Source organism: Amblyomma mixtum, chromosome 3, assembly GCF_055824585.1.
Source record: "Amblyomma mixtum isolate Tamu chromosome 3, ASM5582458v1, whole genome shotgun sequence".
In the NCBI taxonomy this organism is placed as follows: Eukaryota; Metazoa; Arthropoda; class Arachnida; order Ixodida; family Ixodidae; genus Amblyomma; species Amblyomma mixtum.
The window spans coordinates 56,084,127-56,155,583 of record NC_143014.1 but is presented as its reverse complement, the minus strand read 5'-3'; the positions used below and the strand labels follow the sequence as shown (position 1 = coordinate 56,155,583).

General features: G+C 49.7%; 1 protein-coding gene across 10 annotated transcripts; it reads left to right on the top strand.

Moving 5' to 3' along the window:
• Window positions 1-20,174: 20,174 nt before the first annotated feature.
• Window positions 20,175-62,498, top strand: Hr38 (Hormone receptor-like in 38). Of its 10 annotated transcripts, none has more exons than XM_089579259.1 (10): window positions 20,175-20,378; window positions 30,177-30,334; window positions 47,884-48,197; window positions 48,259-48,786; window positions 53,206-53,380; window positions 54,761-54,890; window positions 55,845-56,005; window positions 57,952-58,151; window positions 58,677-58,855; window positions 60,007-62,498. In XM_089579259.1, exons 2-10 carry the CDS (start codon window positions 30,311-30,313, stop codon window positions 60,261-60,263), a joined length of 1,968 nt encoding a protein of 655 aa, XP_089435385.1. In that variant the 5' UTR covers window positions 20,175-20,378; window positions 30,177-30,310; the 3' UTR covers window positions 60,264-62,498. The 10 variants fall into 10 exon arrangements, with proteins under 10 accessions (XP_089435385.1, XP_089435389.1, XP_089435386.1 ...); XM_089579263.1 differs by having other exon boundaries at window positions 20,176-20,378; window positions 48,064-48,197; XM_089579260.1 differs by lacking the exon at window positions 20,175-20,378 and having other exon boundaries at window positions 29,497-30,334.
• Window positions 62,499-71,457: the final 8,959 nt, after the last annotated feature.

The following is a 71,457-nucleotide window of genomic DNA, read 5'->3' as shown; positions in this document are numbered from 1 at the left end:
TTTAGCTGTGGGCAAACGTAAACACAGCCACAGAAAGCCAGACAATCAATTTTTACTTAGAATAATTGGATCGAGTTGTCATCTATGTGTCTTTATTATCGGCCGCGTAAAGCAAGAAAAACAGGTCCACTTTTCTTTTTCCTTTTTTTTTTCTGCGGTGCAACATCACTCGCACAAGCAGCCGTTCAAAACAAGGCTTTCGCGATTTTCATTAAAACAAAAGCTGAGTGGAGCATGACAGCCGTTATTGCACATAGGTAAGGCAACCAGGCAAACATAAAATGAGAGGTTAACAGTCCTCATCACTTTTCTGATCAACTGAAATCAGTCAACAAAGTTCGTAGTCAATGCAGTTAAAGTGGTCGCATCCTTAGACTAAACTATATGGCGAAATTTTATTAGGGCGCCCATGTACCGAGCAATAGGGTTTCAAATGTTGAACTTCATACATGTAATCATGCACACAAGACCATGACGATCGGTTCGAAACTCCTCCCCTTGGGGATGCAGCTGTTGTGTGCGGCGCTCCTTTGATTTCGCTAGCCGAAAGTGAAAGGAGAAGTGTTATACGCTTCACCGATTGCTCTACGCCGTTGACAGAGGAAGCGCCGTACGCAACAGCTACGTCACACCAAGGAAGAGGAGTTTTGCGCCGATCCTCATGCTCTGGCCTGCGTGATTACTGGGACTGCGTTGCAAGTTTGGAGGTGGATAACCCGCAACACTGCCGTGCTCCGAGAATTCAACCAAACAAAACATTTTAGGAATACGACCGCGTCTAAGTTTCCAATGTAGGTATTTACTCTAGTTGCAATGACCTAAATTTTCTTAAATGATTCTAGTTTATTAATTAAGTATTCCAATCGGCGATCCGGAGCAGCTCTCCGAATTCGCGAAGGAGCAAGAGTCTAGGGAGTCTAGGGACCATATCGTGGCGGTCAAATCGAAACTCAGGATTTGAATCCAAATAGTCCATTAATACCCCTGTCACACGAGCACTTTAAAGGCATTTGAAGAAAAAGAGATCTCACACAAAGGAGTTGCATCCGCAGACACACGCCAAAGTTTAATCTCCTTTTCAGAAGCGGTCTTTTCCGAAACCGGAGATCACCGATCTCTTTTACGGCTGAAAAGGCGTAGCCTCCAACACAGTGGGCACCAGTAATTATCATGCAATAAAGAAACGAAGCAAAAGAGCATTTTTATTTCAAGTGTACACATCACAAAAAAGGGTTTTGTCTTTCGCTGAAACTTAAGTAGGCGCAATTTTGCACTTTTTGCACGGCACTCTCGTAAGCAGTTCGAAGGTTGCTAGACAAACATGTAAAATTTGCTACTTCTGCGAAGGCTCTTGAAGCTACCTTATTAAATCATCTTTAATGTAACCTTTTCGAATAAACTGTATCTAAATTCACTAAAACAAGCATATTTTAATACGTTTCTAATTTCTATATTGAAATACGTTGGTTTATTCTAACTGGTTTTGTTTCAGAATCTAGCGCCATGCTTTCCATAGCGTGTTCGGAAGGAAACGATAAAAGGAGATCGCCCGCGCCGTGTGTCTGCAGCGCAACTCATTTTAATTAGGGGTCTTTCAACTCGGTAAAGGACCGCTTAGGTAAAAGAGTTTTTGCGTGCTCGTGTGACAGAGGTATAAAACACCCTCTTCGGTTTCGCGGAGCAAATTTGCCGATTAGAATACGCGATAAGAGTTCGACGCCGAAAATTATCGTTTCTTTCTGTCTTTTCTGTACCTACATGCGAAAGTGGCTTCCAAGTGCGACTTATCGTCTATTTTTTCTTTAAAACCTTTTAAAGCCTAATTTTAAACGAGTATACAAAACATAAGCGTTCCGAGGGCCGGACCTGGAGCTACAGTCATGCATGCTTTAGGCATGGCTGTATGCGCAGCTTAGCACTATACGGCTAAGTGTGCGTTAGCAATGGCAGCGCAGAAACCTCACATTTCTACGGACCCCACGTTCTCCGCTCGTGACAGTAATGATAAGTAAGGAGAAATCTCCTTTTCCCTCTCAAACATCTGGCAGCCGTTGCGGCTGCACCATTTTCGATGAATTACTGTTCCCTGAAATCTCAGTGACACAGTTGGTTTTGAGATCTTGAGCATGTCTCTGTGTCCCAAAGCTATAGTCACCTAACTGGGTGCCAAGAGGACAACATCTTCGAGCACCAAATGCAATGAGAGACACTTTCACTTGCAAATAAGTGGCCACAGTTCATATCCATGAGAATAAGAAAACTTCCAGGAAGAAGTCTGTGACAACTGCTTCTGTCTGCCTACTTGTGCATAAAAAAAAAGGAAATTCCAAACCGCTTATCATTCCTTACTGTGATTTTTAATACCCCTTAAACAACTGACCAACCGCCCCTTATTACCATTACTAAAGGAGGCCAGTAAGAGGCGGTTACTGAGAATATTTATTCCTGAAAATTGCGCATATAACATGAAAAATGACAAAGAAATAAAGGGAATTTCCCTTGCCACTGGGTGGCTGTAGCGTATATCACTTGCTTGTCACCAGGCCAGGATTTTCTCAGGTGCTTGGTGTTGACAGAAATGTTTACGAAAGTGATAACAAAATTGATCAAATTATGTTATGGTGCTTATAGTCAACGAGCTACTGAGCATAACATATCAGTAGTGAGCTAAAGCTGAATCCACGGATAATGCGCAGTCCAGAAACTGCCGGCAGAATCACGCGAGCCTGCTCCCACCTGAAGCTTACAATCTCCAGCTCATGCCGAAGAAGCTCCAACGCATTTCCGCCTAACTCCTGAATAGGACCAGAGTTGTTTTCACGGCCAGTGGCGGTGCTCCAAATCGCCGCAGCCCACACACCTGCTCCGCGCACTTTTCGTCTTCCGGCGAAACGGAGAGGCAGCTGCCGACGTCATCGCTGATTAACTAGCTGCTAGTCAGGCGCCGTCACCGCGCTGTTGGCGTGTTTTCGATACGCGCGAGAGAAACGCGCGCGCGGGTGAGCGAACACCGGGCGCGGAGCGCGAAGGCACGGGGGAGTCGGGCAAGCGCGCGCGCGCCGCCAAAGAGGCTTCATTTTTCAATTCATCCCGATGCAGTCGGGTGGAAAATCCGCTACTACAATTACATGCGGTAGCGCGCTTGCGAAGCACGTCTTGTTCTTGTTGCTCGCCGTGCGGCACATCGATTGGGCGACGCGCCACGGACGAACGGGCACGCCAGCGCGCCGTAGTGACGTCGCGGCCCGCGACGCGTCTCCCTAGCGACGGCAACGAGTCGCGACGTCACTCGGTTCCCGATTTGGCTCGCGCAGAGGAGGCAAGAGGAAGAGCGGAGGGAGAGGTGCGCTCACCCGAACCGGGTGCGAGTGTAGTGATGTTGCTCATTCTTAAAGCTTTGTCTTCTTTTGTTTCCCGGCCGCAGAGAGCGCGCGCGCGCTCAGGGGACTTTATGGCTCTCTCTCCGACTGCTGGTCTCCTCTTTCTCCCCGGCATCAGGGATTAAGGGAACAAAAGCACCTGAGGAGTTTTGTCGAAGACGACGGCCGAGCGGAAACGGCAGGATATCGGGCTGAATGATTTCTAAGGTACCGTCCCACGCCGTAGTGTCGTGTTTCTCATTCGTGCGCTGTGGAGTAAGACTGCGGATAACCGTAGCCCCGCCCGCAAGTTGTGCGCCCACGCTTCGATCAAGCGGCGAAAAGCAAAGACCTGGCACGACGTCTGCTCGAGACGAAGGCTGACAGCGCTTTGAGGATAAGCGAAGGAGCGTACGCGTGGGGTGACGCGCACGCACGCGCTCCATAATAACAAGGTTGCGTGGCAACCGCCAGGACGTAACGGCGCCACAGCTGGATGATTTTACTGTAAAAATGTGGGGACTTTTGTAACTTGTGAGCCTATTCGAATGACAGACACTGTTACGACCGAGCTCTTCACAGTTTTGTAAAATGTCTCACTACAGTCTGCGCACTTCTACCGCTGGGCCGTGTGTAGCCTGATTAAGCGAAGTATTTTTTTAATTTCCAGCCTTCATATCAACTTTGTTCTGTTTTACTGTCACAGCTGTTCCTCCTTCGTTCGCACCTGTTGAATGGACATGCGATTTGGTTCAGTTCGTAGCGCGTGAAAACGAGGTTTTGAATGGGATTGCAGGTGAGACCGAGCAGAGCTTGCTCCATTGTTAGAATCATACCCAACAATTCCGGACAAAAGCATTTTTAAGGCGAAAGCCTTTAATGGCTCATACTGTCGTCCGTTAGCAGAGGGTGTCACACCTTTGGTAGCGTTTAACTCGTCTTAACTCGGGAACTAAAAGAGATAGGAGAAAACGAATGGTTGCTTCTGATAGAGGAGGAAAAAATGAACCTAGAAGCCAAATTGGATGACTTCAGGTTGAGCAGTTAATTAATTATTATAAAAAATGTCCAAATTGCGTCGAAATAGCGCGGACGTCGATATAGCCGCAGGAACAATGTGATGTCACATCCACCGGAAGTCGTCACGGCATAGTGAAAATTTTCGCAGAATGGTCGGGAAAACGTAGGATTTGTGTCAATTTAGATGGAGAAATCTGTAAATAAGCGTGATTAACACAAGATCCCCGAAATATCTACAATTTGGGTATCGAAATAGCCACGGGAACGGTGTGACGTCACATCCACCCGAGGTCGTCACGGCGTAGTGTCCTCGGCTTTCGCCTCTCAAGACTTCAGTTGCCAAAGTGTCCACGCAATTTTGTTTGATGTGTGAGCTAACGACCCTGTGAATCAGAAAAGGTGGAATGCCGCAGAGGCGTGGGGTCGGAGTTTTGTGTTGTTCTTGCGCAGGATCAGTGTGTTTTGGTAGACAGGGTACACCGCACTAAAGCTCCGATTTGCGCTAGAGGTCCAGAATTTCTGCACAGAAGCTTACAGTTTTTCCAGTTACTGCGAGTAAAGAGGCGAGCATGAAGTCACGACCACTTACATCAGTGAACACCAGTGCTCACAAAGCAATCACGTAAGTATTTCGTCTGCCGGCACTCCTTTCGTGCGAGAGCACTAGTCCGGAGATTCAGAGCGTAGCAAAAATCGTCTCTTGCTGATGCATGTACAGAGGGTCAGAGCTTAGCGAAAAGAAATCACTTAAATCCACAAGAGAGAGTCGAATCCGCGGTGGCGGGAACAGATCAGTTTCAAAGGACGCTGCGCAAGGCCCCTGGGCTATCGCCGCTGTCGTTTTTTTTTTAATATAGTTTATACTACAGTGAAGCAATTTTCTATGTACATAAACTGTGTACAAACCATGAAGAAAACAATCGCAAATCAACACAATGTATCATACTACACACCTAAACAACCAAGCACTGGAAAAGACGCGATGCAGGGTACACCACTACTGCATGATATATAATACGGCACACCTAAGCAACGACGCACTAGAAAAAGGGCAATGAAGAGCACAGCACTAGGAGTGGTTGCCACTGCGATTCAAATTCAGTCTGGGCAAACAATTGATTCAGGTGAGCAATCAGCCTGCTGAAGTGGCCTTTTGTAGAAACAACAGATTCAGAATGTCGGTCCATCATGCGCGCATTCAAGAGGCTGTGTAGTGCAATCAGAAAGAACATGTCTAAAGGTTCACCGACAAATGGCAGCGCAGTAAGATAGCGCACAGAATGCGGTGTCAAATAAAGTCTTTTTTTTTAATGTCCTTTGCAAGATATCCCAAAAGTGTATTGCATCTTTGCAATCGATGAAACAGTGCTCAATCATTTCTGGAGTACCATAAAGGCAGCAATTTATTGTGGACACAAGAATGTCCTTTCTTTCTGACCATGCTTCAATGGGCAATGTTTCACTATTAAACTTACAGGAAAATGTCCTGGTACACGGCGAGAGGGTCATTTTGCGTACTCTTTTGAGTACGTCATGTCCCGGTGAACCAAAATGCATAGAACGGTACATCAATGGAGGGAACAGCATACATGTACAACCGTTTCCTCGACACTGAAAACAGCAACTCAGGGAAGAAACGAACAAGCAGGGAACAAACAGCCAAATACACCTCATGCATGAGGCACCACAAACACGGGCGATTAGAAAGATTAGAAGACACAATGAGTTTCGGTAAAAGATATTAGGCTATCGCCGTAGCTGAACACGTTTCGTGTTAAACTGCACCACACTCTTGCGCTGTGCATTGCAGAGCGTCTTCATAAACTTCCATCTGCTCCGTCCGGCGGCACTGTCTGCTCATCGTCGTCTTCTATACGCGGCACAAAGCCGTGCTTTGGCACTGATTCGAATGTAATAAGCATTCTCTGTAGATTTTTTCGTGTTTGAAAGTCGGCTGACCTCAGGCTTCCCAGGACTAGAGTTACCCGATGCTAAACTAAGAAAATAACCACATAAATCCTAACAATAGCAAAAAACCAATGCAGCCATCTTGCCGGTATGATATGAAAAGTAAAAAAAAATGAAGCCAAGGCGTGACAAAATAAGCAAACAGCTTTTATGGTTCCTTTATTACGCCGAGACAGCGCCTGAGTGTAACACGCTAGTGCAGAAATGTCGCTGCATACAAGAAAATGCAAGTGAATGACCGAGGTATAGAATCAACGAAACGCACGAGGCATTTTTGGAGTAAGTTGAAAAATAAACGCGAACGTTAATTTTTCCTCCCCGGACCAGAAAACTTGTCATGGCGTTGCTGGGTTACATACCACGGCAATCTGATTCCCGTAAGTAATATACCGAGTAATTTACCTGGGACTGAGATAAAGGCCAACTTTATTCTGTGTTCAGGCAAGAAGTTTTCAAGCACGTGTGGGCACGTCAGGCATTATTTGCATTGAGTTTCTTCAGTTCTCTGCAAAGCATGTCTAGATGCGCATATTGGCGGCACCCTTGTTTTTTTGCCCTTTCTTTTGACGTTATGTGCGTGCAAGCAAGGACTGTTCTCCAACAGCAAGTTACCGGTATTAAATGCATAGCAAGTAATCGCTACGCCCAGCATCGTGCACCAAGACTGTCATGCTGTCATGTGCAGCTCATCATCAATCAATGCGCTTTAAATTAGTTGCATAAAAAGGACATAAAGACAGCTTTTTGAGTAGCCAGTGACTTCTTTCACTTTTATGAGATACACATTTTCACTCAACGCTGATTTATCATCTCTAATTGCCCTTAAGGGTATCTAAAGTGGAATCCTGTTGAACGCGCGAGAATTTCAAAGCTGCGCCTGCGAGTACAAATATAGCATACATTAACTGAGCACAGAAGCGAGAATTTTTTGTCCGATGTAATCCTCGGAGCCGTATTTTTTTTTTTGTGTGTGTGTGTACAGTCCAGGGATTTTATTGAGCTTATTTACCAGTCATGCATTAAGCGAAAAAGTATACATATATCGCCGCGCATCGCAGGTGCTAAATAAAGAGTGCGTGTCCCCATGTGAGGACGCCTATGTCCCATGCTTGCAATAGACATGGACTCGGCACTCAGTCTTTTACCCACGCCACTCGACGCACAAATATTTCCGCACGACGAAAATTGCGCCTTGAATAACCTGACCACAAGGGAAATTAAGGGCAGCATTTGCGCTTATGATAAGCACTGAAGCAGATTTTCCCCGAATCTGTATACAGCCGTTCTTACAATTAATTCCGATTGTTCCCTGTACAACCTTCTATATTCCGCTGTTTCTTCTTCTTGGTTGCAGATAGCCAGTGGCCGATTCGGTCGTACCAAGCATCCCCGACCGCTGACTGCCCAGCAGAGCTTGGCCTTCTCCGTGGGCGCTGCGGGAGCACTGTCCCCTTCCGCCACTTCTTTGCTGCCACTAATTACTGCCAATTCGTGCACTTCGTCCAATTCGCCGAAAGGAAGAATTTCGTTTCGACATCACTGTTTCGTTCCGCTGATGCGTGGGCTTCTGGTGGATGGAGACTTCTGAAGGGTGAAAGTGGATGGGTAGGTGGTAGGTTGAGGCTCGCAGGTGGAAGATGTGTTTTTACCGGTGGGTACCCCCCCCCCCCCCCCCCCCCCCGGTGGCTCGGAAGGGAGCCATCCTCTTCGCTCCGCACAGATTTGAGATGCAGTTTTCCTACTTTAAATAAAAACTAGAACTGTTCTGTGAACAAGCCTTTCCTAACTTTCCTTCGTAACCGCTAACCACGTCCTAGCCTGTAGGGAATGGTGCCCTGAATTTATTACTGTTGTCAGGGGCTAAGCATTTTAGCAGAGTTATCGTCTCTAGAAAAGTTGACGAAGTACAAAATGTTCAGTACGCGCATGAAAGTAGTTAAATAAAAAAGACATCACAACATGCACATCCCATATTGTCCTTGATTTTTCTCGACTGTCAGTTATTTTTCGACGATAACGAAAGTAGAACAGGACGACTGTTTTCTTAATTCTATAGTTTGTTTCCCGTACTCTAGCGAATTCGTACCCGAGGAGCTGGCAAAGGAACAGTTCTGCTAATCGAATATGAATTAAGTTGCAAAAGTTGCCAAAATATAGCCAAATTCAAATTTTTGAATCCTTGAGGTCCCAAATGTAGGCAGTTTTGCGGAAACTATCCAAAGCTCGCAATCCTGCCCAGGATCATGAAAACAGTCGACTGCAGTGGAAGCAACAACACAGCACGCAACACCCGTTTCGTTCGCTAACTCCCGTGCCGCAGATATCAGACGATGAATAAATGTCTTCCTCACATGTGCACTGCATGTCCAGCGATAATGAAGGCATTCGGAGCAGTGTGGCGCACCGCTGCCACATTCTGAGTGTCGTTGCAGCTGTCTGCTTCGGGAATAGTCCGAGAGCTTTCCTATGAATTTGAAGACGAGGTTGGAAGCAACCAGAGCTGCAGCGCCTATCTTGTGTGCTCCATTCGTTATTTGTTTCTGCGCAGTTCCCTTTGGTAATGTCATACCAGCTAGCTCAACTTTCTGTTCTACAGCAGGTTAGTGTGCGGGGGGATATATTCAAGGAATGTGGAATACACCTACCATATGGAAAGTAGTGACCGCAGTTCCAGAACATTGGAGTGAAATAGCTACGACAATGAGAATAGGATGGAGAGCATTTGACAGGTATTTTCTGGCTATTAATAGCAGCTTACTAGTATCCCGGGTAAAGTGTAGCTGTGGGCTAATTGACGGTAACTTAAGGCAGAAAAGTAGCGCTGAAAGGCGGGGCAAGACGAATAAGGGTCGTGAGAAGGGCCAGCTCATGAACTACGACAAAGGGCACTTTGTTCGGTGCCGAATGAAACACTTCACCTAAAACTCCGCTGTTCTCACCACCCAGGCCTTGAAGAAGAGCTTCAACCATTTCGTCGGGCTACTCCCCTGCTAAGGTTAAGTTGTGCTTTCCATGTTTCCCGGTCCGTGACAGTTGCTCTAAAAGGGCACTGAGGCTCATGATCTTCGCTGTGAAAAAGGAAGCCAAGATGTCACTTTTGTTTTTCTTATATAATTTGTTTAATTTGAGGTCACTCAGGAAAGCCTCATAAGTAACTGTCATCTAGCGGAAAACATGGGACATGGACGCCAGCAAGTATGTGCAGCTTCACCCGACCAAACTACGATTTGAGGATCACTTCGAGGTGAACAGCGCCCACCAAGTGGTCGAAGCGCTTCGTTCAGGCCTGGATGGTGCCACACCGAGAACTTTTCAGCGCAGTTCGCGATTTATCATTCTTCCAGCCTCTTCACTTTCTTGTCCAGTCTTTCTGCGCTAAGCTGATAAATTCAGCACTGTGGCTAACGAGGAGAACGCTTTAGGGACCGTATATTTAGAAGAGCTTGAGGCAGCCTACTTCTTTCGTTGACACATGTATACGTAATATCTATCCGTAGGACAGATTTGCAGCTCAATACTGCACCTATTACTACAATCATCTGCGTATGTACGTGGACCTGAGACGCGAACAAGGGCCGTCGTTATGCTCATCAACACGCGCGGGGCTCTCGAGTAGCGGTTGAGACGCAAACCTTCCTGCAGCGCCTCCTGCCCCGTTTTCTACTCGTTTCGCTCGCATTGTAACAAATATACGCGATTAAGGCGATTTTATGCATTGTCTATTTGCTTTCAGAAATTGGTGTTCCAGGTATTGAAGCCAAAGCGACCGTATTATTGCTAGCGGCTGCACGTGCGCACGTTGTCATATTTTTCCCGGTCTTGTGCAAACTCCGTCACTATCAAGTCGCGTCGTGGGGAGCTTGTGGGAGGAGGAATATTTTAGCATATTTTACAGCGATGTTTGAACGCGTAATACAGCAGCCCAGAGTCTGTTGACTCGGATTGACTGAAACACGTCCTTTATTAAAAGCCCTCACGTGCACACTGCTCGAGAAATTTGTACGGGCCCCAAAGTTGTCACGGCGGCCGAGGCGAGTGCTGATTCTGCCGTCGCCATCTGCCGTGAAGCTTGGTTCTGGGGCATTATGCCACAAATTCCTGGAGCTTTGCACAGAGCAGAGGGACGACCGTGCTTGTCATGAGTTACTGGAAAGACCCTCACGGCACTCCTAAAACCGCTATTGGGTTCCCCTCAGAACAGATCATCTGGCGCCGCTCTCTAATTCTGGCCTCGGCCGTGATTGTTATTCTCTTATTTGGGACTCCATTAAAATTGAGTAAGCCGATATGACTTTCAGTTCCAAAGTCTAAGCCGTCACCACGCATCCGGGGAAAGAGTAAAGAAATGCGCCTGGCGTGTCGGAGGCACGTTTGCCCCCACGCGGCTCAGTCCTTCTGTTCGACGGTGAGCATTACACCGGCTTAATTTCCTCACTGATAGACAGGATATAATAGCCTTCCTGTCTGCCACGAAAGCGCAGCCGCCCTCAAGCACTAGCACGCCGCGCGTGCACAGCGGTGAGAAACTTCATATTGAATCGTTGAGAGGGCCAAATAACGTCGCAGGCATTAAAACTATGAATTCACAAATTATAACTAGCGCACGCCGATACTAGATTAACCAAAGCGGTAGCACAGTCTGTCGACCCGCGTTATCCTACGCCCTCACTTAGGGTTGTTTGTGATGTGCAAATTAGGCAGAGCCAGAACAATGCTTCCCTCCTTCATTTGACGGCATACCCCAAAACGGGACTGATAAAGAGTGTTACATTTTCGCAGCACGGTGTTTGAGTAGGAAAGCATGGCCCCGAAGGGGTCGCTATTGCCTTGGGCAGGCTGTTGTGCACAAGCCAACCGAGGTTGTATGTGCCCGATTCATCGAGATCAACACAGTGACCACGACATCAGGAGAAGGCACCTCAAAAGTAAGGGCAAGGCCCATTCAATGTGATCTCCCTTTCCCTACTTCCCCTCTCCCGTGAATGGACCTTTGTGCCAGCTCCATTTAATAAACGTTACTAAACTCAACTGCAGCCACCTTTGAACACAAGCTTCCGAATCGCTGGGCGAAACAGGCTGTAGCTCCTCAGCCTCGTTTATTTCGCGTTTTTAGGTCTACGATTGCATTCCGTTCACAAGAGCCGACGCCGCTATAGGGAGTTTCGTGTACTTGTCAGAAACGCGGCTTCGCCTTCATGGAGTACTCCTGGAAATTCGGACCACTACCTCTACAAACGCGTCTCTTTACTGCAGCTAAGGATGTTGCCTGGGCTGTCCTGCTGCGAAAGAACGCTGCTGTGTTGCCTGTCGTTGGGACACATTTAAAGTAAGACAGGAAGAGAGAATAGTGGGTGAAGGAACAAGCTTGAGTCAGTCACACACTAGATGTATCAAGAAGAAAAAACGGACATGGGCACGGCATGCAATGCAAATGGACGATAGCGGATGGGCCCTTCGGGCAAAGGAGTGGATTTCATGAGAAAATGAGTTGAAGTTCGTGGGTGCAGAGTGGCCGCAGCTGGCAAAGGAAAGGGTTAATTGAAGTTCCTTCTAAGATGCCTTTGTATTGCAGCGGGCGCAAACGGGCTGATGACGGTGCTTCCTCTCCGATTGGGATGGATGACTGCAGTGCGTGAACACTATGTATGCAAGGAAGCAATTGTGCGCACACTTTTCCACTGTCCGTTCTTTGATAATGAACGAGTCTCTTTGGGGGTAACACTGCCTCCAGATACGCATTAATGAAGGCGCTTTTTAGATACTTAAGGGCCACAGGTTTGAGCCCCCGTCTGTAGACACATTGTGGAGGTTCTTTGTTTGGGATCTTTCTTTTGTATAGTGATCACCAATGAATAGTTGCCACGACCATGTTACATTCACCCAAGGAACCCGACTTCCATTCTTTCTTCTCTTTCTTTTCTTTTATCCCTCTTCGTATGTGCAGGGTAAACCGGCATTGGCTGGTAAACCTCCTTGTCTCTGCTACCTTATCTCTCTTCCTCTCTCTCTCACTTTGTCTACGCTACAAACTTCGTCATAAAACTCCTGCACCATGCAACACGAACGAGCGTTATGAGTGGACCATGCACTGTTTTCGAAGACACGGCTTTATACTAAATTTTCGTCGAATCGTCTTCTGTGAAAGTGCATCCGTAATGCTGAGAACCGTTAGTGGGCTGTTTTAAACACTGAATGGTTACACCGGGAAGCAGCATGGCCAGTGGTGCTGCAGAAAGACCTTACCTCAGCAGATGAAGAGCATAGAAAGATCAGTTTTTACTCTTTTTGTGCGTGAATCTTACCAGCCTTATTAGACGCGCTCTGCTGCGGCAATCCAGCCTTAGGCAAGAGATGATCTGGGTCTCTCTCCTTAACAGATCCGAAATAATATGAACGGTAGATGGTGCCCGAGCTACGATTGGAAAGACGATTGGCGTATTTTCGTCTTCAGGTGACGCCAAAGGTCACGCCGGGCTCCAGCGCCCATCTGAGCGAATCACTGCATCGTGTGGCTATTTTTGGTAGCACACTACCAAGAGCACAAAGATTAATGCGCTTTTTGCACCGCTCTGAACGAAGTAATGAGGACGGGATTTTGCTTTGGCTTGTTTTTTCTGTGTGATGAATCCTGCGAACGTGGTCGCTCACTTTGTAATTGCCATGTTTTTGTGGCTATAACCAGATAATCACGAGATCTAAGCTTAATTGAACCGACCCGCATATGACGGGGCCGCTGTCCCAGGCGCACATTCAGTAAAATGCAATTTCTTCTTTTTCACGCGAGAGCTTTGGGCAGAAAATCCGGCGTCGGCGTGAGCGCAAACACCGGATTGGTCGAAAAGGCGGCTACGTCACACGTGGAGCGGCGGATTTGCAAAGTGATCAAAACGTTAGCACACTGGTTATTAGAAGGTCGTAAATGACTCAAACTTCGTTAGGACATGTAAGTATGTAAGTAAACGAATTGGGCTGAAAAGAAAATCGGAAAAATTACTCGGGAAGCGAACTTCTGTCCCTTGAGCTGCGAGTCAGACACGCCACCGCTGGGCAACGTAAGCGTTTTTCCTTTATTGATTGGGAAAACAGTGTGGAAAGCAATAACTCGGACATACACATGCCTCAAATCACCGGGATGCATAATACGAGCCCTCCGTACCCCCGAAATTCATCACCATCACAAACATCAAATTCTGGAAGGCATATAAATGCATCTAGATAGTACAGCCATCTAGGAGTATCTTCCAGAGCAGCATACGTATAGTATACTCCTCACACCGAAGCGCACTGCTCACGGAACAGCGACTTCGATGAACGCAGTGATTAAGCATGAAGGTCCATCATACGGCTCTTCCAAAGTCGGAATAATCGCATCAGCACAGAGATCGCAAGGCATATCACCGTTTTTTTTCAATGGGCGAAAATTTAGTACTGTACGGATTGATTTCAATGTTCTTCTTAAGCGTTCGTTGTAATACGAGGTCTGTTAGAAAAGTATCCGACTTTATTTTTTTTTACGAACACCTGATGGATTTGAAACAAGCACGCTTGCACCAGCCTACCTTGGACCTTCGTGCGCATGTAAAAAATTTTTCTCGCCTGCCGATAGCATCAGTCACTGGCACGCAGCGTTTGAGTGAGGCAGTGCGCAGTGCTCTCGTCGGTTTTTTATTGCAAGGAAAATGGCGGAGCGACAGGAGCAGCGCTACTGCATCAAATCTTGGCCAGAAACGGGGCGACAGCCAAGTGGAAACCATTTGAAATATTCAGACGGGTTTCGGTGACGATGCTTAGAGCAGCACACAAATTAAGCAATAGTACAACTGGTTTAAAGATGGCCGCACATCGGTGGAGAGCGAGCCACGCTCCGGTCGGCTATCAACATGTCGAAATGGCCAGGTCATTGCCGAAGTGAACGCTGTGGTGACGCGGGACCATCGTGTGACTATCCGAGAAATTGTGGAAGAGGTGGACATCACCAATTTTTCTGAACATTCCATTATCACCGAAAATTTGGCCATGGAGAAAGATGCGGCGAAATTCGCGCCGAAGCTGCTCACGGTGGAGCAAAAGCAGCTTCGTGTTGAAGTCTCACAGGGTATGCTGGATTCCACAAACAGTGACCCCGACTTCATCAACACCATAATCGCTGGTGACGAGTCTTGGGTGTACAGGTACGACCCAGGAACCAAATCCCAGTCGTCACAATGGCAGCATTCCACATCACCAAGACCAAAGAAGGCCCGCCAAATGCGCAGCAACGTCAAAGCGATGCTGACTGCTTTCTTTGACTCCCTCTGTTTTGCACACCACGCGTACGCACCCCACAAAGTAAACATTGACCAAAAGAATACTACAGGGATGTCCTCCGTCGCCTGCGTGGTGCTGCGCGGCCAAGAGGCCGAAGTTGAGGTCAATAGGAAATTGGCGCATCCATCATGACAATGCTCCTGCACATTCCTCGCACTAAATTCATACTTTTTTCGCGAAAAACCAGACTGCTGTAGTTCAACAGACTCCTTACTCTCCTGATATGGCCTCCTGTGACTTCTGGCTGTTTCCCAAATTAAGAGGCCATTGAAAGGAGCGCGATTTCAGACAAGAGAGGACATTATGGCTGCAACGACAGCTGAGCTAAACTCCATTCCGAAAGGGGCCTTTCGGAATACTTCCAACAATGGCAGCACCACTGGGAGAAGTATGTGGAGTCCCAAGGAGACTACTTTGAAGGTGATTAGGTTTTCAACGCTCCAGTTATGCCAGTTTTTTTTCTGAGGCAAAAGGTCGGATACTTTTCTAACAGACCTCGTATGTCAGAGAAGAACATGTTCGTACAGCTTGGTTAAAATCTACGTCGTGGGGTCTTCCAAATAATGATTGTGCTTGTGAAAGAGGAAGCTGTGTCCGTGTTGGCGTGGGCAAGAAGAACCGATGACGGGACCCATTAAAGCTATTGCGTCATAAGCTTAAAGGCGGACTTAAAGTGTCCCCCAATTTTTTCTGTTCTCGTTCTTGCCTTAGTTAAACAAAGTGAACGTACCTGCTAGCTGTAGGGTTTATAAGAAGGATGAATGGCATTCGCAGACATCTTATCCTGACTCTGAATGATGTAAATAGACCGATCATGCATCAACATTTTGAGCCTTTGTGTGCCGTGATGGCGTTAACCTTTAGTCTTACATTGACCTTTTTCAGGAAAAAAGTTGTGTCAGTGCATCGTAATTCTTGCCAGACAAAATCATCATCGCGCAGCGTGATTAAAGAATCCAGTCTTTCGCAAGGTGTCGTACATCGTGTTGAGTAAATATTTATGAGACAGACATGTACCTTATGTGCTATCAACTTTCGTGGCGGAATGCGAACATGCCGCGTCATCCGGTAGGAAACGAGCCTTCTGAACACATTACTCTACAGGTGATATGAAAGTATGCGGGTACATACGCGGGTACATGATTGTACATATGAGGGTATGCTGAATGCAAACTCCCTTTGGATGGGTAGCGGTAGCTATTACTAAGATCAACTACAAGGAAGATAGCTTCCCCAACGGCTAAGTTTTTGCAAGGTGGTAGACGAAAACAAAACCAAAAAAAGAACGCTGCAAGTTGCAACGGTGCCACCTTTTGTGTGCGGAAGTTCCTAGCACAACCTTGTTGTGTCTGACTGCGGCTGACCTATACCTTTTCTTCGTTCTTGTTGAAATGAATGATCCGAAGGGCAACGTGCAACACAATACGATGTCCTGTTCCGAGTTATTTTTTATTGTCCGGCTCCCGAGCCTCAGCAGGTAGCGGAAAAAGGAAAGGAGAAAACTGCAGAGCCCAAGTGCAAGGACGTGGGCCAGATTCGATGCTTTGTCATGCATGAAAGCGTCAAGCGCGCAAAAGAAATGGAAAATAAAAAAAGAAGCTCTCGTATGAAATCTGGCTGGGGTGACGGCGGCGCTAAGCGACGCGGAGAGCAGTGCGACACTAATACTTTCCTGAAAATTCTGTCAGTTAGCCTTGGCACAGAGAGGAACAAGAAAGGCCGTCTTAATTTTTTTTAAATTAACAACCATGCTTAACGACCGTGCTAGTATGTTTATTGCACAAGAAATATACGATTATGTTCTTCCGTTAAAGAGAAATGCGTATGAAACCCTTATGCCAACCCTTATGACTCAACCCCGCCCCCTCCTCCTTCAACCTCCACAAGTAAAAAAAAAATACACAGGACTGGCATGTTTCATAGTACCGGTGCCAATAATGAAAGAATTAAAATTATCTGTAAACCAGGCTACAGGGTAGTATAATCACAATAAGTTGACCCAGTGCATTTGCTGATACAAATGTCGCTGTCACACTAGAGTCAATCGACCATAATTAAGTGGAGTATTTCCCATCCAGAGGACAACTCTTATTTCGGAACTAACCCCAGCATGGTGAAAACAGGAGGAAGCCGCACTCGGCTTTTTGTCCGCTGTTTCCCGTCTTTGCACGATTCGTAAGGCTGCAGTTGAGCGCATCGTATCGTGCGTACCGCTGCCCATTATTGCTCTGGCCGCACAAGGCACATGAGAAACCGGACAGACAACCCTGAATTCAACCGTGGGCTGTAGTGAAGAGTTCGATTCTCAACACACACGTATCCCGGAGTCAGATAACAACCTAAAAACTCAGCCTTATTCAGCCTTGTTACATCCGTCTGTGTTATTATGTGTGCAGCAGTATTTCCTAGAGAGACGGTCGCCGGGCTGGCGCCCACGTTTGCGTGTCTCCCTTTCGCTGCCCCACGAACACGATATGAGCTTTCGCGTCATGAACTCCTGAACGAGAAGACATGATTAAAGTCCCGTGTAAGCCTTTCTGTAAGCAGTATTTTTGTTAGATTTTTTTTTTTTTTACTATTATCGAGATCGCGCGTACTGAAATCAGACCACCATGTGTTAAGATTACAAATAATCCCGTTAAGAGCATAACGATTCTGTAACGCGCGCATACAGAAAGAAACAATCTGCAAAGTGTTTTTCAAGTTTCCATACCATTGTCCTGAACAGTCATCCAGCCATTCGGCGACGTTCAAATTTCATTCGACTGTTGTAGATGCTTTTGTGGCGAACCTGAAGACGACAAGGAAGATGTTGCTTATGATGACGATTCACTGAAGAAAAAGGAAAGCGCGTGAAGGTAGGACGGGGTGAAGAAAGAAGAGGTTGGAACGGAAGTTCTGAGGCGTTGTGCAGTCGCGCGGAGACAGAGGCCCGATACGGTGATGTGGGACCCGGGAGAGCCGGTCATTCCTGAGGACAAAGCTACGCGAGTGGTGCGACGGGCCACTGAGGTCAGTTTGGTGTTCGACGTGGTGTCACGGACACCCTGGACGGACTACGCGACGGACGTACCGAGCGCTTCACGAGGAACCATGCGCTAGGGCCTTTGACTTCATCTCGCTAGTGCAGATTAAGCGGGTTGTGGAAGAACTTTGTCGTGCGACATTGGACGAGTGTAGGACGTCTCGTCCAGGAATTTCCGGTTGAATGTTTGGTATTTTCTATCCCGCCTCGTTTCTCTGTATAAATTGTCCTATCCGTGTTACTGCCTGTGATTTCACTCTCACCAAAGTCAGAAGGGACCCGCACTTTAGTTCACGACGGCAGCGTCACACTTTATATTGCGAGAAGGAAAGCGCATCTCACCGTCTAACGTATATTTGTATACAGTCTTGTTATAACAAGCGATCAAAACTCCGCCCCATTGGTCGCATTTTACACGCAAGTCTAGCCATCTGAGTCTAGCCATCACCGCGCAGTATTCAAACAAACAGTTCGTGCCGCTCCATCGCGGAATCCAGTGATAACGCATATTGTTAGAGTTCCGGTACGGTATTACAACCATGTAATAGCGTGTCGTTACATCTCCGTGGCGTTCCGTTCCATCTTCACGGCACGTACCATCCTTCTCAAAAGTTCCTACCCCTCTAGATTTGCTGCGGTTGGGGGGTGGCAGGTTGTACATACAATGCTGGAGTAACGTGAGAGGCTCAAAGCGCACGAACTATAAGAAAGGCTCCAACAGCTACAAGGACAAGAAGAACAAGAGGCACACCACGAACAAAAAGTACAAGAGCAAGCGCAAGAAAGGCTGCGCAGCTCGAAACCCATCGCAGAGGCAAGGCATGAACAACTGCCGCGCGCTTTGCGCGTATCGGCGTCAGGAAACCCGCGCGTTTTACCTCCAGCTATGCGCGCCGTTCCCTCGTCGTGTGTGATGCAGCCGAGAACCCTAGAATGAGATTCTGCCGCGTCTGTGCGGCGCGCCGCGCGATGTCAGTTTGGAATGCTGTAGGTGTGCGTGAAGCTGCCACACGGCTCCACAGTGCGAGCCCGACAGATTGCGCCCGAGCATCGTCGGCCGCACGCACACATGTGCAGACGACAGGCACGCAGCGCGACATCGCGTCGCGCTGGACCGACGTGCCGCTAGCAAAACAAGCCGACGTCACGCAACTCACTGCGCTGATACCTGCGGAATTCCTTCACTCGTTAGGCCTCTGACAGTGTCGCTTGTGCAACAATCTAAAGGTTTGTTCCGAGCTTTCATGTTGCTATTGCTGTTTTTCTCTATTCTCGTTTCCGTCGTTTCGTAAACTGACGGATCAGAACTAACGTCGGCTCCAGCCGGACCCTCTTTTAACACGGTTCCTTCTGAGATACGAAGACGTTGGAACCGATGTGATTCAACTAAAAATTAACTCATATTTCGCGCACGTCTCTCAGTTTCCTCTGCCAAGCGATGGGAGAGAGAGGAAAAAGCAAGGGGGAGAGGTAACATTGCTCCCTATTGCAGTTAGGATACCCAGAAAAGCTTCGTTGTCGTTCCTTGTTGCATTTGTTATTATTCTTGTTCTTGTCATTGTACGTGCAAGAATAACGCAAAACTTTTGGGAAATGCTGCGGCTTTATGATTCGTGAAGCTTTGACGCATTTTAGAAGCGGATAGCGGCAAACTGTATGGGAAAAATTTCGTAAAGGCAGAAGTGCGCTGTAATCGCCCTTATTTTTTTTTCCAACTTTTCAAAGCATTTTTTTTAAACCTGTTCTACCCGCCTGCTCACTCACAAGTCGCTTGTGATTGCGCACGGTCGAGGCGCTCTCTACTCGCGCATCTGAAAAGCATGCGTCTGTCTGTATGTTCTTCCCTGCTCTCAGCTGTCATTCTTTACGAGAATACGAACGGTAACAGCTGCAAGCAGTGGCTTCGTTCCCGTGACACGTACGCCGGCACTTGGGACTGCTCTCGTAGCGTGCTCTCGGAGTCCCCCGCCTGCGGAGCACGTGTGCCGGCCGAGAGGCGCGTCGTCCGGCGGGTCGGCTGCCCCTGCGGCTCGGGAGCCGTGCGGGCGACGCCGCTTTCGCGACGCGGGGCCTGTTTTCGTGTCGCCGGGCGCAACGGCCCGTCGCCGCTCCGGTGCGTGGCGCGTGACTCAGCTGAAGCAGCTGCGGCCAGCGTCGTTGCCGCGATTGGGCCCCGGCTGTCACGCGGGGGAGACGCAATGTTGTCGGTGCGCGTCGCCAGGACGTGCTGGCACGTGTGTGCGGAGGCCCCAGGCGGAATCGATCGCGGTGCGTTGGTCGCGTGGCCCGGGACCTCATGACGCGCGCGTTTACGTCACGGACCCGAATCGATGTGCGACGTCACGGCGCGTCTTATGTCTGCTTGCGCTTCCCCATTCAGGGCTGGAGAGACGTCACCGAACTCGGCGCTCGGGATTGGAGCCGTGACGTCACGACCCGTGGTTGCGTCACGGCCGCTCCCTTTCGGCTCACGGCCGCTATATAAGCTCCTCGGCCGCCGGTGCGCCCGGATTTTGACGCCAGTTTGCCGACCTCTCAGGCACATTCATGCAGACAGCCTCGTCTTCGCTCAACGGGACAGCTCGCGAGAGACGCCCTCTGACAGCACTCTTCGCCAGCGGCCAACTGTAGCAGGCCTGCGGATACCGTCTCAAACGCTCGTCGAGCACGGAGCACTCGGCAGCCGTGACCCGAAACCAGTGAGTGGCCTTTCTACGGTCGGACGGGTGGGCCCGGGCTGCCTCACCCGTGGCCGGCCCGTGCGGCCGACCCTTGACCTCGCGCGCCTCGGCCGCCGGGCAGCCGCGGAGTCCGCGTGACCTACGGACCCTCAGCGGTTGCTCGGCGCCGATCCCGTGCATCCTCCGCACTCGCATCATTCGTAGTCGTTCTCTGCCGCCGTCATTTGTGGACCAGAGTTTGACAGTATACACCGCACGGGCGACGCTAGGATTCGCGTGCAAGGAACATCTAAATGCATGACGGTCTTTATTGCGCTGTCAGCGTCCGTGTCCTTTACCGTTGTTTCTTGAGTGAATACTTGTTCTGCAGCTCGTATTGTACGCTCTTGTCGCGAGTGAACTGCTTTCTCAGGATGCGAGGCGCAGTGGCCGCACCACCCGTCCCGCGTAGCCAGCGGTAGGGAGCGGGCCGCCGGCGGCTCCCGTTTGGTTGTTGTCCGGGCGCATTGGGGGCAGCTGTTGTGGCCTGGTTGCCCGACGACCCAGGGTTAGTTCGCCACTGCGCCCACTGACGTCACGTTGACGCCATTGTGACGTCACGCGAGTATTGTGGGAAGGGAAGCGTCACAGGGGCCAATAATAGTGTGGCGCCGCGCGTGACGTCAGCGGCCGGTTCGATCGGGCTATTTCGGGATGCTTGTAGGGCCTCTTCGGGCGTCCGAGCCTCGCCGATGACGTTCACGCGCTGTGACCCAGTTCTGGCGCTGCGGTTGCGGTGCCTTCAGAGACCCCGCCTGCGCCTCCCCTTCCGGCCGCTGGGGCGCGCGCGCCCGCCGCGCGGAAGCGCTCGGCTCGCGCCCGCCGCTCTTTTGTTTATACTCAGCGCGGGAGAGGTCAGCGAGTATGGGTAACCTTGACCTTGAGCATTAGTTAGCTGACGTACAGCACAGAACGCGTTGAAAACGGACCGCCAACATCCCTTAATAATGCACGCTATGCAGATACAGCCGCCTCCTTCCAACACTTCAGCCGTACTTCCGCATTGCCTGGCACGCTTTTGGCGGCCACTGCTGCTGAAGCGACGGTTGTTTGCACCCTTGAAGTGCATAAAATGCTGTCCCTGATTAGAATTTGTGAATAGGCAACATATTACGTTCTACACCGAAACAGAGGAAAACATTCTTCATTTAGGCTCGTTATTGCTCTGTTAGGAAAGCCTGCGACACGAATTCTGTAACGGTGTGGACAAACACACGTATCGGATGTTGAGCCGATAGGTGTTTGTGTTGGTTCTAGCCGCTCCTTTGTCTTTTTTTTGTATTTGCTCGACTCTTTGGTTTACGTAGATCTGAGTTTAGACCCCAGATATTGTTGGTCATATCACACTCTAATACAGTGCATTCCGTTTTAGTTCTCAATTTTTCTCTTTTTTTTTCATCATCTTTGTGAGTAGTATGTTAGTAAGCGATGTCAAGATGTTCCCGACTCAAGGATTCTTCCCACAGTGAGAAGTCTGCAGCTTATATTTATACGGATTCTGAGCATTAGTGTTCGCAAGTGGGCACTTGTACTAGACAAAAAGTGTTTATCATTACTCGCCTCCCCAAGAGGCACAAGGTTGACTAATGCTGTCGTTCTGTATACATGGAGGGAACTTTGGCTTCATAACACGATGTCTTGCATAGCATCCCACTTGTTAGTGTACTGCCGTCGTGAGATGATTATTCTTTCTTGGCCTGTGGAAGAAAACGAACATTGTCGAGTTTAAAAGTGCTCCATTACTGCTACGAACTGATATCAAATATTGCTATGATTCTCACAGTAATTTTACAATAAACAGCTTTCTTTAGTGCCTTCAAAAGGCACATTTCCTGAAGTTGTAAAACACTCTCGGTTTTCAAAAACCTTCGTCAATGCTGCCACTTATTTGACCGCTTGCTAGCAACCAGTTCTGCCACGCTAGATCACTATTTTGCCGACAGTATTCATTCCTTATGCTAGCATATTGGTCGTGTGGATGTCCGAACAATTTGCCCTGACTGTTCTCTTTCTGCGGAAAGTAAAACACGTCCTTCCAATGGTACTTTCAGCCTCACTTGCCCGTCCCCATAGAAATCACATTCCTTTGCATTACTTTTCCTGAAAACTTTGACCTGCAGAACTCACTTCAATTTACGTGCAGTCGTTACCTCCGCAACTATTCCCCAAGCCTCTTTTTCTGCGCTCTCTGTGCTCTTTATCGCAAAAGTCACAGGGCGCAGCCAATCAGGGGCCGTATTTGCAACAAAATTAAAGAACCGAATGATTTTTTATGCAATTCGTACTTGGCTGTGACCGAATTCATGAATTCGGACTCCGGTTACCTAATTTCAAAACGCAGTTTCCACATCGCAGCGCTGCATCATTGAGTCAGACCACGTCTATAGAGCTCGAAGGCTTGACGAGTGATCCTTTCGTTCCGGCACTCATCGCTCGAGGCTTTCGGGGTTATCTCGACTGGCGATACACTCCATACAACGTCACTCCCTTCACTCACTCTACTACGAGAGATATGTCGTAGGCGTTGTCCAGCCGTCGAGACACGCTTGCATTAATGGTGCGTGATGCAACCCCTCCGCCAGTCTATTAGGCAACTCTAGAGTCCTACTGCAACGAGGATTTATTTAGGAAATAAAGAATTTTTCGGATTGTAGGTTTGAGTATGTTACATGTAACTCGACAGGTGTGGAATAGTGACTGTGTCAGGTAGGCAAGCGATCTCTTATAGCAATACTATAGGGCACACTCCGTCGCCGTCCATTGAACACGACGGCGGCCTTTCGCCGACCACGTCCCATCTCCACAATAGTCTCTCTGTGACCTATTGTAGTGAAGGACGTGGCTTTTAAAAAACAGCCTCTACATTTTTGCACCGATGATTCCGATTGCGGGTGTTCTCTCCAACACTAATGCAAGCTTCCCTTCGTAATAATGGACGCTTGTTCCAGCACACCCCTGCTTCTAAAGAGCCGCAGATACCGATGGCAGAAAAGGTGTTAAGGAGTACGAGGCCCACTTTTAAAATGGCTTTTGTTGTTTTCACAACACCGAGTAAAAGACATGGACGAAACGCGTGCCTTTAGAACATTCAAAACATGCCAGGTACTGTAAACGCCATATTTTCCGCTAACTCGGGTAAAGCCTCAATATCGGCGCATTTCGCAACCACTACATTTCGCGAAGCGGAGGTGGTAGGACCCTTGGCGCTCCTCTGCCCAAATTATTTGCGGGACAAATTTTTCTCAAGGGCTTTGTGACTCGCGAAAATGAGGCCTGTTAAGTCGCCTGCATTATATTCGCCCTTACACTGAAAAACTCTCAGGGCACATTCGCCAGACTTCTCTTATGTAAGAGAGCTCCGTTAATTGCCACTGCACAAGCACAATCCCTTTACCATGTTCAGCGAGAAAGTAGCCAGACATGGAGTGCCAGCGATAAACTAATGAACGCCGGCCAAGTCATGGTCAGCGCTTGCTTTAGAGAAGTTTTAAAGTGAAAGCTTTACTGGCCTAGCCAAGATCATCGGCGCCGCAATTTGACCTTCAAGTGGAGAAGCGGTGGTGGTGTGGCAGCCAAGTGACATATCTTCTCTCATTAACCTCCTTTATTCCGTCCCTTAAGGCTCGCTATAGGTGCACACCGAGATGTGAGACAGATACTGCGCCATTTCTTTTACTCAGAAACCAATTTTCAAATTTAAATTTCCTCTTTCTACTGTCATTCCCTCCTTTATCCCTTCCCTTACGACGCGGTTCAGGTGTACAGCAAGATGTGATAGTTACTGCGCCGTTTCCTTTCCTCAAAAACCAAACCAGACAAAACAAGTGGGCCGCCGACGTTCATTGGGTTCATTGGCGTTGGCGTTGACAACGTTGTAGAGTCCGTTGCTTTTGACGATAGGAAAGGCGCGCAACTGGCTCCCTTGGTCAGTGGACACCTCAATCTCTCTTCCATGTACGTGGCGTCGGTGTCCACCTGCAAAAACCTGATTTCGCTTAATATTCCGTGCTTAGCAGTGCTAAACTGCCAGCAATTTTTTCACGTGTCATCCCTGGTTCCAGAGGGACTTGAAACTGAAGAGCCCTAACGCTCCGTGAAGTGCTTCATTTCAAATTCGTACAGTACAGCATCACCCTTCATAGAAAACAATACTGCCGACCAACAGGAACTCGTCAGATTATTTTCTTGTGAAAAGATACCTTTTTTTACAGTTCCCAGTCAAAGTATAACGTCTTACTGCGTCCTATGGAGGGCTTTGTTTTCATATATGCATATGTCCTCGCACTTGCATAGAGCAGTTCAGTGCGCAGAAAAATTAACACGCTCAGTCGACCTGCTTGAGAAATAGCCGTCCCGTTACGCTTACCTGTTCTTGGCGATTCGAACAGGGAAGTTCAGCAGCCTGTATGCAGTAATTTTCAGGTATCAAGTGCTATACACCAACTACGCTTTGGAATGAAGCGCTGCCGTTCGACTATGTCTTGAACCATTTGCGATACACCGCCGTCTGTGAGCAAAGCCCTATCAAGGCAGCAAGCCCGATGCTTCACTTTTTCAACGTCACGTACACTTCTATGTCTGATAGCGTGCTTTATTTCTTTTTAGGCACCTTGTCATAATTAACATATTCTGGAACATAATCGATGTTAAAACATGGCGTCATGGAGCAGCAACATCAATCTAGAACTTTACAGTTGCTGTTACGATGTCATCAAAGAATTCGCTGGGATACATGGCCCCTACGGTCACAGAGAGGTGAAACATGGTTTATTTAACGCACATGCGAGGTAAAGAGGGACTAAGTAGCCATAAGTTGCAGTCGAAGATAATTTGGCCAGTTTCTGAGAGGACTCGGTGTATGTTTTGGTGACTGGTATTGATGGTCCATGGCAGGCAAAACGCAGAGTACCAACAGAGTACGGAGGCGAAGCAAGCATGTCAAGCCATCTACTTATCTTCCGTTGGCCTTGTCCCCCAATTCTGCTTCATGATTTACTGCTGCGGCAAAAAAAAAAAAAAGGAACCCTGTTTAAGCTAGACTTGTTAGTGTGTTAAACGGAACACTGTCCCTAGTAAAGGCACTTACTAGGGACAACACTCTGCGAAGAAAAAATTTCCTGGCAGCCACGACTATATTTGTCATGCAGATGCCTCCAAGCACCTGGTCGAAAACAATAATTATTCCCCCCCAAAACATACTCCGTTTTGCAACTTAGGGATTGTCTTGTTGATTGAAAAAACAGCGCCACAACAGCTATCAACAAACATCGGTGAGAGTCCCTACCTGCTTAGGGCTTTGCCGCTTTCGCACCCGTCAGGACGCTGTTGTCCGAGTACTTCACAAGGAGCAGCTGTAAAGTTGCTTGCCACGCGTTTCAGCTGCCCATTGTAGCGAAAGATGACCCTCGACGCTGCCGATATCACCGGGTGGGTGTATAATGCACTGAGCAATTAGAAGTACGCAGAATGAAGCAGTTTGAGGCGTCTTATGACCGCATGACGGCAATTTCGCCAAAGGTAACGGCGCAGCGTGGTTCAAGGTGGACAGTTGCGCTTCTCTGAGCCCGGTTTTAACTTGACGCTGTAGTATAGCATGCCTGTCGTTAAAACATTGCTTTTTATCATCTTCGATAAAGCTGAAGTTTTGTAAAACTTCCCGAGTTTGACTGCGCCCCTAGACGATGGTTTGCGAGACACATTTCTCGACTGCTGTCTTATTTGCTTTATTTCTTAGCGCAGAAATATGTTCTGTGTAGTTGTATCGTTGCTCACTGGGGTGATTCTCTCTCAAAAGCAGAGGAAGATCTTGTACACAGAACGCAGCACGCAAAAATTGAGGTAAACTAATTCAAGCGGAAAGTGCTAAAGGAAGCCTGCCCTCAGCTTGTTTACGCCGTCACATGATGGTGATCCGTTGGCCAGCCACTGCCCCTGCATGAAATGCGTCATTCGAAGTGATTTTCTCCCCCCAAGCGGGTCCAAATGCCTCGACGCCATTAAGCATACCGCGCTTCGAGACACGGAACCCAGGGGCGCTAGTTTTGCGTTGACGGCTGAATCGACAGTGCTGCAGCGGACGAGAGGTGGCTCTCTTCACGCTGTGTCCCTAGCAGGCGGGCGATTGGCGAGCACGCATCGCAAGCAAAACTTGCAGATTCTGTCCCAGCGCCCTCCCAACGGCGTTTGCTTGACGAGGTGTTTGTAGAAGAGATAATCTTGGGTAGCTTCGTCCTTCTCGACAGTAATCACTCTCATTCCACACATTACTCATCGCATGCGACCTTTGAATTTCCCTCTCTGACGCAAGAGGCGACCAGCGGTGTTCCCCCGCCATTTCATCCTCGGAGAGACAAGGTGGCCCCTTCACGTACGCGCTTCGTATCTGTGGAACGTGACGGCTGTGCACTCAAGTGTGTTCTGACCTCATCTACGTCCTTGAACATGGAAACAAGAACCCAGTGTCTTTTAGAATCCTTTCTGGCAAAGACCGCCGAAATGGAGTTGCCAGAATCCGTGGCAGACTTGCGAGGCTCAGCCCATTCGCTCAAGTACGCGAGTAGGCTACGCCTATGAAGCGTGGGGAACATGCAGTGCCTCCTGAAACCACCATCCTAATCGGCAGCCAATGTTTGTGCCTTAATTCACAGTGTCCCAACAATTGTTACTTTGATCGGTGCTGAGATGCGTTGTTTTCCTGTTATCGCCGGAGTGTGTAGAGCCGTGGAACTGCGGTATATGTCGGTTTTGCTCATTTAACTACATAGTATCCGCCGCAATGAGAAATAGACGCTCCAAGGGCTGTGAAGAAAGTCATACAACGGAAACTTATAGGTTGTGCTTGTCGTCTGTAGTTGGAAGCCTCGTTAGGAAAAAAAAAAAAAAAGAAGTTGCCGCGGGGACATCAGTGGGTGAATCCAGGCAGGCAGATTGCCACTTGTGGTTCTACTGTTGCCACTGGTTGGCCCAGGTCCTCGTTGGCCTTTCCCCGCCCACCGGCATTCCCGCGCGCCCGTCCCTGGGCGGTCCGCATCGGCGAGAGAGAGGCCGAGTGGGAGGGGAGGCGCGACGCGCGCGCCTCTCCGGTTCTAGTTTCGAAGTCGAGCCTGGAATCTTGGGGCGAATTCTTTCGCGCTGGACGATCGCCTATCGGCAGGGACATTAGAGCAATGTGACTTCAACGTGCGCACTATCTGCGGCCGCAGCGATAAAGGTGCCGCTCGCGGGCTGATAGCATTCGCTCTGCCGCCCGGCGGCTCCACGCAGTCTGCCCGCAGTCGGCGTCGTTCCGAAGGGAGCCCTCGCCTCTCGCTGGCCGTCGCTGTCACCGCGCTCTTCCACGCGGCACCTTTCTTGCTGGGCTCCGTGGTGCGCAACAGTGTGAGTATGTGCGCGCCTGTTGCACGCACTGTCTTACTCCGAGAGCCGCGCAAACGTTTTGCGAGAGTGCTCGCGTTTTGCAACCGCATGCGTCTTGCTTTCCGCGAGTCGCGGCGGCCGCGTACACCGTGGATGGCGACAACGTGAGCACCGCTGGCGGCGCGCGATTTCACTCTCCAACGGCGCTGTGCGCGGAACTCTTGCCGCACATTAGCAGCCAGCACATGGCCCCGTAGTTGTCGAACACCTCTAGCCGTTGGGGCGTCGCTTCGCGAGGTTTTCGGGCTGTCTTCGAAACTTACTTGTGCTCAGCGTAACGCCGGGCACCCGCTGGCACGTGCGCCGAGTGCGTCGCAGTGCCTAAACAAAGGAAATAGGGGTTACGCGGTGCTATTATGGGATTTACTCTGCACTTACTTCAATGCACCTGTCTAGCACTTAATTTGGACGCGACTACTCGCGTCCATTAGTAGGAATACTCGTCGAACTGTCAATATGCTTCCAGTGCCTCATTTCTGTGATGCAGTCGCTAGACTCAAGTAAATGAGACTTTCCTTTCGTCAGTTCGACAGGGAACAGCTTCGCTGAACTTAAACAAAATCTGCCATGTCCTGTCAGTTGCTACAAGAGATGAGGAGATGCCAGTTTTTGGACATCACGAACCGGGGCGCTGCTCTTCTCTTTCGATCTGAAATTTCTGCAAACTTCGTAATTCGCTTTATAAATATTGCCAGTTTCATCTGTTGTCAAATGTCGGGTGTGTTTGAAATATATGTTTTGCGCTGTTAGCAGAAATCGTTTCTCTTCTCGTCGTCTCTTTGCTGACTTCTCGCCGCGTTCGATTCACGCAATTTCACGCCTTTGCCTTGATTTTTCTCTCGACGATGTTGATAGTAAACACTCTTAGCAACTGCGAGCAGGCCTCATTTCTCTTTTATTTTTTTCAAGGCCTGATTGTTCTCTGTTTCCTTGGTGAGGAAGTCAACACGGAAGGCGTTCTGACTTGTATTGTTTTCATTGGTGCTATTCATAGCCCAAGAGTTAAAGACGTAATATATTTACCAGTTGTTGTGGGTACACACTCATTTGTTGAAAATATTCCGTTCTAGTATCATGTGACACTAATTTCTAGGCTGTTAATCACTTTCCTTCCAAAAGCTACGCGTTTAGTTTGTACACTTTGTTCTTGTTCTCTTACGATTGCAACATACCGCGCCTGATGCCATGGCAGCTTGTTTTTCGACACCTATTAATCGAGTTAACTACTTATTCGCCAATAGAACGCCCGCGATGATGTCTTAGGATACTTGAATTCTTTCTGAGCTTGTCACGGTACTTGTGTTACCAGATATCAGTTGTATATACTGCTACGTGAGAAGGGTACAACGTCGTCGGGGGGAATACTCTTCCTCTCGTTTGTCTGCAGGCAGTTTGACGTCGTGATGACGTCGGAGTCATGCGCTTATGAGGCTTGTGAACTACGATCAGTACACCCGGATAGAAAACAGCTCTTTTTTTTATGCCCAGGAGCTGACATAAGGAATAAATAAATGCTAACTATAGCAGGATGCGGTCTGTGTAGAAGCTGCACTGTTGTTCGAAAAGTGACAGATATGTGCGTCGAAGGCTCCGCGGCAAGCACAGAGAGCTTTTGTGTTCAGCAACACCGCTACATGTGAGAATGATCGTCGGTGTGCAGCCCCCAGAGCAGCTTATGCGTCGTTTGGGCACAGAGCCGCGCGTTGATAACTAGTGAACCGAATGATACACTTACCAAACTTATCGTGTGGCTTAATCACGAAAGTCACACACGGACAGTTCAGAATGTGATGATATGCCTATAAATCGTCCCTAAAGCATGGTGAAAACAGAAAGACGATCAGAAGCGCTAACTGCTGGGCGAATTGGTTCATGGTTCAGCATAAAAAACGAGGCTTCGTCGTTTATATTTAACTATTTATTTTTCTTTTTATTATTTGACTTTTCATTTTGGCTTGTATTGTTTAAACAGAAGAAACTGACCTTCGTGTCACTAAATAGACAGGCGTTGGGCAAGAGCAGGTTGTTTATTGAGTTGTCGACGCGCTGCAGAGCCGTGACTAATATTTCGGGGATTAGGATGTCTGAGCAGACATGTTTGGGACTTGGTTCCGCTTTAGGCGGGCTTCGCTACGGCTCTTCAACACCTGTTATCAGCACTTGCTCAGCAGCACCGATAATTAGACGGTAAAAAAAAAAGATTAAAAATGCGCATTAGAGCGCCGAGCTGGACGTCAGTGCCTTCTTTGTGCTAAAAAGAGCCGAGCTGCGCCGGTGTTGATGCGCCAACTGCCAGCGGGCCTCCTGGGGCTCGTGCCGTGTCGATTGTGACGGCGCGCACTGCTTGACTCTACCACGCAGCCCTCGCGGTGTCTGAGCCGGAAGACCAGCCCAGCCCGAGCGCAGCTGCAAGCTCAGCGGGATCGGAACCCAGCACGGAGCTCGAGTCTGCCTCCCAGGCTCTGGAGACAATTGGGGCTGCACCGTCAGAAACCATGCTGCTCCTTGAATCACCGCAGGTAAGGCGCCCTCCTTTCTCTGCCGATAGTGCGCTCGCGGGCGCCCTGCCAGCAGCGCCGTCTCTCGCGAGAACTGTTTGCCCTGCCCCGATTACGGATGTTTTCATATCGAGTGCCGAGCTTTCCTACGCATGGCAAGAAAACATTGCGTTCGCCAATTGGGAGTAGTAAACAAAGTGCAGTAAGAAAAGAAAGTGAGGGAGAGAGGAATGACGTTAGAGCGTGGGCTAGCTGCGCCAGTCCTAGATACATAGTCTTGAGTCTTATACCTAAGACCAGCAATTTAACGTGCTCATTGCAAACGCCCGCCACTTGAAGGCTCCTAAGTGCTTTCACGTGTGCTCGTTCTTGGCTGACATAGTTCATACAAGCTGGGATGGCAACGCTGTTCGTATTCGGCACCCATAAATGTGTATCTGCCCTCCCCCCTTTGTCCCCCCTCCCCAGTCTTGTGCGGTGGGACGTGTTGTTATCTTGCCTTTTTGTAAGTTCGGCTTTCTTTCGTTGGTGGCGCAGGTGCTAAGCAACATGAAAGGGAACGCCTCATTATCATACAACCAACAATTGCTCAGGGAGTGTAAGCGAAAAGCCTAGTTCTGTTTCCTTTGCCTCGTTTATTTCTCTAGATGAATCATTCCCATAACGTTTTTTTTTTTGTATCAAGTTCGACTCGAAAGTAAGGATCAACTTGATTCTTGATAATGAGCTCACTGTTTTCTTTCATACTGCTTGTATGCCTGTACACAAACCTCTACGCATGACGGGCTTTCCTTGCTTTGTACGCGTCACGTATGAATTCCATGCTTCGACGAGCAGACGAGCTGGCATACGGGGTCTGTGACGGAGAAGCATGGTGGGGAGGTGTGGGAATGCCCGAAGCGCCGAGCGTCCGCGCTCAGCAGGTCACGGCGGCGCATGGTCACTGTGGGATACGTGGCGCACTGCCCCATGCCTCGTGGCTCCAAATGCTACGAAGCAGTGGGACCTGCGCCACGAGAGCGATATTGAGCGTGCGGCATCGAAATTGGATGATATCCAACGTGCCCGGAGATACTGCGGCAAGCAGAGACCTGCGCGTGCTACCCGGGAGGCGTTTTGTCATTGTTGTGCTATCGGTGGCGCAAACATCGCGCCGCGCGTCCGCTAATGCAATCTACGACATTTGGGCGCTCTCGGCTTGGAACTGCGCCGCGAGGGGGTGGCGTGAGGTGGGAGGAGCGCCGTCGATCTCTGGCTCCAAGGCCAGATGTGCAGAACAGCCCTTTTGTTTGGATTTTCAGCGATAGCACAAATATGCATAGTGTATAGAGAAGTCGCACCCTTCTCCGAGCCAAGCCAGCCGCACCGATCGGTGTCCGTGGTTTGCACTCATATTGTTGCTCACCACAAACGAGTGTCCTGCGGCGACCATATCACTCCCGCGGTCCCACTTAGTGTGTTTTGCGAATTTATTTTTCAGCTGAACGTCAAGAAAAATCAGCGATCGTTCTGTAAGCAAACATACTGGTACTTACAAGGTTTTCGAGTGTCTCGGGGTGGCGAACATTTGCCTCACAATGGAAGGAGCACGGTATAACTTTAGATAACGTATTGCTTTAGAATTAGCATCTTGCGATACGACAAAGTAACACCGCGTCTACGTGTGGTCCGCAGCAGAAATATTTGGCCCGAACAGTTTGTCACGAACCTACTGGGGAGACCAAGCGAACCTCAATGCCAATGTGTGTAGCCGCGTTGCTCACCTTTTTTTTTTTTTCGGGCAATTCATCATCATCAGCCTGACTACGCCGACTGCAGGACAAAGGCCTCTCCCATGTCTCTCCAACTAACCCTGTCCTGTGCCAGCTGCGGCCACCTTATCCCCGCAGACTTCTTAATCTCATCCGCCCGCCTAACTTTGTACCATCCCCTGCTACGCTTGTCTTCTCTTGGAATTCAGTCCGTTAACCTTAACGAACATCGGTTATCTCGCCTTCGCATTATATGCCCTGCCCAAGCCCATTTCTTCTTCTTGTTATATGTTCCCCATTTTTCTAAAAATCTTAGAACCGTAAATGTAGACCCCAGTTTAGACTTAAGGCACGATGCAGACGCGTGTACTTTCCAGATTTACTATTCCGCTACACCTGCAGTCTGCTATTAAAATCTACGCGTTGGAGTTGCTGCCGCACCAGCTTCCGGTCGTGACGTCGAACGTCTCCACTTCTACATGCGCGTAAATCTAATGGCTGTCGAAAGAAGAAAAAAATGCTTGTGCTCATATGTGCGAGAGGGGTCTAAGCGACGATGTGAGGGCTATTTTCAGTCGATAATGCTCCCACTAGCACGCCACTGTATTGAGTAACTCGTTGCCATTAGCGCCGTTGCTCTATAGCCAAACTGCCATCATAACACGCGGCTTCAGCGCGCAACTTTCTCCGGGCTCAAGATTAGCCGTCTGTTTACAAGGAACTACATATACTTCATTTAGTCGCGATACAATGAAGCGCCATTGCAAAGGGAACTCGGGCGACGGCTCCGCCGGTGGGCTCAAGAAGTGGTGCTGCGTCAAACGCATCTCTCAGTCTGCACCGATTGTGCGCACAATAGCAGGTGGGAATTCCAGCTTCCCTGTCGCTGGCAAGATGGAGCGCAAGAGCAGCCGCCTCGAAAACACAGACGTACATCTCTCACGAGGAGCGTGCCGGTTGACATCGAAAACAAGTCGTTAGCTTGCGCTAATACATCTCGGCGGGAATCGCTGCTTGGGGGTTTGCTACTGGCAAGTGGTAATCCACGTTTCGACACACGCCGCGGAGGCACCGCACATGTGCGCCTTATGCTGCGCGGAGAGCGCATTACGCCTGAGGTGCCGCCGATACGAAATGGCCGACTGGTTCGAGTGAGAGCTGCCACTGCCATGTGGTTCTGTAGAGTTCAGGACTGAGCGCGGCGTATCTATTCCTTGAATACGCGCCCAAGACAAAAAAATGATGGATTTGTGTTGTCAGGCCAAATGCGTTTGGCTTTCACTTCGGTTCCGGTGTTCAGGTCGAGTGTTCCCGGATGCCAGTGCTTCAGATAGCGATAATGGGCTAATGTCCATATTGGTCATTCTCTGCTTTATATTCATAGATCTTTGGAAGTCCTCAAACCACTTATGGCGCAGTGGTGCAGCGGTCAAGCGATGCGCCGCTGCCCTTCTGTGGCAGGTGCTACCATCGGTGGGATTTAATTGGGTTGCGACCCAGGTTGCTCCTCCCGAGCAGCCTTTCGCGACTGAGCTGCCACCTGGCAGGGTGGCAACTGAATACTTATATATATTTTACACATATAGATGTATACATATATTTTCTAATCAATTAACTTCAAATGATTACCCTATTAATCTGCCATTGATGAATATAACACATTAAAAAACATCCCCTATGCTCCTGGTTTCGCTTACTGTTAGGTCCCGCCATATATATATATATATATATATATATATATATATATGTAGTCTTCTGCGTCTCTCATAGCCTCAGTCGCTTTGGGACGTTAAACCCCATAAACCAATATATAGTCTTCTTCCTGGTCCCAGGAAGAAGGCCGGACCCTATCTAAACGTCAGTAAACCCTTCTTATGTTTGTTTTCAAGCGTGTGTCAGTCTAATTTATCAGTACATAACTTCTCGTTCATAGTGCTTTCTCGCAACAGTTTGTATATATATATATATATATGCGCACAAGGGCAGGTTGTCCACCACCCGGTGGGCAGATGAGCAGCCTGCCACAAAGCAGGCTTCAAAAAAACAGACACACAAACACGCAACGGCTAAATGCTGAGAATGGCCGCTATTAATATTAATGCTAGTGCGCTAAAAAGCAAAACTTCAGCTTTGCAGCTAGTAAGCTCACATGGCAAGGAAGGCATTGTGACAGGGCGTGGCATGACGGCAGCGAGGCCAGATTAGCTGAAGCCCAGGCAGTGAGCGCGCTGGGCTGTCTCCGCGATGCAGTATGCACAAGAGGTGGGATGCAGACCATAACCGATCATATCTGAGCAGTTTCTTCCCCTATCTTTCGCGCTCATAGCCGTTTATTGCAATAGACCGTCAATTGGGCTGATGCGAGGCCTTCTATCATGCCGGGAAGCTGACCAAGGTTTGGTTAGATTTTATAGGGTTTAACGTCCAAAAGCAACTCAGACTATGAGGGACGCCGTAGCGGAGGGCTCCGGATAATTTCGGCCACCTGTGGTTCTTTAACGTGCCCTAACATCGCAGAGTACACGGGCCTCTAGAATTTCGCCTTCATCGAAATTCAGCCGCCGCGGCTGGGACCGAACCCGCGTCTTTCGGGTCAGCAGCCGAGCGCCGTTACCACTGAGCCACCGAGGCGGCTAGAAAAAACGCCTAAGGAACCAGATGCCTTATAAATTAAACGCGATGTTCGAAATCTTGTCGCTGCCCAAGTGACTGGCATATCTCCATGCGTCGGGTGCCTCTCGCGCTGACGAAATAACTTGGAGGATCTGCGCCCGCTGCAGTTTATGGGAGGACATGATTCGCGGTTCCCGCGCATGGGTGCTTCTGCGTCGTGGCGTTCGGCCGTGGGCCGCGTGTCATGAGCGCCGCGCGTCAAGCCCACGTCGCGTGGCAGAGCCGCGGTGGCAGAATCGCACGTCCTCGAAGCTCATGACAGACACCTGCATCGCTGGCGCGTCGGAAATCCAGGGCGCCTTCAAACAATGGGTTGCGTTACGTGCAGGCTGCGCTTCGGGGTTGTTCCTGCACAAGCGAGGCGCGAATTTGTCTTATTTCCATTGTGGGGCGCGGTTTCTTCTTCTTCTTTTTTTTTTTTTTTTTTTGGCGTCAGCCGTCAGGAGCCGATCGTCGCGGCTGCCGCATGGCGCGGAGCCGCGCTCTTGCACGTCTTGTCGCCTCGGGAGTGAATTTCCTCCGCTCTAGATCGATGGGCGATGCCTATTCCTCATTTTCTTGTCCACACCTGCGCATTTTTGTTACGCGCCGAAGCCGGTCGGAAGACACGAAATTTGCCGTCTCTCCTTGTGTTTTTTTCTTTTCTTTTGCAAGGATACCGACGCGTCCCATGACAATGGTCAGTGTCTCGCAACGCCGGCCTTTTTTTTCTTCGCCCTCGATCCTACCTTTGGCCTGCGATATCGAGAGCGTTACTGCCGGGATTATGGCCAGGTACAGTTTTGGTCTCTTGCATTTCTTTTGCCGCGTGTATGTACTTCGAGGCGGTCGCATTGTGGCGCTTTCAATTGAAACGATTTGACGGAAGGCTATCCGCACGCGCGGCGCCTGGTGATGAATGGGCCTGTGCGCAGCATGCCGCGGTTGCGCGGAGCCCGCCTCGGCGACTCTGCAGGCTGCGCCGCCGCACGTGCTGCGCGATCTCGCCGAGTCGCGCCGTCCTGGTGCCATAATGCGCCGCGGAGAATAGCTACACTCACTCACGGTGATGGTTGCCTTCGGACCAGCCACATTACTCCAGAACGACTGCCCGCATGAAATGAGCGACGGTCAATCGAAGTGCGAAATTATACGACATCCCGCACCTATTTCGGAGTTATAGCTAAGCACAGGCTGAAAAAAATGAGCCGACGCTGAGCTTAAAGTGAGAGATTATGTGGAATTACATTTTATGGGAATGCTCGGACAACTGGTTTATTCTCGTAAACTTTATTCGTTTTTGGCTTTGTTGGAAAACCCTAGTATGTGGCTATGCGTTCCCTGCCAAGCTCAGCGACGTGGTTCCCGAAAATCTTGCTCGAGCGTAATGAGCACTGCTAAACTCGTCATGCTGTTGAGGTCATCCGACCTGCTAAATGTAAACACTAGGCGTTCCTCAGCTATGTAATTCAGCGCTCACAGTGGATCAAAAAAGTCCAAAGCATCTTCGTCAAAAGGCCTTCGACAAAGATGATTTGGCGTTTCAATTATCGCGGCAGTTGTCTTCTTTCTTTAATGCCCCGCTCATGAATGCGCTTCTAAATTGTCGCGTTCCTGTTATTGTACGTGAGCCTAATGTGTCTTTGACTTTTGCTACTGGTACAACTGTTCTGTGCCATAGCTTACGCCATCGCCAAGCAGATCCATCTTGGGAAACATTGCTGCAGTGACCTAGAGAAGTGGAATGAACTTTAATGCGAGTGCCGTCAGCTGTAGTGGCAGTGCCAACGTCAAAGCGAACGCACCTTTCAATGTTTTCAATGCAGTTTCTTACGGCGCCTCTAAACATGTCTCGCGTTGGCGTTGGCGTATCACGATACTCAGCGCCGTCGGCCCTTGGCGATCAACACCTCTTGCGTAGGCAGCTACAAAAGTACGTTTGGAGGAGGAGGAGGGGTAAATATGACGTCCAACGAGCCTCCATCGCAGAACAAACCGTTCTTGTTTGCGCACAGTGTTCCTCGTCGTCGTGCTGCGTGTCTGTGAAGGGTGGTCACCACTGATGGCTGCTCGGTGTTGCTGCCTAGTTGCGTAAGGGTCACTCATAGCGCAGCCTCAGAGTGAGACATAGCCACCCCGGACATCGCGGACGCTAGCGACCCCAGTTCGCGGTGCAATCGAAGTGTTCGTGACGTCGCGCCGCTTGCTTCGATGATACGAGGTTCGCTCTCGAGTTATCGTTACCTTGCGCGCCCTAAAAGGCGCGCCGTGTGCGGCCACATTTTCTCGCTCCCCGTTCGTACGGCGCTTATCGCCATTAAAATACGTGCGGGAGTAAAAATAGGGGGGCCTCGGGCCGCAGCTGGTCCGCCGTGCTCCCCTCCTCGACCATCGGGAGGATATCGCTATCTTTCTAAAAGAAGCGCGCATGCATGGCTATCGAATGTTTACGTTGCCGGCGCTGATAAGATGAGCTCAAGTGAGAAATTCCATTCCCAGAACGTCAACAGATAAGTCCCGCGCGCATAAGTGCTGCGCCGTCGCGCGTGCAACGGGACCCCCGCGCGCGCACACCGCTTGCATCACGCCGGGTCCACTAGTGCGTCCGCCCGCCACTCGAGGCCGCGAAGCCCGCGCTAATCGCGGCCCCCTTTCTTTTTGCGCTTCCCTCTTCACGAGTTGTTCGCGCCTTCCTTTTTACCACCTTTGCGTCGAGTCGCTGGCACTTGTAGCAAAAGCGCTTACAAGTAGTTTCTTTATCATCGATTTCTTCGCCTACGCCCACTTATGTCGCGCTAAGAATGCCGGACGCGACGCACGGGCCCCACGTTGGTCCTCGAGCAAGCACTCGGACAATGTTCGTGCGTGTTATTGATGACAGGCCACATAGACACGAAGCACTCGAGTTAAAAGCCTGTGTGCGAGAAAATTACACATTCGGCACTGGGCCAAGTGCTGAAAGCTCTACCTCTTCCCTGAGATCAGCGACCGTCGTGGTCATCATAATTGCGAAAGAAAAAAACACACCTTCTTAGGCTAGCTGCACGCAGTCAACTTCCGCTTTCTTCGCAGAGGTGCCTCGCTATCGAACGCATAAAACTGTCACGTGCTCTTATTTTTAATACGCCCTTAAATGTTTCATTGCTAATCAACATTAAACACTGGGCTATTTACTACACTGAGGCCAGCAAGCCTTGCGCCTCTTGTGAGCATTGTGACCTAAAACAGCGCTAGCGGAACGCCACGTTCTTGTACTCAACACTTTGACGTGTATAATTAGCGATAAAAAAAAATTAGCAGTGGCTTAGCTCTGCTATGCCAGGATATACGTAGCGTGAGGTGGAGGGCGAGGTGTCCACATCTCGGCGGACACCTGAACCAGAGGGAAGGCGCATAACTGCCCTCCTGTAACAGTGGACACCTCAACCGTGCTTTAAGCTAAGTGGCGGTAGTGACAGGTGTGCGCTGCATGCGTTGGCATTGACAACGTTGTGCCAGAAACGCGACGCTGAAGCCATAGGCCGTCGGCGTTCGTTGTGTTCATTGGCGTTGGCGTCCGATCATTTAAAGGAAAGGAAGGCGAGCGCGCGCGGCGAGGCACGCCAGCTGTGCGTAGTGACGTCACTTGCTCCTCGCGCATGCGCAGCACGGCTCTCCAAGAGCCACGCGAAACTGCTCAACCTCGGCCAGTGTAGCTCACGCTACATTTCTGGCTGCTGCAAAAACTATCTTCTCCATACTGCACGAAATTTGACCTCGCCGAAAAGCGCTCATTGAGTCTCCTACTATTTTCTTTAATTCGAAGATATTTACGTAATTCACTTTGTCAAAACAATTAAAGGGGTCCGCGGAAGAAAATTGGAGGTCAAGCCCACGGAGCCAAGTAGATAGGACCGCTGATTCTGCTGATAACAGCACGTGACTAGTGGTTCATCGGATGGAGCATCCCAAAGATGGCGTCGCGACGTAATCCGAGGCCCTCGTAGAACGCTGTGGGCTATCTGGCCGTCCCTGCATTTTGTTTCGCAGCAGTGTCGACAGGTGGCGCGTCGACCAATACCGTGCCTGCGAGGAGGCTAAAGAAAGGGAGGATCCCTGCAAAAAGGCGCGTCGATGAGCGAAGAGGAGACTTGGGGGAGGAAAGCAAAGGGAAACGCTGAGCGTGTGAGGGCAGCGCGGCATTATCGGCGCGCGTCGAATGCATTGCGGCGCGCTCGAGTGGGCGCTCCAATCTTACTCCGTTGCGACGGCAGGAAAGTGCAGCTGGTACTCTCCGCCGCTGCTTCCCTTTTCCCCGGCGCTCTCTGCGCATGACCTGGTTTTGCGCCGCGCTGCAATAATAGGCGGGCGGCGCCGCAATCTGGTACAAACTCCTTCCGGCATTGGCCAATCAAGGAGTAATGGTTTAACGGTTAAACAGCGAAAGGTATGGGATACGCGCTCTGAGGATAGCTGCATCGGCCGAGAGAGGAAGTGTCAGTAAAGTGTCGTCTAGGACCGGTTGATGTCGACGGGCAGAGCTGTGGTCGGTGCTGATTGATAATTACTCGCTTAATTTGCGAAGAATGCTAAACCGCGCGCGAACGGGGCGAAAACGAGAGAACATTCAAGCAGACGCTGTATGTCAACACTTTTATGGGTGTCTGCTCGTTTTATTTATATTCCGTGCCCTCAAACGCCGCCGCATTTTAGAGACAAGTGGGGATGAACAGAAAAAGAAAGCAAACAAATAGTAAGCAGCATAGTGGGTTAAAAAGTAATAAATATGCGCCATGAAATACACAAAAATCGAAAAGAAATAACCCACAAGAAATACGCAAGCAAAAACTGCATAATGAAAAGCATCGAAACTATATAAGACGCATAACTTCAACAACAAAAGGGGAAATAAATGAATAAAAACCGCGCAAGCAAAAATATCGAAGCTGAAACAACGCGGCAATGCGCGCTGTTTCTGATTTCCACTGAAGGAAGGAAAACGTCGATCTGGGAGGAGTTATGGGAGGAAAGCGATGACGAAAGAAAGCATTCTCGCCACCTAACGCTCGTCTTGTCAAGCATACCACACTCTCTGTAACACCGCTCTCGTTCCTTGCATGTTCCTTTGCCACACCTGAAGACAAAGCGCTGGCTGTGGAACTTTTAGCTTGCCGTCATGCTTCAATCTCCGCTCATTACGCACCCATTATAGCTCACATGGAGCCCTTGGCTTAGGTCGCATCGCCTGGCAGACCGCTGTCCCATATCCACCAGGTCCTGAACATCGCCATCGGATGCTTATATTTGTTTACAAAAGCTATTTTCTCCTTCTCCTCGCTGTTCCATAGCCGGCTAGTTTTGCCCATAGCGTAGCTCCTCCAGCCTTTGCGTCTCTATATCGCCATATTGTAAGCACTGAGGTGAGCCAGTAAATGCCACCGCATTCCAACCAGTTATCACAACGATTTCGGCTGCAGCTGCTTTCAGGCATCAATTATTTGCAGTTTTAATGAGGCTATGCAAAACATTAAAACTTCTTTTACAAAAAAGTCGCCTAACATTGAACGTTATACCTTTTCTTTGGCGGCTTTGGGACTTTTTAAGGTCACCAGCACAGAGCGTAGACGAGCCTGACATAACAGCGGCCACGCTGTTACGTCGGGTGCTGCGGTTCGCAGAAATGCGTGCTGCAGCGGCCTGTAGGGCACGAGGTTCTTGCGGTAGTGCATTCAAGAAGGCCCACTGTCAGGAGAGGAGTAGCCTCCTCAAAGTCTCGTCCCGCACTGCCGAAGGGAAAGATTTGTCTCGCTCTCTCTCTTTGTCTCTGTCTCTCTTTGTCTTTGTCTCGCTTTGTCTTTGTCTCTCTTTGTCTCTCTCGACCTTCTCGCTTAGTCTTCGAGGCAGCAGCCGCCCACGCGCTCTTAACGCAAGCCAAGGTGTTGAAATGGGCTAGTTGGTACGTAACTGAGTGCAAAATCGCCGCTTGAGCAAGACGCACGAGCTCAAATCAAGACAACACACAGCGCGTCTTGTTGCGTTGCCTTGCTCTGCGCTCTCGTGTCCCCTATAAGTAGCGCTGTTCGCATTCAGCTCTTTAGCGAGCAGCTCTCCAAGATTCCAGTGACGCAAGACACGAACTTGCTTTTTTTCCCTCGGAGCTCGCCGCGCTGGCGTGACATTATTTGCGCTCGTGTGAGGGGCTGCCTCGTCATCTACGCGGCTTCCACGCCGGCGTCTGATTGGCTAGCGTTAGTAGATTTGCTGTCTCTCTTTTTCCGGCCCAGTTTAGAGGAGAGCACTGCGCAAGACTGATGAGATGCGCGGGGTATAGAAGATGGCCCCTCTTTCTTTCTAATTGCTTTTGTCATCCCGAAACATCCCAGTTGTTTGCTGCGACGTTGGGATAGCTGATGCAAGAGCTACCACGCTTCCCCGTGATTCCTGAGGGCAGAAGCACGCGCCGCGAGAGATTAGCCATGTCGGCCGTGGGGTCTGCTTCAACAGCGGTGTTCAGCCGGCCTCGAACGTACCAAGTTCGATGGCATAGAAATTAAAGGACAGTTCTCATTTGCGTGATAAAATACGTACCTCTGTTGGAACTAACCTGTCTTATCCTGCTCTAGAACCTTGATCTTGCTCGAAGGGAAACTTATATCGAGAAGAGCATGCGGTATAAGCAGATTGTTCTCAACGGAGGCGTGAGGGAAATTAAAATGAGTCGCCGCCCACTTTTGACAGAGTCTTCCTCACTCCCCTCCTGCCGCGGGTATACGTACGCGCCGCTCCCAGAGCTCAAGATCCCTTGCGTGATTGATAGCTCAATTGTGGATCTCCTCACGCAGTTATGCATTTTCGCTGGGGATGGTAAATATTTTCGTGTCCATCAAGAGCTTAACTTCGTGACATTTCGTATGCATCGCAGCTGAGGTGTTGAAGCGCCTACTTCATAGCGCTGGGCCTGGGCTCCTTCCTCGCCGAGGCACGACTGGTGCGATTCAAATGAGACGCACATTTCGGTCCGCAACCTTGAATCGGGTTCCTTAATAAACCTGGGCACGGACTATTACTGCGGAGAAGAGAGTAATTCAGTCACTTCCGGTTTTTTTTTTGTTAACCAAGCAATTGCTGGGGAAAAATAAATCGCGCGTACAAAAGAAAGAGCTCGTTCTGAAAACCGAGAGGAATGTGTTGTTCTCGCCGCCGTTAAATGTCATGTGGCAACAAAAAGACTGGTATTGGAAGCAATTGTTGTGCGAAAAAAAGAGATGAAATTGCACACTGAACAGCGGGCTACTCTGCGAATCAGTTGCGCCACGCGGAATAAGTTTTGCCACACCGTTGCTGACAGGCTTCAAACAAGGGGATTAGTCTTTGTCAACGCACACCATCTGTACTGCGCCTCTAGCGTCACAAAGCGATTCGATCGCCAGGCACGACCAGCTGACAGCCGTATTGGAAAACAAAGTCGAAATGCACCTTATTACGGCGAAACAGCGCCGACGGCAACGACTAAAGTAAGAAAGACAGGCGCTCAGCAGCAACGGGCTCGTTTTATTGTCGTCGTCGCCGAAAGTAGGAAGAGTGATTAGGGAACGCCACAAGTGTTGGAGGCGCAAAAGTGACGCCGGCGCAGCTTCGTTGCGATATCGAAACCAGCGACCCCGTTTCGCATCTTGCCACGAAATTCGCTTTTCCTTAGACCCAAGCATAAAGCTGGGAAGCCGATTTATACGCACCAGTTCTGAAGAAAGTATTATATGTGCTCCAAGTGTCGCATGAGACACCTTTGCTGTTATTTGAGAGTGAGCATAATGAGGTCCAGTCAGCAGACGCAGGACTGCCTCCATTTTTTCTAGATTCATTTGCCCTTTTCCATGTCGTAAAGCGGCGCCGTGTCCGCAGCCCGCCGCCGCTGTCGCGCTGACGCGCCGGCAGGTGGGGCTAGCGTACAGTCTCCAGACGCGATACGCTGCCTCACTGTTGCGGCCTTGCGGCTCCCGACAGGCGCGCGTTGGCGACCTGGCAGTCACGCCGGGCCGTCAAGGCACTGCGTAATGAATTCCCAGAAAGAGGCTCACAACTGACGACTATAGCATTGGCGCAGTGAGGGGTGCTGGAAGCCTTCCATTCCAGTGCACCTTCCAAAAGTCTGCTGGGGGCGCCAGTCGCGACTGGATCGAAGTGTTCCTTCAGCAGTTCTCTTTTCATGGCGGACCAACCACGGCTGTGACAACCTCACGTGTCCGTACTTCACTTTTGAGCCTGCGCCGATAGTAATAGTTTGGGTTACTCTGACGTGAGGTCTTGCCCGCAACCGCACAGAAGACGTCCACCCTTTCTGCCTTAATGCCGATGTCGGCAAGCACCAGACACTATCTGGTGTCACGAATGAATCTGCGTGAGCTTGTTCCCGGCAGGCTTCGCCATGCAGCAACTCATCTCAGCAGTCGCAGTGCGGCACATACGGAACACCTTGACGATCTCTTCCGGTTGCTGGCTGAAATCGAGACGGGCTGCTTTTCCGGCCGCTGCGACTGGCTGCTGCTGGGAAGTTCGTTGTCATGTTTTTACACACACAATGGCATATTACTGCTGACCAAGCCGTGCAATCATGCGTGCAGTGCAATACCGTTATGAAAGCTGCCCCCCGTTCTTTTAACACTTTCGGGCTGCCGCTGCACGCTAATAAGTAATTCCTATTCAAGCAAACCACAGACACCTACTTCATGCGGTTTTGTTAAAGCGATTATGTGCAAAATACGCGCACCCTTGAGGCCGCAATTTCAGAGGGGACTCACTGCTGCGGAGAGTTGTAAACAGAGCTTGCATAATGCCGTAAGCTTAAAGGCCAGTGATTGAACTGCATAATTCGGGCCCACTTGAGCACAGTAAACCCGTTTGTTCTTTATTTTGACCAGGAGCGGATTGCTGCATTGTTGCGTTACTGCACTGAGGCTAATTCCTCGTTGGCGGAGAAGAGGCAAGCGGCTTCTCGACGATGTCATTACTTGTACGTTTCACTAGTAAGATCATTTTGCTGTTTTCTTTTATTCAGTATTTTTCATCACCTGCGCGATTTCGTTTAAACGCTACCTTAGCCAGTTCCTGAGAAACACCAGGTAATGTAAAAGCGAAACAGCCATTGTAACCTACGAGCGTCCCAAACAAGGGACTAAATATTTACCCCGTTTTACATCCAGACTAGATGCATTTCAATAGAGTGAGTACTCTACGACGTAGCAGAGGGCACTGATTGCAACAACTTATCCTCTCACATCTTGCTAACGCTTGGCAGGGTTACTCTGACGAACCATGAAAATCCATGGAAATCACAAAATCCCAAAGCAGGTTTTTCGACGTCTTGTAAAGAAGCTTTTTTATTGTTGCAACAAATCTGGATATCCAGCAGTGATTTCAAGTGTATTTCTAGCATGTTAAAATCGCTTTTAGAGTGGTCTCCGCATGAAATGTACGCTGAAGGAGATGAAAGATTTAGACTTGCTAGACCTAAAAGTGATCTGACTGGGAGCCAGAACGACAGTAAGAACTCAATTCACTGAAATGTTAGTTGATGCCGAACTGTGGCCGCAACTTTGGCTAAATCCAATGCTACTGAGCCCCTCAAGCACTGGGAATATAGCTGCTAAATTGCCCCCATTATTCATATGCATTCAAGTGCACGTAATTTGCGCATGAACTTCGGTGCAGCATGAGCCAAACAATAGCCCGTTCGACAGATCTGCAGGCGTAGAGAAAAAGCACCGTCTTCTGAAAACTTTTAATTTCATTTCAAATAGGCACTTGGTGATTTTCTAGCTTTGAGTATTTTAGTGAGATGCGAATTATCTTTATCACCTTGTTATATCGTAGTTTGCCGTCTTTTTTTCCTAGGGGGGGGGGGGGGGGGGCGCGGGGGAGGGAGGGAGGCATATGACAAATAGTAAGCCCTCTGCGTCACCGAATTACCGAATTCGATCGGAATAAATGAGGCCCATTTATCCACATGCAGTGGACTTATAAAGGATGGCGTGCAACCGAACCTTTATAAACGATGCAGCTTCTTCCTCTATTTCTTCCATCCATGATCCACCCACATGAAGGCCACCCCACCCCCGAAAATAGAAAACTGGCTACGCCACTGGCCACACTGGAGACGAAATCGTCGAGCCTCGACTTTCGGTCATTCTCAGTCGCAGGAAATTCCCCGCAATCATTGCTTGCATTCATATTGCGGAGCTTTAGCCGTACCGGCTTATCAGCACCGAGTCCCTGAGAAGTGCCCATTTGCTGGGCAGCGACAATACGCTTTTACTGCAATCAGCGCAGAGACCTTAGCTGGCGCACTGCAGTGCTTGTCTTCCGCAATCGCACCGAGCGACGGGAGGAGCCCGACGAGGCGAGCGTCCGTGCAGAGGCACATGGACGTGGGGCCATTGTTGCGCATACTTGTGCGTGTATAGCAATTAGCAGTGGGGGTAGAAACAACGCCGTAGCGTGCAGCGCCCGCTATTGTCTTTAGTTCGGCTCATATCAAGTGCGCATAACGATCTCATTTGCTTCTCACGCCTGGTTTATTCAGTTTGTTCTCTTTGTTTGCGAGGTGCACTGAATGCACCGACTTTCTGGCCTCAAAACTGTGACTTCAGATCCACTAGCAATAGCGAGAAATGGGCACACACTCGTGGTACAAAATAAAAGCCACATCCCAAACAAGCAGAATAAGCGTTTCCGTGAGCTTTGCTTGTGTTGCCAAGCGCCTCGTAAGCTCTTCTACTCTGTTGCCTGCTCGCACCGTGCGCAAATCAGAAAGTCACGTGCGAGTTGCTGACATATCGCCTGCCTCTTTTGCACTTATCGGCTGACAGCTCGACTGCATTAGCTAGGTCGTGGATCTTGGTAACAATCGTTGCTTAACGTCTTAAATGAGGGAACCCGGCAGTTCTGTCGGACTCTTCCTCTCGTCTGCATCTTCCGCTTCGTGCTTAATTTAATCTTGCGAACCAAGTTAGCATTGATGACAAGCTAATCCAGGCTGGAAGTGACCGTTTCCATAATTTTTTCCCTGCAGGTGTCAGCTACCTTTGATTTTATTTTTTTACAGGCATCCTGTCATGCATGAACAGTATCGTCGTGTATAGAGCAATATCTGTGTCACTGCCGTAATGCTTCCAGCATGCATTCCTACCAAAAATCATTGCCACGGACGCGGTAGTCGGATGACAGCGGAACTTTCATATAAAAACAGCAGCCGAAGGCAGGTCAGTGAGCGTAGTCGTACAGGCAAACAGTCGTCATTCTGGTCGCTTGGGTTCGCATCTGTACTTCAAGTAGAGACACCAGCCCACGCAGTTTGTGAATACTTACTATGAACTTTGCCGACCGTTCGCTTCGTGTAGCATTTGTCACGGGCCTCTGGCACTTCGACAGACGACAAACGGGTTTGGCCAAGGGCTCCGAACACCGGCTGTCTTGATTTCTGGGTGTTCTCTATCGTTCGTCTTTTCTCTCTCTCACTTTTTATCGAAGTGGCCGTTAACCTTCCCTATGCGCCGCGGGAAACGCAAGCTCAGGGCTGGCTTGCGTCATTCGCGAAGCCTTCTAAAAGCCGTCGGTCCTGTGAACACGACGCACTCGACTCGATTGAGTGCTTTCCTAGATATGCGCGCCCCACTCGAGACGTGCTTCGTCGAAGGAACATAGGCGTGGCTCGCTAGGGGCGTACACACGCGTGCCCTCGGGGAATCGCAGAAAAGCCCGTTCAGGCGGGGAAAGCGTCTGGTCGCCTGCGCCTATCAGGGAGCGTGAGATGGCATCCAGAGGTAGCAGCCGAGCGCGAAAATCTTCACAGGCGGGTGTTATCAAACGATGCTTGGCGTCCCCGCTGTGCTGCGGCACCTTGCTCTCCTCCGCCACAGCCAGACGACCGACCGTCGGTCTCGGCGCGAGCGCACCTCGGGCCGTCGCGGCGAGCAGCCGGCGGCTCGCCTTGCGGCGCAGATGACACGCGGAGACGCGTGGCCCCATCGCTGGGGATGAAGCGCCTCGACCTCGTGTCACTGTCATTTCGCGCGCATCAGGCGAGGGTGCGAGGCGTTGAGCTCTCTCCCCGGGGGAGACGGATGGCACCCCATTGGCGCCGTTGACGTTGGTCCCCGCATGACGTGCGTGTGCACGCCCAGCACCTGCTGCTCGCCCTGACCACGTCTCTAGCCTTTAGCGCTAAGCGATCGCTGCTGCCGCCGCTTGCGTGTGGACAGGCTTTTCTCCCCCACCCCGCGCCCTTTCCTTCCGTCCCTCTTTCCTCGCCATGACATGCATTGTCTCTGGCACCTGCATCACCACTGGACATGTAATCCTTGACGCGACCGATTATATGCAACCCGCGGCTGCGCTCGCGTTCATTGCGAAGACAGACGGCCGCGGATGGAATTGGACGCGGCTCTTAGCATCCAAGGCGCCTGGCACGGTCTCGTACGCAGAGCTCACGTAAGGCTCCAGGGCCACCAGCCGCGGGTGGCCGGACCCGCGGCTGCCACGTATCCGCTCGGCCACTGGCCGCGCGGTCCGGCTGCCTCGGCCCTGGCCCGCTCCTCAACTTGCGACTCGCTCTTTTGCTTGCCGAGGGCGCTCGAGAACGCTGCGCGGAGCCAAGTGCGTCATCGAGTCGTTTGCGCATTTTCTTCGCGCTCTTGTGGCTGTTTTCAAGCCTCTTTGTTTTGGTGTGTCCCTGTGCGATGCAGGCTGGGTAACTTCTGCGGCACCTTCGTGCGCGCCTAAGCTTGCTGTTGAGTGTGAATCCTGCATGCCCCCTTGAGCTCTCTCAGTGTCGCGGATTATGCTTAGCTATGTAGGTACTATGCAGTGCTTGTGCCGTGTTCGGAGCCCTGCAAAGAAGAGAGCGGCCCGGCCCTCTTCTCCGCAGCGGCGAGTGTGACATGTTTGCGGGAGCTGCTCGTTTACTCTTGGTCAAAATTCGCCCTCCCCGCGCGCGAAACTCGCGCGTTTCGTGGAACGGCCATTGGCTCTGGGGATGCTTCCGAGCAGCGCCCATTGCGAGCGCGGTGTGTGCGCATGGGCCGGGCTCGGGCCACTGGCGGCTTGAGCCCGTCCTGTGCGGACGGGGCAGGGAAGGGGGCCACTTTGCGTTGCCGACGGACTCACATTGGATCGTCCGCTGTTCGTTTGCAGAGCGCGGCGTTAAGTTCCACGAGCAGCCTCTTACACGCCGACTACCTCTCATCCTCGTTCACAGCCGAGGAGTCGTTATCGCTGAGCGAGGAGCTCAAGCTCCCCGGTCTCGATTTAGTGGGAGCGCAGGTTCCTTCTGAGGTATTCGGCAGCACCGTGAGAGAAGTCTCCTCTTACCAGGAGATGTTCCAGTCGGGCTTCCCGGTGGTCAGCAGTCCTCCCCTCACCGAGCAGCCGACTCCCTTGACTCCCCTGAGCATTTCACCCGCAAACCCTTCCGCCCTGCCCAGCTTCGAGGAGACGTACTCGCCCAGGTGGGTTGTGCGAAGCGCTTCTGCGTGGCCAGGCTCTTCAGCAAAAGCCCCTTGCTTCCAGGTACAGGCGGGACATCACACACTCCGGCGTGTTTTCCTTCAAGTTTGAAGAGCTGCGCACGGACGCTGAGCTGCCGGCTGAGGCCGGCAGCCCAGAGGCCTACCAGGTGTCCGTGGGCGGCTTCTCACCAAAGCCCCACACGTCTACCGCTTACCGGCCGCCCTTCACGCCGCCACCGCCGCCACCAGCCATGGCCGGCTCGTCTCAGGAGTTCTACAAGACCGAGCCGCCGTCGTACCAGAGCTCGAGCTGCTACGTGCAGTACCAGGCCGAGCAGGAACACGCCAAGGCGGGCTTCTCTGGCTACCTGCACCCGTCGCCGCCGGTGTTCCAGAAAGGATTGGTGTTCCCGGGACCGTCGGAAAGCTCCAGCTTCAGCCTCGTCTCGGCCGGCTCGTCGTCCTCCCTCACGTCGTTCCCGGGCGACCTGACGCCGCCACTGCCCAGTCCTGGAGGCTCGTGGCCGCAGGCCCGCAAGCCACCACTGCTCAAGGCCGCCGCCGCTGCCACCACTGCCACCGAGACCGGGTGAGCATCGCTTCCCTCGACTTTTAAGAGGGTTCTGTGCCGTGCCTCATGTAACGCATTCGCGCGTTACAGAGTTACGACATATTTGCTTGCCCAGTGCAGGGACCACTAGCAAATCCCACGTCCTTGCTGGTTTAGATCTCGCAAATTTAATTCGCTTTCAGTACCTGCTTTTGAGGCCCCTATTATTGCATTCGACGTCAGGCGCTGACAGTGCAGATTTGGGGCGCTGTCGATGCATGCTTTATGCGACGGACCGTAGCATGGAAAGCGATTTTCTCTTGTGTATACAAACCTTCGTAGCGGAGATGTATAGCTTTGGGTAGCTTTGCTGGTGCTCAGCTGCTAACAATGTGCTAGCTAGTTAACGTGCTTTAGACGGCCGCGCTGAGTGATCTTCGATGCGTTGTCCGAGCAGTGCTACATTGTTCGCACGACGGCTGCAGAACATGATGGTTGGATTGTGACAACAGAAAGATCTCCTCTGCAGAGCTATTCGCAACCAAGCGCATTATTTTTGCTTAGTTTATGTTGCTTCTTGTCACATGGCGTTGCGTTCTGTCCCCTTCCCGCACGCAAGCCTGTCCATCAGCACCTCACGATTGTTCGTTGGGCGTCAAAAGCACTTTCCGCTTGACGTCAGCCGCGCGTGGCCGCATTTGTATCTATTCTTTTGTTCTGAGCAGTTCAAGTCCCAGTCGGGTCTAGCGTTTGTACACGTCACGAAACAGCTATAGCTCTGTTCACGGCATTTTGTGGGCTTTGTGTAAAGAAGCTTTGGCACAACCATTTACGGCCGTACTTCCAACCCTTCCAACCGTTACTAATTTGATGAACTGTGCACTGGAATATCTAGCATTATTTAGTTTTCAAGGAAGCGTGCAGCCTGCATTGAAAAAAAAAGTGCCTGTAGCAAAAGTGCTTGAAATACTGCTCTTGAACTCCATTCCAGGCGCAATCAAATCATAACGAACAGCACTTCCAAGCGACTGATGGTTTCTAGAGGCGACCCGCGATGCGTTTGTTTTCTTATATTGAGGTATTTACACAATGTACTTTTGTTCACTTGCATTGTTTTCTCTTCTTTGTTACTTCGGCCTGAATTAGTTTTTTTTTTTTTTTAAGGAGGTGTTCAAGATTTATATTATTTTACTGTTTCTGGAGGCGGCAGATCTTAGGACAAGCGCGAGATATTTACTTTATACGGTTGTTCTGCTCAGGGTGAGCTTAAATCCAGACCAAAATAACAATACCTTTTCCTACCCGGTTAGCAAGTATGTTGTATAGCCATTTAAAAGTTGAAATTGACGCGTTGCCGACAAGAGAGTTACGTACACCGCACTGGGATTTAAGAAGGGTGGCAGCGAAAAGCAGGCAAGCGACACACCATCGGTCGCTGTGACTCTTGTGTGGTAGCACACGCTTATCGCAGAGCACAGACCACCAAATGTAGCTTGAGCGCCCCCCAAGATTGCCTTTGACCGTCTCTGCACAAGGAGAGAAGGAACGGTCAACGTGGCCCGGTGAGCGAGGCCTTGCGGCTGCAAAGAGCTGCCTTCTGTAGCGGCTTCAATGCCTGAACGACATTTAGGAGCGCGTCAGTTATTCCCCCGTTGAGACTTACTCCACCTTGAATGGCTTCCGCTGACCAGAGTTATCCGAGTAAAATAGCGGATTTGCATCTACTTAAGACCGCCTCGACGTTTTCCACTTGAACGACGAGCCTGAACAGATCAGTGGCGAAGGCTAATCGTGGCTGTTTATGTAATATGTAAGCTAAGTCCTGTTTTCCAGCCCTTCCTTATTGCTGCCGCTGCAAGTCGCGCAATGATGAAAGCGAACTTTAATAAATTCAGTCTCGATTTTTGTATCGTAGAGGTAATAAATATACGTGTACACTGTGACTGCGTCAGAAAACGCTTCCGCTACGTCACCGACCGGCTGCTCGTGACGAACATGCTGCTCTCCTCGCATGTTGATAAGGTCACATTCTTGCATGCGCACGGAAACCGCCTACTTTCTGTACACAGGCAGACTTAGAGCGTACTGCCGTAGAGAAGGAGCAGTTGATAGCAGCATGGCGATCTGTGAGCAAAGGACTCAAATGCCAAGGAGCGACGCCCTCCTTGTTCCGGCGCAGGGTCATTCACACTGCCGCGCTCTCAGCCGTCCATTATGATGTGACATCTTAGATGCTGGAACGTCACTACCATGACTTTGCTTTACTTCTCTGGATCCCGACAGCGCAGCAAATCCCCCTATTCAACTTTTTGTTTTATTTCGCAAAGCATCACCGAAACACTTTGTACTCTTTTCTTTTCGTAATCTAAGGGAGCAAAGTTTTCGATATCCACCAGCTGGTTGGCGAGCACAGTCTTGACAAAAACGGAGCGCAGTCAAGCGCAGTGCGTGCACTGGTGGATGCTTTTATTGCGTAGAAAATGCGACTCGCACTGTGCGGATGTTGGCGTACTCCGGTAACTGGGAGCCAGGAGCCGCGTTAGTCATGCCACTCGCGTGCACGTTCGATTCGTGGTATCCAATGAGGTGATAGCGAAGTGCTCCCTCTACAAAAGCAAATCGGTGGAATGTCACTACGATCTTGCTGCAAGCTTAGAGTTACTAATTATTAATGCGGCAGAATTTAGGTTGGCGCCTCACAAAAACTTTCCGGCTTCGCTGTCACGAAATTCCCTTTTTGGTGGAGAGAGGTCATGCGGCCTTCTGACGTCATCTCAACCTGCCCACCGGATTTTGAGCCAACTGCCAATCAGGGCAGGTGGCACTTTAATTAATGATTGGTCGCAAAAGGTTGCTCGGGAAGAGCAGCCTGCGTCTCACAATCCCCACCGGTGGCTGTGCTTGAAACAGCCACCTGCCGGGGCAGTTGCGCATCGCTTAACCGATGCACCACTGCGCCAGGAGGGGTGTGAGGACTCCACGCGATCTATGAATGCGACTGAGAGGGTCGTGACGTCATCAACACCACGTTAGCAGAATTGGACCAATCATAGGGCACTGCCAAATTTGAAGATCTGAGGACCCCCCTAATTTGGAAATTAGTCCACCCCAAAAAATTCCAAAGGACCCCTGAAACTCTGGATGTAGGCCCACCTCAGAAAATGGATCAAGTTAAGTTAGTGGGTATTAGTGGGTAGGTTAAGGTGTATTAGTGAGTTGGATTAGTATAAGCCTATAGGATAACCGAATGGAAGGTACTCGAACATTCTAGAAGGTGATGACGCATCCGGTTCCAACTAGGGTTTTAGAGGCAAAATCTCAAGAAGAACATTAGACACTCACTGTAGGCACCATAGCAGGCAACCTAAATGCTATCGCATTTTCTCCTTTAAGAATGTGGACAAGAAGGCCCCCCACCCGCCTCAGTTTTTTCTGTGATGGTGCGCCAGACAATGGCCTATTAATTTACATTAGCCATTTCTACGGATTATCGTTTGCCGAAGCTATTGACCAAGTTCTTGTGGTTATAGTAACAGTGTGAAGGAATGTGAGAAATTCTCTGTCAAGAGAAATAGCCGCCGATAGTCATGAGTCTACGGGAATCTCAATCTCACTCCGAGAAGTCTTACTCCAGAGTTAAGAAAGTTTCTTTTCAACTGTGTTTTTATTTTTCTAGACACTCTTTTTTTCTAAACACAGAGAGCGAATATTTTTCATCCGTCTTCAGCTGGCGATTTTTTGTTATACAAATCTCCTGCTTCCAGCTGTGTTGAAGGTTTCCTCTTGCACATAACGAGCAAGATCAGTTCGTGAAGTAAAAGGGTAGGCTTCGAACAAACGACTGTAAATGCTATCAATGCAGCAAGAACGCAGCGGCGAAGCAACACACTTACCCTAAGGCGGAAAAGGCAATGAGTTTTCCACGCTGGCTGCTTGAGCAGCAGCTCCGACTAGTTAAGAGCTTCAAGGACAGAGTGCTGTCCTTGAATAAGATTATGGCAGTAAATCACGGCTCTTTAAACCCTTGCTTTACACAGCCTAATCGTTTATCATTCGACTGTGACCCTCTTTTGAGTCGCCTGCCTTCGAGAACAGTCACCGTGAGGCGAGCACGTTTCAGGAACTGAGATACTTGTCACTGTTCATTACTTTCACTGCAGCTTTCTCTGCTTTCGATGTGCCAAGCTCCTGGATATATTTTGGGAACTGCACTCTCGTGCCCTTGTGCAGATGTTAGTTTTCGGGCCTTGTACGTGGTTACCGCAGCCCAAGGCTCAGCCATTCGCAAGAACGCCTAGAGATAAACACTTTATTTCCAGCGACTCAAATTTGAGAGCCGCGTACGCCAGGGGCACGCCCGTATTCGCGGACCGGAGTAAGTTTCCCACAGCCCCGGCTCATTCGGTGCGCGTTGAACAGGGTGGTTCTCGTGTCTGACAGGCGCCATCTTTCATGCAGTGGACGGCTGGCCCCACCGTCGGCCCCCGGAACGCCACCAGCCTCGGGATCGAGCACGGCCTCATCGCCGCCTCCCGCCACGCCGTCCTACCAGCTCTGTGCCGTGTGCGGGGATAACGCCGCCTGCCAGCACTACGGCGTGAGGACCTGTGAGGGGTGCAAGGGGTTCTTCAAGGTACGTCCGCTCGTGCCCCCTTTCCACTGGCAAGCAGACTACTGCAGCGATGAAACGCGGTGTGTAGGACTGGAAACGAAGGATGGAAGCTGTGCTAGTTTTACAAACACTTCTTGTCGACAGTTTCTACGGTGCAAGCTTTATATTCAACACAGTCGGGGCGCCACGCCTTCTTGTCTTTGAACCTATGTGTAACGTTTACCACGTGCAGTATGGATACACTCCATTTCGTTACCCGCCGTGTCTCTATGTTATGCGTACTGCGGAACCTGAAAGTTCATTATATTTCCTTTCTGTTCACTCTTTTACACAGTTTACAGAAGATCAAAAGAGCTTTTAGGCGTCAGCCTTACTTGTCCCATTGAGCGAAAACGTCTGTGTGTGTGCGCGCATGCGTGCATGTGTGCGCGTGCGTGCGTGTGTGTGTGTGTTAACACTCGATGACATCCATAAAAGATGGCGTCCTCATGCAGCCTTGCAGGTGGAGGTTAAATTAATGATTCATAATTAAATTAATAATTAAAGTGCAACCTGAATCGCTCAAATTCCACCGGTGGCAGCTTATGCGAGCCCAGGGAAGTGGCGCACCGCTTAACCGCTTAACCGCTGCACCACTGCGACGGGAGTGGTATGAGAACTCCCAGGAATCTATGAATGTAATGTAGAAAATTATCAAATCTGTGTATATGGGCATTAGCCCATTAATGCTATTGCGTCGTGATGGCTGAGTGGTTGACCAGTGAGCATCTACGGTTTCCTAGGTGCCAGGTTTCCCCACGAGGTTTGACCTGTGTGTTCTGTTCTGTGAAATTCTGTTTCTGTATGCAATGCTATTCTGAGCCCTGTCCTTATTCGTAAAACTAAAAATATAGTGTCTTTACTCTCACTCTAAACTTATTCTATTGTTTTGATCAATAATACGGGAGTTAATGCAAAAACACATTCTAAATCGCTCACTGCAACCCAAAACTGTCGTCTTTTTTAGCAAAAGAAATGTTTAATATTAGTAGCTGCTGCACGCTCCCAGCCAGTTGGCCAAGCTGATGGAAGCAGTGTTGAGCTGGCTTTTATAACGAGGCTCTCCTGACCTTTACTTATTAATGCTCCCTGTGAGCGCTTGTTCACTTACACTGAGCACGTTATCATGCGATAAAGACGGGTTAATTACGAAGCAGGTGTTTTGGGGCAAAAGTGCACGAAATACACCAGCTGCTTCATTTACAAAGGTAGAATGTCTCGAAAGTACGAAACCTGCCAGGTTTCACACAATGCTCTTTGCTGTGAAGAAAACACAATTAATAATGTCTGAACTGAAGTAAAAACGATCGCATTTGCAGTGTTGAACTTAATATTGAAAATTCCTTGCTGGTTTCTGTGCAGAGGACAGTTCAAAAAGGAGCCAAATACGTGTGCCTTGCTAATCGAGACTGTCCAGTGGACAAGAGGAGAAGAAACCGTTGCCAGTTTTGCAGATTTCAGAAATGTCTCGCCGTCGGAATGGTAAAAGAAGGTAAGTGACAGCTCCTCCTGCAGATACGCGAACAGCTCCCAGCAGCGGGAGTGCCTGAAATAAAACTGGCCAGCCGCTAATGCTTTTAAGTGCGAGTCCAGCGTGTCCTATCTAACCTTCTTGGGATACTCCAATCACGCCTCACGCATCCGTCATATTGCGTCCAATATTTGGGTCATTCGAAATTTTGAACAGGTGGCAACGGCCACGGGAATCCATCGGCCTCGACACGGGCATGAGCGAACGAAGCCGCAAAAACAAGGGGCTTGCCAACGCGATAAGCGGCTCGTACACTGACATATGTGAGGTTATTCGCAACTTATAGCGCAGCCATGCATGGTAGCGGTCGCTACATCTCACTTTCGTCCGAAGCTTATCGGTATCAGCAAAACGATAAGGGATGGCAGTATGTAAGCTCTGATAGCAGGCTGCGTTATTACTTCACCTTGTATATATATATTCCTAAAGCCAACTGGTTGTCTTCCATTTCTAATGAATGTTAGAAGCGATAAATATTCACGTGGACAGTTCTGTACTGCAGCTTGGACACTAGGTGGCAGATTCATTTATAACCTGCTCCTCACGTGGCTACACAGTATGACACGAAAGTCAAAACTGCGATCACATAACCAGCTCACCACGTGTTCTCGTCACTCATAATAGCGCAGAGATCAGCCTTTTCTAGTCACAAGCTCGATCAACATCTTCGGCTCCCTTCCTTTCTCCTAACCAAACATTAATATTACGAGAGCATTAGCAAAGTTCAGAATAGTTTCAGTTACAATTCTGTCACACTACAGTAGTTGCGTGTTCTCACTGTGTTCGGAGTCTAGACGGTGTGGGCGCACAATTCTCATTCTACTGGCCACAGAAATTTCGCATGAAACGCTGAATAGTAGCTCACGCTCCGTGCATAGGCAAGGACCTAGTACTTACCCGTGGTTCCTGTTCCAGTGGTGCGAACGGACAGCCTCAAGGGCCGACGGGGCCGGCTGCCTTCCAAGCCCAAGAGTCCCCAAGAGTCGCCGCCATCGCCACCGGTCAGCCTCATCACGGCATTGGTCAGAGCACACGTGGACACCTCTCCAGACCTCGCCAACAGGGATTACTCGCTGGTAATTATCACCTACCTGCCTGCCTGCCTATGGAGTTGTCACGGTCGCTGCCAGAGCAGCAGCGCTCTCGGTCAGCACTGATCTGAGGTTTCAGCGATGAGAAGGCATGCATCGGTGTGAGCCAGAGGAAATTGCTGAACGAGAAGTAGGGAGTAGCCAAGAAGTGTCAATGGCCGGCTGCAGACTAACGTTTTACGAGACAGTGCCGGCTTTTGTTGCAAACTGTTGAAGTGCAGAACGCGTCGCTAGAGAATGGTTATTTCCCTCGCTGTTTCTTGCACCTGCGACCACTTGTTTAGTTGAGTTTGTGTTAATGATATCGTAGTAGTACTAGTAGGAGACTTTGTGTAGGCACAACACTTAAGCGCCTAAGACGTCGATGGCCAGCTGCTCGAGCAGGGGCTGGTCGTCTTCACCTTCAGCTCCAAGCCAGTCCAGCTAGATCTCGACAGTGTGGGAGGGGGTGGGAAAGAAACCTGATTGCAGAGCAACCGGGCAGGAGAATAAACAGTGGGAGAGGTTGGCATAAGAGACAGGGCAGTTGGGACATGGAGCATCGCAACGGAATTTGTACAGATAAAGCCGTGCAGGCGTGACAAGTGTGTTGAGTTGTATTTGTCGAAGGATGTGAGCCTCCCGCACAGAGACTAGGACGAAGGTAGGGGTAAAGTTTACGATCAAAGCGGAGAACGTTGTAATGCAATTTGATGGTGGCGCGAAGGGACAGTCTCCCACCGCCCTCCGAGGGCTTGGACTAGGGGATGAACGGTGCCCGAATAAGAGTTTCGCGGGCGAGCTGGTTAGCCAGGTCACTGCCGTCAATCCCCGAGTGCCAAGGGATCCATCGGATGAAGACGGGGCAAGGCTGCAGTGAAGAAAGCGTGGCCTCGAGTTCCATGGACAGATGTGGTGGGAGTGTTTTTGATTGAATGGCACGAATGGCTGCCTGGGAGTCAGTGTATCGATGGTATAGTTAGACACAGATGAGTGCATATGAAAATGTTGCGTGGCGTGAATGATGGACAGGACCTCGAGCGAGAGAATGCCAGAGGGGTGTTGGAACGGGCAGCCAGTGTGAGTGATAGGGAGAGAAAGAAAAGGATGAACGAGTACTTTGCTACCGGAGCCGCGAGGAGCCACGTAAGAGACATCCGTATACGCAAATCCTTGAGTATTGGAGGGGGGACTATGATGAGAGCCAGCAGAATGTCGGCGGCCAGCATGCAGGATTGGTGACATACTGGAGGGAAGAGGAAGTGTACGAAGGTTGTAAGTGTGCCCTGCGTCAGCAGAATTTGAGTGACTGCACTTATAACACTTCACACTAGCGGGCCCACTTACAACTCAGAAATATTCCGACAAATTCTGGACAAGGGCATTTCACCACAGGAAATTGTTTATGAACGAAATTATTCGTATATCCTAAGAATGCTCCATAACAATCAATATATCCGCAGATGCTCCCCCGAATAGTTTTCTGCTACTTTTTTGTAAAACATGCAGCATATTGGTTTTTTATTGCAGTCTTACTCGCTGCAAGCGCAGGAAAAACTTGAAAAGCAACATTTTGCTGTGCATCGGATGATTACATTGTTCCGATCAATACGTTCATAACGCTACCTTACAATATTCCACAATCACCTCCCATTTCAAAGGGACGCCCAAGAAAGGTAGACTTGCTACAGCTTAGATATATGTTGTGCAGATGTGGCATTCGTTGCTAAGAAACTTTTTTTTTTTCGCAGTTTCAATTCGTTACGACTCAGGTGTTGTGTATTCTGATAGTCTGAAGTGCTAGGAGCACAGCGGGCAAAGACGAGGGACGCAGAGTCTTTCCAAATAAGCACGCTCCAAAAAATGGTTCCAAAGAGAAGCATGTATTACAAAGGTTTCGTGTCGTTAGTTCAGAGTTCACTATTCTCAGGTTTGATCTTTATCTATTACAGTGTCAAGAGATGCCCGTCGACGAAAGCCGCAGGACAGCGGCAGAGGTTCAGCAGTTCTACAACTTACTGACCTCGTCGGTCGACGTCATCAAAACCTTCTCGGAGAAGATTCCGGGATTCAGTGAGCTGGAGAAAAGCGACCAAGAGCTCCTCTTCCAGTCTGCCAGCCTTGAGCTTTTCGCGCTTCGACTGGCGTACAGGTGAGCGTACTTTAAAAGCCATTCGATCTGTGGATGTTCGCCGTAGTTAAGCCAAGCACATATTAAATGCGGTTCAAAGCCACTCCACAAAGCCATAAACGAAACCCTTTCCTTTATTTCAACCATAAATGCAGTTTATTCAGGAAGCTTCTCACAGACTTGCAGTCATATTTAGCTATTTCAAGAAATTCATATGCTGGTATATGGTTATGGCTATTACGTTTGCACACACGTCTATGCCGTTGGCAGAGGCCACAGCAGTAAATTGCTTTGTGTATTGACTTGCTGTTAAAGGTGACAAATCAGCCGTGATACGCATATCTGTATTTTGTTGGTTAGTTAACAGAAGACGCACCGTCAAGTGCTAAATATCGCATTGTAAGCGGTGATCGCTGCGGCACGATTGCGCCCCTTGTCTGCTAATTCCGCTACCTTTAATGGTTTAATAAAAGCATAAAAATCCGACTCAGTTGGCGGACGCGTGATCGACTCTGATCATGGTCTTTTTCTTTGCCCACTGCGCAGGATCAGGCAAGAAGACGACGAGTTCACTTTCTGCAACGGCGTCGTGCTCCACAGGACTCAGTGTGAAAGGATCTTCGGGGAATGGTTGGCCGCCATCTTCGAGTTCTCGCGAAGCCTGCATGCGATGCAGATAGACATTTCTGCGTTCGCGTGTCTTGCAGCGCTGACTCTCGTGACAGGTAACTTGAACATTTTGGATCATTCTTGGTTTATAATGCGCGTCAGACGGAGAGCTCGAGCGCTGTACTACAAACAATGAAAAGCGAAATTAAAGTGCACCTCGTGCCTTTGACGTGAGGTGCTCATGCTCATCTGGCTTGCAGGTCCATGCTGCTGCGTTTCAAAATAAGCATTGTCTTTAAAACCAAGCAGCTGCGAGCACATGTCGCTCTGCTTGCTGCGCAGCGCGCCTTCTCGAGCTTTCTATACAAGGCTGACGCGCATTGTACAGATCCTGCTGCTAGAATTAAGAGCTTGAAACTAATCGGCAATAGTGTTTTAGAGAGCTGCGGAAACCAGCAGATATATGCGTAATGAGGTCGCCACTTGTTAGCGGTTTTATTTTTTCAAACGACAACAGTCGTCTCCAGTGCTTAAAGCTTCCCTCCACCTCATGCGCAGTGTGTATGTGTGAGCGCTATTTATTTCTTAGTTGCGAGTGCAATTGGTCAAGGGTAGTAAAATACCTTTTAGTGAAGCAGATACGTTAGAAGCTTCCGTTAAGAGCTTTTTGAGCTTCAAAACTCCCGCAGGTCGTCATTTTTCCAACGGCAGGTATATTCGGACCGCCAGAAAATGCACAGAACAATGCATTTAAAAATTAAAATGTCTTCAGAATAAGTGCCAACATTCAAACTTCCAAGCGAAATTCAGCGCGACACGCCACACGATGACGACGGAAGACAGGACAGACGGTAACTGCACATTTATGTCATCACACAGAAAAACATATCGCATGAAAATCAAACCTCGCTTCTTCACCTTCGCCTGCTCCCGCTTTCGAACTCCTTGCGCTTTTGCAACTATCAGCCCGAGGCGCCCAATTTCGCCCCCTCCAGCAGGTTGAGAGAGGGACGGCTTCTCTCTTCACCTCTTTTTAACAGTGTGAATGGCGATTGAGGCAGGCCTCTAGCTAACTCAGTGAAATTAACCAAACATATGAGGATGATATTTCTATTGGGTGTCGACAAAAGATGGGCGATGCACTAGCGTCCGCTGCGACAAACTTTCCGTTGTCGCGCACTCAGTGAGGGTAGTCTCTCAGCAACGCCGCCGCATGAACGGGGAGGGAGGCCACGAGGCTGACGGCCCGTTTATTCCTGCGCCGCAGAGCGACACGGCCTCAAGGACGGCGCCAAGGTGGAGCGGCTCCAGATGAAAATCATTGGGTCGCTGAGGGACCACGTGACGTACAACAGCGAGGCCCAGAAGAAGCCACACTACTTCTCGCGGCTGCTGGCCAAGCTGCCGGACCTGCGCAGCCTGAGCGTGCAGGGCCTGCAGCGCATCTTCTACTTGAAGCTCGAAGACCTGGTGCCCGCGCCGACGGTCATCGAGAACATGTTCGTCTCCAGCCTGCCCTTCTGAAGGCCCGAACACTCCTCGCCCCCGCACATCGCCCCTCCTCGTCTGTCCCTCGTTGTCAATCTGCCTTCGGTCTCCATCCGGGGCCGTCTCACAATAATGATTGTGATAGCAGTCGCGTCCGTGTGTCTTGTCCGAGAGTGTCTCTGTGCCCCACCTTCCCCACTGGCGCGCCCTTCTGGCGCTTCGTGTGCGAGCGTGTGTGTCTGTGTGTGTGTGTCCTGCACCCGGGGACTAGTCCGACGACCACGAGCGCCACCCTGTAGCGTGGCCGGCACGGCAGCCGCCATAGTCCTGTCGCGCGCGCACTCTCACCGTGGTATATGGCATTTGTTTGCATCGCACTTGTGGACATTTTTAGAACTTGTGTATCCCCTTTTGTGTGTGGCTCACTATCACCTTTCATGCGCTATTTATTTGCGTACACCCGTCAGGGGCCCCCCGCGGGTCCTCTGTACTTACAAGCCCCGGAGCTCCGCTAGACCGGCGTCCTGCCGCGCTATACAGCATGTTAGTCCCTTCGGCAGAGCCCATTCTAGTCATCCAGCTTGTCCTCCGTTTTCGTTTGAATTGCAAGTATTCCGAGATTCAAGGCACGTCGAGGTCAAACGCCCCTCCTTTTTTATTCGGATATATATTCATATACATTATATACACACCGTACATAATATATCGGTCCCCCCCCCCCCCCCCCCCTCCTCTAAGCGCACGTGTTGAAGAAATGTTTCTCGAGTCTATTTTGCTGTGGATCTAGTCAAATGTTACGTGTGCTGCCCGGTACAAAGGAGCGGACGGCTTGTATTCCGTGTATTGTGCCCTGATTTTGCTCGATGTATGCTGTATTCGTTTTTATTTCTCATCTTGTGGTGTCCTGCCCATTAAAGATCGGCGGTCAGTCGGTTAGCACTTCTTGACAACTGGTCTCGCAGACCCACCGAAAAGGGAGAGAAAGGCAGAGAGAGAGAACGATTGGGTACTCGCTCTTGACAAGTCATGTACAAAGAGGAGAGCTGCCTTCGTATTTTTCTGTACAGCTGACGCGGCGACACACTGTACACGAGTCCCCTCACTTCCTTCCAGCAACATTCCCCGCTACTTCGTGGCTAGACCAACCTAGTTACTGCGCTCTCGTGGATGGCGCCCGGAGAGTATCGAAACATTCCACAAGCCAGCATCGTCTGCTTCCTCCTCTGCGCACCCTTCGTTTCTTCTCTCTTCGCAGGCCTCGAATTGGCTACCATGGTTTCGTTCTCCGATTACTCTCATGCGTTATTAATATTTTAACAACTTGAGATATATATGCATATATACACATATATAAATAATATACCTGCGCGTGTACATAAAATACATACATCAAAACCACCAGACAACAGACACGTGTTTTTTGGCACCGGCATGTTAAAGTCAAGGTTGCTCTAGTCGTTAGACAGTTTTATTTTTATCTCTCAGCGTTTTTTCACTTAGATCGTTGTTACAAGAGTGCGGCTGTTTCGATGTCTAGGGAACCAATACATGTCGATAGTACAAAACGGGAGCTGCGCGCGGAATTCCCGAGGCAAGTACACAAGACAGTTCCGGCGTCCGTCTCGTGCCGTCCTCTCGAGCGCCGCGCCGGCCTCCGGTCCCGGAGTGCTGCGCGCGGCGGTCGGCCGGACGGCGGGCCCGACATCACTCCCCCGCACCCTGTCCGCGCATCGCCGCGCTGGCGCTGTCCCACCCCAGAGAGCGACTCGCGGCAGAGCACTGGGCTGTACACGCGCCGAAGGGCCCAGGAGGTGCGCTGGCCTCATAGCTCCCGTCGGTCGTGACGTTGGCGCCGGCAGCAGCCTTTAGCGGGCCACGTGCGTGACGAACGCTACGTGCGTCTGACGTGCTGCCAGCTGCTGACGCCGCTGACGACACGGGCGGTGGATTCCCGTGCACTGCATGCCGCAGGGCCAGCGAGGTTCCGGGGCGGCGCCCGCGGCCCACCCGACCAAAGCCGCGAGCCGAGGCCCGCCGTCGCCCGCCACCGTACGTTGTCCGTCGTTCTGTTGCCGTTCGTAGGGAGGGCTTCTGCCGGAGTACTCGTTCCGCCACCATCCCAGAAACACTGTGCTGACCAGAGGACTGTAACACGGTTCATGGTTTCTCATTCTTCTTTCGTGCTTTCACCCACCCTTTTTATGTTGTTGTTGTTCTTGTTGTTGTTTTCTTGAAGACGTGAGTGAAATACAGAATTTGTTGCTGTTGTGATCGTTGATGTGTCACTACTTTTCCGCCTCTACACCTAACGAGTGAAGAGGTTGCCTCTTGCAAACACCCATAACCGGTGTCAAATTTTATCTAATCGCAATGATAGCAGGCACCAGAATGTTTCACAAAAGGTGCGGTCCTTGCTGCTTGTAGCTTTGTATCGAACGCTACAACGGAAGCAACCGGTGGAAGCAGCTGGAAAAAAAGGAGGAAACGAAACGGCTGCAGGAACAGAACGCTTGCTCCGAGATCCATGCGCACGTGCAGCGATGTCATCGCACGCATGCGCATTGGCCCGTGCGATCATGAGAATGCCACCATAGGCTACTACAACACCACGTGACCGTCCAGCGTTCCTGGAAAAACGCCCATAAAGTAATGACTTTAGAAAAACAGTGCCTTAAAAGCCTCTTAGTAAAACAACACGGCGAGACAGCGATTATGCGCGTACAGTCAAAGATGCCGAAATCTAAGATTCGACGAAATCTTGTTTGTTCAGATAGTAAGTCCATTTCAGCCGAAAAGGGAAACGCAGACCAATGGTTTAGGTCAAAAGATGGCACATGTTTTGGCTTCTATACTGAATCCTTGTTCACTCTATGAAAAGTTGCCCATACGACCGGCGTAACTGGATGAAATCCAAGCTTTGACGAAATCTCGACTAGTCGGTAGTAAGTTCATTTCTACAGAAAAAGGCGCTGCCTTTGTTCAGTTCAACAAGTCTTCTGTATGGAGGCCAAAACGTCCGTCTTCTTTTGACCCGCACCATTGGTCGGCTTTGCCTTTTTTCTGATGAAATGAGTCGAAGATGCTAGTCAACCACAGCAAAGGTGAATTATTCCTAAAACGGAATCAGTGAATTCCAAATATCGCAAAAATAAATGCATAACATGCAAGAAAAAAGCTTTACTTCATTAAAGCAGCCCTCAATTTGGCCTTGACACCCCGCTGGACAGTATGGACGACCAACATGACTGGAATCAATTTATTTTAATCGGCACAGAAGCTGCGTCGTCGACTTCAGACCCAAGTGGAAAGGAGAAGGAAAAAAAAAAAGCGGGAGCTGAGAGCGCAGGAGGAAACTTCGCAAAAAAAAAAACGTCACCCGAATATCAGCGACAACCGTCATATATTTTGAGCTACCGAAAACAGCACAGAGAGGGGGTGGTAACCATGAAGAACACAGCGCTGTTTCCTTGCGTAAGCTTTGAGAGCACATTTCCCCAGAAGTAACATTTATCAAAACGAACAAAGCTAATCTGCAAGGTTTATTCGAAACAACCTGTTGCCGAATATCAGCTGGTCTGCAGAGGCGTTGCGCAGTGTCTGACCCACGGACGCACGTCTCATGCATGGCCTCTTTAGTGCAACACAAGGCGTCTGTTTGTGAGCGCCCTCGCCTAGTCTAATTCTCCTGCATAAGGGTGAAAGCTGCGCGCGTAGGCGCGGGCGTTCACTACAGGAACACAGCAGTAAGAAGGGAGTTTTGACGCGCGAGAGCCCCAACTAGCAAAGCGAGCTGCATAGCCGTCTTGTAACAGACGTCAACACTCGCCAATATGTGGTCCGAAAGGTTTAGCGTTGACACAAACTGAAAAGGCGGCTGAAGTCTGTCGACGTTAACTGCCTATAAACCTATTTTACACGGCCGACTATTTCACGAGGTCAAACCGGCTCACTGGTTTATATGATGCTTGGCCTTGAGGACGACCTTGGGCAAACCATAATAAATAAATAAAACAAGTATTGCCGCGACTAGGATTCGAGCCCGCGGCAACGCGAACAGGTCAGCTTCGCTGGCCACTGAACGAGAGCACTGAGCTATCACCGCTCTTTTTTTTTTTTTTTTTCGGAGTTATCGCCGTAGCCGCTGTCACCTCGTGTTAAATTGCAACACACTGGCGCTGTGCATTGCATCGTCGTCTTCATCGACAATTGCTGCTATAGAACTAACATTCGTGCTTTGAGCTATGTTTCGGTAGTAACAGAGAGATGTGCGCTGCTTGCGTTGGCGTGGACAACACTGCTGCAGAAAAGCAGTGGAGCATAGGCCGCCGGTGCACATTGGGTAATTTGGCATTGACGCGCATAACTGGTTCTTTGGGTAAGTGAACACGTCAATCGCATTTTCAGGTACGTGGCGGGGGTGTCCACCTGTAAAAAATTATGCTTCGTGCTTTGCAATGGTAAACCGGCAGCCAATTTTCGTTGCCGTGCACGCTGGTCACGCGAGAACTAATGATCGGTCTTGAAGTGACGAAGGTATATACCCTTTTATGATCTTTGTCCAGCAAGTACATCGTGTGAGTTAAGTATTATGGTGTGCTTGTCGTTGCTGCATTTTATGAAAAGGAAAACAGCGGTACAGAGCCCGGCCCGGCGCCCGGCTTCTTCAGGGGTGTGCGCTTGGAGGAGGCTCCGCAAATCCCGCTGCGCCTTTTCGGGGGCAACCTAGTTTCGAGCACTCAGCCTGCAAAGGTGGTTCGTGTTTCACTGCAAAGTGAAGAGTTCGACTCAAAACTCGTACGCTCTAACCAGCGTGTCTCAAGACGTACAAATGTGCCTCCATGAACTTTACAGCCCCCGCGTAACAGCCCTAAACTATTTGCGGATTGTAAGCATTGTACTCCGCTAGCAAGCAGCAACTGCGATGGGTGCATTCAATAGCTCTCTTTCTCCCGAAAATCTATGCATGCGTGTCCTGCGTGCGTGCGTGCGTGCGCGCGCGTGTGTGTGTGTATGTGTGTGTGTGTGTGTGTGTGCGTGTGTGTGTGCGTGTGTGCGTGTGCGTGCGTGCGTGCGTGTGTGTGTGGGTGTGGGTGTGGGTGTGTGTGTGTGTGTGTGTGTGTGTGTGTGTGTGTGTGTGTGTGTGTGTGTGTGTGTGTGTGTGTGTGTGTGTGTGTGTGTGTGCGCGCGTGCGTGTGCGTGTGCGCGCGCGCGCGCCAGAAATTCCTCATCCACCGACCAGCCCCCTCTCGCATCTACCTCCAGAAGTTCCACTCATCAGAAGTCCATACAGCAGCAGAATGAGAAACCGGCAAAGTTAAATTCAAAGATGCAGTGGGAACGCGATCAAAGTAAGAACGAAATGTACAGTTAATACTGTTTGTCGCATCACATCGTACGATCGCCTGTGCATTTTTTTTTTCGCGACAGCGTAAATCTTCCGTTGTGCTGAAAATCCTGTGTCGTCGTCGCAGGCGGCATGAGCAAGAAATCCGGATTGGTAGAAAAGCTGGCAACGTTACAAAAAAAAGCGGCGGATTTCAAAAGTGATTGAAACATTAGAAAGCTGGTGATTAGAAGGACGCAACAGGACTCAAACGCCATTAGGACATGTGAGTATATTAAGGAAATGAATTGCGCTAAAGAAAACATTCAGGTAATTAGTCGTTGATCGAACCCCTGACCTTTAGGTTTCGATCAGATAAACTGCCGCTAGGTCATGCAGCACATTCTTGCGGGTTCTTGTGCGTGCGCAAAAGTCGCGAGAGCGTGCGAATGTCGGTGATTACGATTTTTTTTTCTCGTGTAAAGGCGTGCCTGATAGGTTCCTGAACGATAGTGAAACGAGACACGCAGGGGCATGCTGGTTTGAAAAACTAGCACACTACTTCAGTGCATATTTAAAACCAAATTTAAAAACAGCCAAACCTCTAGTGGCGAGATCGACAGAGGGCATGAATATCATTTGCAGAGGCAAAGAATGCTATGTCATCTACATATACCTAAGCAGTATACGTCAGGGTTAACAGGAATATCGCTCCGACGAAAAGAGGCCGTCGGTGCAAAAGAATTGCCGTCCTGCTAAAAATTCACGGATACACATGCATGTATAAATGTCGAACAGTGGGCGTAGTAGTGAGAAGTTTGTTGAGTAGAATCGAATGTTCAACACTGCCGTAGGCTTTGGCAATATCAAGCGTCACTAGCGTTGACACTTCGTTATTCCGCATAGCAAAGCGAATTATGCTCCCTAAATCGACATGAACAGACCATGTTGGGCCTCCGCAGCGAAAGCCAGCCTGGGAAGAGCCCAAAGCGCTGACCTCTGAAACATGCTCTGATAGGCGGCAATGCCCAATCCTTTCTATGAGCTTTACCAGATTGGAAGTTAGAGCTCGGACCCCTTCTCAGTACCGCCTCTCGAATTCCCAGCTGCCACCTGTGCGTAGCTGTTCCTGCCTGAACATGTCTGACCTACTGGCCCCTCGCTGTTCATGCCAGTGCAAGGCCCATCCACGTGGCTGGCCCTGGAATGCCCGCCATTGTGGCTTCCAATGGCGGTGTCAGCCGTTTTTGACTCGATCTGACTAAGCTGTACTTGAAGCTTACGCTTCTCTGCCCTCTCTATCTGTAACTCTGTTTCTAGAGCATCCATCCTTAGCACTAGTTCGCTGTTCGCCTCTTCAGCCCTGTCCAGGCGTGCACCTAATACGCAGAATTTGCACATAAAATCTGCGCCTTCGGCCTCCTCCACTGAATCGAACCGCGTTTCTTTTCAATTCACCGATTCCTCACACTCCATACATCTAACCTTCAGTAGCTTAACCATCGTAGCAACACTCGATTATTGCTTGCACCAAATGCCCAGATATCTACACGCTCAAGACGAAAACACTTGAAAACACGTGCAAAATTAAAATAAAATTCTGGCTACCGCAAATGCCGATCAATCGCTTGGAAAAAATAATAGCTATCTCTCTAAAAGTTAACGAACAAAAAAAAACACTGAGACAACTGCCGGCCAAATAGTCCCGGCCGAAATTAGGTCACTGACCTAAATTCTATTCCTTAACCTGCACTTCCCCTAACAGCCTAAAAAACTAAACGCACTTTTAAAACTATTAAAGGAAAGTAATCATCTATTTTACGCAGTCGCTCTCGCAGTCTGTCCGGTCCCGGTCTCCACGCGTTATCCGAAGAGCACCAAAACGCACGTCCGCACAGCACGGCTGTCAACTGTCAGCGCTTCATCAGACCGGTTCATCAGCAGCGACACCAAGCGTCGAGCCCCAAATTGCGAGCGAGCAGTGGTAGTATCCGAGATTGAAGCACACCACCGCTGCTTCGGAGGTGCGACGGCGCAAGTGAAAAACAAGTTTGCATTTATACTCTCCCCTCCGTTTCTTGGGCTCGACAGCGTTTACAAGCACATCGGGGCAGGGGGGAGTTGAGTCAACCTACCCCTTGCGGCGGAGTTTACTGGTACCGACCCCTTGACTCCTGACTCGACTCGGCGCGTTTACATGAGCCCATTAACCGGTTTTTGACCCGATAACTCGACTCATGTGTGCTTTGGTGCTGTGCTGCGGGGGGGGGGGGGGGGAAGGGGGGGAGTGAGGTGCTTTTGGGTGTGGCCTTGCATCCCGCTTCCTTTTCGCACCACAAGCTCGAGAAAAAAAGCAAAGCAGAAATCCTTTCGAAATACACCCCAAGCAAGAAAAAAAAATAAAAAAGAAATCAAGTTCGTCCAGTTTCTAAGAAAAATGTGTGCGCACGAAAACAGACAAGCAAGAAGTTGGTGGTAGAGTGTAGTAGCGACAAAATAATTTGTCGCCAGGTGGAGCCACGTCGCACTGCTCCGACCACAAAGCTTCCTTCATGACAATCCAGAACAGGTAGTGGAATGTTTCTTGAAGAAGGAATATGTGTGAAAAATAACAAGTTGTCGGCAATTGTACATACATGTCTTGCTCGAATTCTTTTCCTCAATCTACCGAAAAGCTAAAACAGCTGATGCGGTGCGCTCAAATCTCGCATTAGGAAGTAACCTAATCGTCGGCAATTTTTTTGCAATTATCTACAATTGTAAATTATATCGTACAAGCATTAAATTGCATGCACTCACTGTGCACAGACAGATCCTTCTGTATTGCGCAAGGGCGTCCGCGGAACCTTTTCCGGGGCGGGGGGGGGCACCCGACGTCCGGGGAGGGGGTGGCGGTAGGTTAGCACCAAAAAGGACCTAGCGCATAAATAATATCTGTAATTCCACGGGGGGTGGCAACCGCCCACCCTTTCCTCCCCTTCCGGACGCCCATGGTATTGCGTGAACAATATGCAGGAATGATCACACATGTACTGCGTGAATGGTGCACGTAATGAAAATGTCAGCTGCGCCGTTTGAGATAAACTTACACCTCCAGTGCGTCGACACACATCATTCGTATTGTACGGAATGCTGTAACGTAGAAATGCAGTGTAGTTTCAGAAATGTCAAGTTCAGACTGAAAGGAATTGGAAGGATATATGTGTCAATAAAAGCACAACCATGAAAAGTATGCAGTAGCACAGAGGTGGTCGGGAGCAGGTTCACCGGTGGGTGCAATAACTAGACACTAATTGGTGTTTCCAAGTTTTATTATGTTCCAGAAGTGTTTTGGATTAGTCTTCAGAATGTTCAGGAGGGTTACGTTAAGGAAGGCGGATTTAGTGGACTTCAGTGCATGTTAATATGCTGAAGCAGCTGTCCTTTGTGCCGTCCAATGAGGAGGTTATAGTGAATACTTAGCAGTTCGAAAAAGTATTTTCTTCTTGCTAGAAAGTCATTTTAAATATCTGTTATACCATGGAGCATGGCTATTGGAGTGCACACGCCTAAGAGGGATAAGACAATGAATCATTTAAGACACTTTTCTTTCTACTGAGCGCTCCAGATAACCTGGTAAGAAAATATCCAAAAAGAACCCAGTTATTAAGGGCTACAAAATCAGCTTTGCTATGGTCGCTTATGGTCTTGGAGCGTTTTGACTATGGTGCATGCGATAAATCGAAAGTTAAATGCACGATATCGTGATTGCTCAGGCCGGGCATATGCACTACGTGTGACATGGTATCTTCAGATGATGTTAGTGCAAGATGTACAAAGGCGGATAGGCTATATACTGAAGGCCCCAGCTTCTAAAGAAAGGGTTCACGAGCCATGGTCTCACCCGGCGAGTGACAAATCCAGTCTTCTAAAAACACCGGTTTATTTCGGGTACACAAAAAGCCCTTTGCAAGGACACAACATTCGACGACAACATTACAATTTCAATATAAACACATTTTATACTCTTCGCGTATAGGAAACAATGGACTCCCCGTCACCCGTGTGAATGTGCCAGTGTGTAGCAGAAGATATGCTGCCCCCTGAACCCATCGCTCAATCTCGGCGGCGGGGGGGCGAGGCACCACCGCTGCCACGTGCAGATAGAGAGCTAGAAGATAAGAGGAAAGAGTGAAAGAAAAGACGTGCGTCGCAACAACCGCGTCCGCCGAAGCGAAGACGCTGGCTTTAACAACAAATACCCCTATAGTACCCTTCTAAAATGAGTTTCATGTAATGGCTTGGCCCGTAAAAGCAGCTAAGACAGTAGGGCGGACAAGGAAAAGTTTAAATATAACCACACGGTATATATTGAAAGCTTTCCGGAGTCGTTGTGCACACAAGAGTTTTTACAGATGTGAGGCACGAAGGAAGTACAGTATATCGAATGACCTGTTCATGACGCTAGGTAGTGAATTTACTTTATTTGAAAACGACGTTTTTTTGTGTGCCCTTTAGGACCACTTCACGCATGGCTCCACCTCCCGGCCGCGGCGGCCGCGTTTTGATGGAGGCGGTACGCAAAAGGCGCCCGTGTGCTGTGCGATGTCAGTGCACGTTAAAGATCCCCAGGTGGTCGAAATTATTCCGGAGACATCGGCACCTCTTTCTCTCTTTCTTCTTTCACTCCCGCCTTCCTTCCTTTCCTTACGGCGCGGTGCAGGTGTCCACCGAGATATGTGAGACAGATACTGCTCTATTTCCTTTCCTCAAATCCAATGTACCAATTTTAGCTCCACCGCATTCACGGTGGCCGAATCTGGTGCTTCTTTGGGCGCCGACGACTAAGGATATTACCCGGTGATTCAGAAACGTTCCTCCCATTCCCCGCAGATGTGTCGAGGCCGTACGGCGTCGCTTCTTTGCCATTTCTTTGAAGGTCGAGGGGTTGTCTGCGTCCGGTAACGTGGCAGAGACACGTACCCGCAAACAACTGCAAAACTCGCGCCAAAAGGCCCCTGCGACAGTCGTCCCCCTGGCGATAGTCGCAGTCACCATTGCCTCTTTTGTGAATCACGTTACGCACCCGTGGACATACGTGTGACTGAATATATTTTTCCAGAAAGCAGCACTCTCATGGGTAGCTTTAGTTAAAATTAACAGCCAAATACTACCTCTTGTGAGGTTGCAATGTGATTTGGGCGCGAGTTTAGCCAACCAGAAAAGTTTTTAAATACTTCCTCAAGCGGTTGTAATACGGCCCACTGCTGGATTTTCCAGAGCATCGGTCTTTGTCGAGATACGTTTGAAACGATTTGAAAACAATCACAAAATAACTGCGAGTGTGCATGGTGCACAAAACATGCTCGCAAAAGTTTCGGTTTCGATTTCATAGACACGCAAGCGACGCTTAGCGGGCGTCAGTGTGCTTGTTGCTGTCATGGCGGTCATCAGCTGGGAAAGTCTAAATGGGAAACGTATGCACGTAGGCTCAGTCCTCGTTGGCGTCGCAGAACCCTCCTCGCAGCGCCACCCTTCCTCCTCCGCTCCCCTCCCCTCCTCTTTTTATTGCGAAAGCAATACTACTTGCACTTTGCGGCGGTGACCACCATCGTGCCGCGGCAGTGACCACCATTGACCTTCATTTGAGCTTGATCGCATTAGATTGGATTAGATTGTATTACATTAGATTGGATTGGATTGGATAGGAGTGGACTGGATTGAAATGGATTGGATTGGAATGGATTGGATTAGATTGAACTGGATTGGAGTGGATTGATTTGGATTGGATTGATTTATACTGGATTCGATTGAATTAGATTACATTAGATTACAGTAGAATATATTAATTTGATTGGATATGAGTGGATTGGATTGGATTAGATGGGATTGGACTGGATTGGTTTGGATTGGATTGGTTTGGATTGT

Coding starts and splice junctions, on each gene's coding strand:
- Hr38 (XM_089579254.1), top strand. CDS start 47,119: ATGGAATTGGACGCGGCTCTTAGCATCCAAGGCGCCTGGCACGGTCTC. Junction 53,381..54,760: donor GGTGCAAGGGGTTCTTCAAG/GTACGTCCGCTC, acceptor GTTTCTGTGCAG/AGGACAGTTCAAAAAGGAGC. Junction 58,856..60,006: donor AGCGCTGACTCTCGTGACAG/GTAACTTGAACA, acceptor CCTGCGCCGCAG/AGCGACACGGCCTCAAGGAC.